The sequence below is a fragment of the Ceratotherium simum genome, chromosome 17 (assembly GCF_057802395.1).
Source record: "Ceratotherium simum simum isolate JZ-2026a chromosome 17, ASM5780239v1, whole genome shotgun sequence".
Lineage (NCBI taxonomy): Eukaryota > Metazoa > Chordata > Mammalia > Perissodactyla > Rhinocerotidae > Ceratotherium > Ceratotherium simum.
Genome location: NC_141916.1, coordinates 13,176,015 through 13,248,103, shown reverse-complemented (window position 1 = coordinate 13,248,103; position 72,089 = coordinate 13,176,015). Strand labels below are relative to the sequence as shown.

Genomic DNA, 72,089 nt, shown 5'->3' with positions numbered 1-72,089 from the left:
TATGATGATGGTCAGATTTCCTAGGACACTTAGCATGTAGGTGAGGAACAGAAAGATGAAGATCACAACTTGGACTTCAGGTTGGTTTGTGAGGCCCAACAGAATGAACTCAGTAAACGTGGTCCTGTTTTTCATTGTTGACCTTTAGAAGATATAAAGGGAAAAGGTGAGAATGATGAAAACCAAAGTTTGTCAGGGTGGGAGACATAAAGCTGATTGTAATCAACAGGATCAGGTCATATATTACTCTCCATCCCTTTGGCCCAAACCAATGTCCCATTGGACTGGACTTGTTTCCATGGAAGCCCTATATCTTCTATGTAAGTGACCTTATTCTTAAAGCCTTTGTAATTCCTCAAATCAATCTATTCCTGGACACTTAACAGAATCTATTAGAGAATAATTACTCAAAATTTTTTCAGAGGAATATGTTTTTGAACCTATCCTTTCCTCCCAACATGTTTATGAAATCTCCACTTTTAAGTCACTTTCCCGACTCTCTTAAACTCTTCTGCTTCTGTGCTATTGGTAGAAATATCTCTAGCTGATTCTGTTTTCTGTGCTTTAGGACTTTAAGATGTTTCGTTCAGTCCCCTCTCACAGTAGAGTGTGAGTTTTTTTGTTAAATGAACAAGGCTCGGGCATCAATAAATCATATTAATTAGCATTTTCTTATATGTTTCTCTGCCTCGTTCACAGTCTCCTAGGCACTGATTTGGTATATATCTTTAAGAATAGAGATCTTGAGAGACCCACATGCAGCATCTCAGAGTGGATTTTGCTCCAAGTCTTGAAGATTCCTCAGTGGCAAATTTAGGATGATAGTTTATCATGCCTCAATATTTCCCGTCCTCTGTTCTTTCCATACAGAAACCAGGATGGGTGACATCCATGTCTCTAACAATAAAAGTCTTTTATAGATAAACTGATATTCCCCAGGAAAAGAAACTTGGGTGGTGGTATCCTGTGTGCATCTTTAAATTTTCTGATAAAGAGGCAAAAAACAATATAAAGGGCTCCTCTAATTCATATGCATATGGTTAGAAAAATCATATCTTCACAATCATTCTTGTCAATCTCCCCATTATTTCATACAGTTTTTGAATGCATCAGGTGATGGTAAACATTAACCTGGAACTGCTACAGCCCTCCCTTCCCTGTATGTACCACCCTGTGGTCTTTGGCAAGTACTGATTTCCTCCAGATTTTCACAATTGATTGATTTCACAATCCGCATTTGTAGAATAATAACATCAGTGACTTTAAAAACATACAGTGTTCACACAGTCGACAATCTGAATGACTGCAGGAATTGTACATATATTTTCTTATTAAATATTTATAAATTTTCTACATTTGAATAATTTTTATAGGACTTCACTTAACTCTTTTACTTCTATGTCTCGGCAGAAATGCTTCTGTCTGTTCCTCTTTCTCTTCTTTCTGTGTTCCCTATTCATTTACTAGTCTCTGATGCTTCACCACAGATCTGTAACCGACCCTCATTTCCTTCGCAGTCTAGCCCCTGGAGTCCTCTATAAGCAACCTGTGGAAATTCTCCCAATACAGGCAATGTTATAGACCCCAAATCCAAAGTTAATTTTTTGCTACATCTTCACATTTTTCAGGATGAATGTCTATTTGGGCTTTAGGATTCTGAGACTGTTGTTTTAGGACCCTGTCGTTTTATACTTTAAGTCTTTTCCCATACATGGTCAGGGCTCAGCCATCACTAAATCATATTAATAAGCATTAAGCCTTATGCTTCTCTACCATATTCAGAGTCTTCTGGGCACTGATTTGGCATACCACTAGGAAGAGAGAGATTGTGGCAGCCACAGGACACATCTCTCAGAGTGGATTTTGCTCAAAGTATTGAAGACTCCTGAATGGTATCTAGGGGTAGAGGTTAGTTATAACCTCAAACTTGTGTGTTGCCACTATGCTTAGAACATAGAGACCAGGAAATAGACACCAGTATTATTGATTACAGTTGTCCTGTGTAGATAAATTGTGGTCCACCAGGAAGGAAATTTTGATAGTAATATGTTTCTGTCATCTTTAGCTTTATCAGATTATGAAGATTCCTGTGGTAAAGGACATTTTAAGGGATCCTCTAACCCACATGCACAGTTAGAACAATCACATACTTTCAGGTGTCGTTGATAATTTTCCCGTAACAGCCATACATGAATTTGGAGGGACTAGGTGAGGTTAAACCTTGATCTGGTTTTCTCAGGGTCTGTCACTTCCCTGGTTGCTCTCACCTGTGATTTTTAACAGTACCTTTGCATCTTCTTCCAGAACTTCACAATGGTATAATTTCATGGTCCATGTCCACAGAATGATAGCATCACTGATTTTGGAAGCTGGAGACATAAAGTGCTCATACTCTTCACAGTCTGAATGACTGCAGAGGTCTGTTTACTTTGTTGATTCTAAAAGATGAATCAAAGGTGAGAGGTCACATGCAAGTCTACAAATAGTCAAAAAATTAGCATGTTTTCTATACACTATCTGACCACACCTGCCATGCTCTTTCATGGAAGTACCCAACCTTATAAGGCTTAACTAAATAAGAAATGAATTATTTCTCTATTAATCCAAATAATTCAAACTAGAATTAAACCTCAGTTCTTGAGAGATAGAGTTCCACTTAAGAGGAGGAAAAAGACAAACCAAAGAATTTAAAAAGTAGCGGGGGTAGAATTACAAGAGAGGATTTATCAGTTTGAATATTCCCTAAGTTTTCTCATCTATGATAAATTATGTTGCCGTCCTTAGAAGCCAGGACATGGACTTCTTTGCAGATTCTGTGTTAGCAAGAGTGACCCGTGACCCAGACCTTGTCTGCTCCTTTTAGAGCAGGCGCCTGGGGATCAATTTCCTGGAGAAGCTAAAGGTGCCCTGTGGACTCAACTTTGGAAGGTGCTAATGAACATGAACTGTTGACAACTTTGTGAGCAAGTTGTGAATACATGTCTGAGAGACAAAGGTCCAGGGAGACCATGTTAAAAGTGCAAGGAGAGAATCAGCTACAGCCTAAGATTCTGAGAAAAGCTGAGAGCAATGGGGTGACACCTCTGAGGATGATTAGAAAAATTATCACTTGGTCATCACTAATGAGGGTCATCAAAGAGCCCTACATTCTGAAAAGATTTCATAGATTATTTTTCAAAAGTCAGCACAATTAGGAGTCCTTTCATTTGTAGGAGAGTGGGCAACATGATATAGTAATTGCAAATTCATCAGAAATCAAACCATCTCTCAAATTCTGATTAAATCATTAATCCACCACCCACCACAAAATATATACATATATTATCTAATTTTCTGTCCATTCCTTTCTTCTTTTTCATCACCTGCTGTTACAAGAACAAAGTACAAGGATCATACTCAAAAAGAGAGAAAACTTGTGGTTAAAAACTTTGTTTTGGATACAGGTTTGTGTTCTCAGAAGATAAAAGAAAAAAAAAAAGCAACAGCAATACTAACACCAAGAACATTAACAGCAAGACTGAGGAGAATAATATGAATAACTAATGATTACTTAGTGCTTTCTATTTTTTTGTTAGTCAGGGGCTGTCTGTTAAATGCATCAACTTATTTAATCGTCACAGAAATCTTTTGAGCCTGGTCTTATTTTTATCAGCATTTACATAGGAGAAAATTTCAACAGATTAAATAGCTTACATTTACAATTTTCACTTAAGTATGGATCCATAAACAATATAGTTTAATGTTGCCTGTTTTTGAACTTTATAAAAATGAAATTACATTGTATGTATTCTTTCCTATCTTGCCTCTTTTGTTCAAGTTTATGTTTAATATTTCTCTGTGTTGTTACTTGTAGCTATGACACATTCATTTTCATTATGGTATTCAATCGTACGAATTTACCACAATTTATTCATTCGTTCATTTGATAGGATTTGTTTTTCATTTGGGGGAAATTATGAAATGTACAGCTATACTGACACATCTGAAATTTTCTCTATGAAATATACCCGGGAGTGGAATTGCTGGGTTACTGGTATGTATAACTTCAACATCACTAATAACGCCAAATTGATTTCAGAGTGGTTATTGTTTGCAGCATCACCATCTCTGATGTATCCAATTGCTCTCTGCTCCATATCCTCCTCTCTAGGTAATTCAGATTGTCAAGATTTACCTATCTGATTGATGGAAAGTGGAACTCGTGTGATCTTAATTGCTTCTCTGTGATTATAGTATAGGGGAAGAATTTTCTTTACCTATATGGGCCATTTATATTTCTCTTTTTGGAAGTCCCTGTTCCAGTCCGTTGCCCACTTCTTTTCCATTGGGTTGTCTGTCTTTTTCCTATTGGATATATCAGAGTTCTTTATATATTCTGAATGTAATTACTTTTGGGGTTATATGAATTGCAAACACCTGCTTCTTTTCACTCTGTTGATGGTGTTTTTTTGACAAACAGATTCTTAATTTTAATGCAGTCAAATTTATCAATTGTTTGTTGTATCTAACTTAAGATATTTTTCCCTAACGTAAAGCCATGAAAATATTCTCCTATATTATCTTCTTAAATATTAATTTTTTTGCCTTTTAGGCAAAATTAATATCTAATTTCACTTTTCCCCCATGTAAACACCAAATATTCCCAGCACCATTTGTTGATAGGACTGTCCTTTCCCCATTGAAGTTATAACTTGATCATACATCAGGGGCCCACATATACATGAATCAGTTTCTAGGTTCAATTATCTTCCATTGGTCTATTTGTGTATTCCTGCACCAATACTATACTTTCTTAACATAGTTTTAGAATAATTATTGACCTCTGGTAGAGTAGTTCCTCTCATTTTGTTAGACTATGTCATTATTTTTGGTCCTTTGTAACTCACCAGAAATTTTCCTTACCACCTTTTACAAAAAAATCTGCTGGAATTTTTATTGAGATTGCATTGAATCTACAGCAAACTTGTGAAAATTGGTATCTTACGACATTCAGTTTTCCAGCCCATAAAATGTGGTACACCTCTCCACGTATTTATTTTTTTCTTAATTTTTTGTTTATTTTAGTAACATTGGTTCATAACACTGTATAAATTTCAGGTGTACATCACCACACTTCTATCTCCGCACAGACTACACCACGCCCACCACCCAAACACCAACCACAACCCATCACCACACACATGAGCGGAACCATCCCTTTCACCCTACTCCCTCCCCCCTTCCCCTCTGGTAACCACCAATACAATCTCTGTCTCTATGTGTTTGTTTATTGTTGTTATTATCTACTACTTAATGAAGGAAATCATACAGTATTTGACCTTCTCCCTCTGACTTGTTTCACTTTGCATTATACCCTCAATGTCCATCCATGTTGTCACAAATGGCTGGATTTCATCGTTTCTTATGGCTGAGTAGTATTCCACTGTGTATATATACCACATCTTCTTTATCCATTCGTCCCTTGATGGGCACTTAGGTTGCTTCCAAGTCTTGGCTATTGTGAATAACACTGCAATGAAGACAGGGGTGCATGTATGTTTGCACATTGGTGATTTCAAGTTCTTTGGATAAATACCCAGCAGTGGAATAGCTGGATCATATGGTAGTTCTATCCTTCATTTTTTGAGGAATCTCCATACTGTATTCCATAGTGGCTGCACCAGTTTGCACTCCCACAAGCAGTGTATGAGAGTTCCTTTCTCTCCACATCCTCTCCAACACATGTTGTTTCCTGTCTTGTTAATTATAGCCATTCTCACAGGCGTGAGGTGATATCTCATTGTAGTTTTGATTTGCATTTCCCTGATAGTTAATGATTTTGAACATCTTTTCATGTGTCTGTTGGCCATCTGTATATCTTCTTTGGAGAAATGTCTGTTCAGGTCTTTTGCCCATTTTTTAATTGGGTTGTTAGTTTTTTTGTTGTTGAGATGCATGAGTTCTTTATATATTTTGGAGATTAACCCCTTATCAGATGAATGGTTGGCAAATATCTTCTCCCAATTGTTAGGTTGTCTTTTCGTTTTGTTGATTTTTAGTTTGATGTAGTCCCATTTGTTTATTTTTTCTGTTGTTTCTCTTGCCTGGTCAGACATGGTGCTTGAAAAGATGTTGCTAAGACTGATGTTGAAGAGCGTACTGCCTATGTTTTCTTCTAGAAGTTTCATAGTTTCAGGTCTTACATTCAAGTCTTTAATCCATTTGGAGTTAATTTTTGTGGATGGTGTAAGGTAAGGATCTACTTTCATTTTTTTGCATGTGGCTATCCAGTTTTCCCAACACCATTTGTTGAAGAGACTTTCTTTTCCCCATTGTATGTTCTTGGCTCCTTTGTCGAAGATTAGCTGTCCATAGATGTGTGGGTTTATAACTGGGCTTTCAATTCTATTCCATTGATCTGTGTGTCTGTTTTTGTGCCAGTACAATGCTGTTTTGGTTACTACAGCTTTGTAGTATATTTTGAAATCAGGGAGTGTGATACCTCCAGCTTTGTTCTTTTTTCTCAGGATTCCTTTAGCTATTCGGGGTCTTTTGCTGTTCCATATAAATTTTAGGATTCTTTGTTCTATTTCTGTGAAACATGTTGTTGGAACTTTGATAGGGATTGCATTGAATCTATAGATGGCTTTAGGAAGTATGGACATCTTAACTATGTTAATTCTTCCAATCCAAGACCATGGAATATCTTTCCATTTCTTTGTGTCTTCTTCAATTTCTTTCAGAAATGTTTTATAGTTTTCAGTGTACAGATCTTTCACCTCTTTGGTTAAGTTTATTCCTAGGTATTTTATTCTTTTTGTTGCAATTGTAAATGGGATGGTATTCTTAATTTCTCTTTCTGCTACTTCGTTGTTAGTGTATAGAAATGCAACTGATTTTTGTATGTTGATTTTGTATCCTGCAACTTTACCGTATTCATTTACTAATTCTAAAAGTTTTCTGGTGGATTCCTTAGGGTTTTCTATATATAAAATCATGTCATCTGCAAATAATGACAGCTTCACTTCTTCCTTTCCCATTTGGATCCCTTTTATTTCTTTCTCTTGCCTGATTGCTCTGGCTAGGACCTCCAATACTATGTTAAATAGGAGTGGTGACAGTGGGCATCCTTGTCTGGTTCCTGTTCTTAGAGGGATAGCTTTCAGTTTTTCACCATTGAGGATGATATTAGCTGTGGGTTTCTCATACATGGCCTTTATTATGTTGAGGTACTTTCCTTCTATACCCATTTTATTCAGAGTTTTTATCATAAATGGGTGCCGTATCTTGTCAAATACTTTCTCTGCATCTATTGAGATGATCATGTGATTTTTATTCTTCATTTTATTAATGTGGTGTATTAACATTGATTGATTTGCAAATGTTGAACCATGCCTGCATACCAGGAATAAGTCCCACTTGATCATGGTGTATAATCTTTTTAACATATTGTTGTATGCGATTTGCTAGTATTTTGTTGAGGATTTTTGCATCGATGTTCATCAGTGATATTGGCCTGTAATTTTCTTTTTTTGTGTTGTCCTTGTCTGGTTTTTGTATCAGGGTAGTGTCGGCTTCATAGAATGAGTTAGGGAGGTTCCCCCCCTACTCAATTTTTTGGAAGATTTTGAGAAGGATAGGTATTAAGTCTTCCTTGAATATTTGGTAGAATTCACCAGGGAAGCCATCTGGTCCTGGACTTTTATTTTTGGGGAGGTTTGTGATTACTGTTTCGATCTCCTTACCGGTCATTGGTCTATTCAAATTCTCTACATCTTCTTGATCCAGTTTTGGAAGGTTGTATGATTCTAAGAATTTATCCATTTCTTCCAGATTGTCGAATTGGTTGGCATATAGCTTTTCGTAGTATTCTCTTTTAATCTTTTGTATATCTGAGGTGTCTGTTGTAATTTCTCCTCTTTCATTTCTGATTTTACTTATTTGTGCCTTCTCTCTTTTTGTCTTGGTGAGTCTAGCTAAATGTTTGTCAATTTTGTTTATCTTTTCAAAGAAACAGCTCTTGGTTTAATTTTTTCTATTGTTTTTTAGTCTCTATTTCATTTATTTCTGCTCTGATTTTTATTATTTCCCTTCTTCTACTGATTTGGGGCTTTGTTTGATCTCCTTTTTCCAGTTCCTTTAGGTGCATTGTTAGATTGTTTATTTGAGATTTTTCTTGTTTGTTGAAATAGGCCTGTATTGCTATAAACTTCCCTCTTAGAACCATTTTTGCTGTATCTATCCCATAAATTCTGGCATGTCGTATTTTCATTTTCATTTGTCTCCAGGTATTTTTTGCTTTCTCCTTTGATTTCTTCGTTGACCCAGTCGTTGTTCAGTAGCATTTTGTTTAATCTCCATGTATTTGTGGCTTTTCTTATTATCTTCCTATAGTTGATTTGCAGTTTCATACCATTGTGGTCAGAAAAGATGCTTGGTATTATTTCAATCTTCTTAAATTTATGGAGACTTGTTTTGTGGCCTAATATGTGATCAATCCCAGAGAATGTTCCATGTGCATTCGAAAAGAACATGTATTCTTTGTTTTTGGATGGAATGCTCCGTATATATCTACTAGGTCCATCGGTTCAACTGTGTCATTTAAGGCCAATGTTTCCGTATTGATTTTCTGTTTGGATGATCTATCCATTGGGGTAAGTGGAGTGTTAAAGTCCCCTACTCTTATTGTGTTACTGTCTATTTCTCTTTTTATGTCTGTTAATAATTGCTTTATATATTTAGGTGCACCTACATTGGGTGGGTAGATATTTACAAGTGTTATATCCTCTTGTTGGATTGTTCCTTTGATCATTATGTAATGCCCTTCTTTGTCTCTTTTTACAGTTTTTGTTTTAAAGTCTGTTTTGTCTGATATGAGTACGGCTATCCCAGCTTTGTTTTCATTGCCATTTGCGTGGAGTATCTTTTTCCATCCCTTCACTTTCAGTTTGTGAGTGTCTTTAGGTCTGAAGTGTGTCTCTTGTATGCAGCGTATATATGGGTCTTGTTTTATCCAATCAGCCACCTTGTGCCTTTTAATTGGAGCATTTAGTCCATTGACGTTTAAAGTAGCTATTGATAACTATGTACTTACTGCCATTTTATAACTTTTTTTCTCAGTGTTTTAGTAGTCCTTCTCTGTTCCTTTCTCCTTCTATACAGAATTGATGGTCTCTTTAGTTTGACCTCTGTCTGAAAGCTGTACTCTTTAACTACCCTCCTCCCTCCTTTTATGTTTTTGATATCATATCTAACCTCTTTTTTGTCCATTTGTATCCATTACCCTCTTATCATGGAAATAGATAATTTTTCCTATTTGTGGTTTTCTCTTTTCCCCTTAAATCAGTCCCTTTAACATTTCTTGTAGCACTGGTTTCTTGGTGACAAACTCCTTTAATTTTTGCTTGTCTGGGAAATTTTTGATCTCTCCTTCCATTTTGAATGATAACCTTGCCAGGTAGAGTATTCTTGGCTGCAACTTTTTTCCTTTTAGCACTTTAAATATATCGTGCCACTCGCTTCTAGCCTGTAAGGTTTCTGCTGAGAAGTCAGCTTATGGGGTTTCCTTTGTATGTAACTTGTCTTTCTCTTGCGGCTTTTAGGATTCTCTCTTTATCTTTAATTCTGGACATTTTGATTATGATGTGTCTTGGTGTGGGCCTCTTTGGGTTTATCTTGTTTGGGGCTCTCTGTGCTTCCCGTACCTGGATGTCTGTTTCCTTCCTTAGGTTAGGGAAGTTTTCATCTATTATTTCTTGAAATAGATTCTCTGACCCCTTGTCTCGCTCTTCTCCTTCCGGGACACCTATAACACGGATGTTAGTGCATTTGATGTTGTCCCAGAGGTCCCTTAGACTGTCCTCATTCTTTTTAATTCTTTTCTCTTTTACCTGTTCAGCTTGGGTAATTTCTTCTAGTCTTTCATCCAGCTCGCAGATCCATTCTTCTGTGTCCTCTACTCTGCTTTTGAGTCCCTCTAATGAATTTTTCATTTCCAGTATGGTATTCTTCATTTCTGATTGGTTCTTTTTTATATCTTACATTTCTTTGTTGACATTCTCACTGAGTTCATCTATTCTTCTCCCCAGATCAGTGAGCATCCTTAACACTCTTAGTTTGAACTCTCTTTCAGGTAGGTTGCTCATTTCTGTTTCACTTAGTTCCTTTTCTGGGGTTTTGTCCTGTTCCCTTGCTTGGAATGTATTCCTTTGCCTCCTCATTTTGCCTCTTCCCCTGTGCTTGTGTCTACATATTAGGTAGGTCAGCTACGTCTCCTGCCCTTGGATAGGTGACCTTATACAAGTGATGCCTTAGGGGGCCTGCAATGTGCTTCCCTCAGTTCTCAATGTTCCAGGTGACCCCATGTGCGCTATGTGTGTCCTTCTGTTGTGGCCTGTTTGCTCTCCCTGTAGGTGCCAAGGAGGCCAAGTTATGCTCCTGGTCAGCTGTTGTAATGCTCAGCTGTTTGTAATTGTTGTGGGCCCTTCAGTCTCTTTATCAGGTGTGGGGAGCCCCGGCACAGTTGGCTGCAAGATCTAATACCACATTTGTGTTGCAGTATTTCTTTTAAGTGAGTAGACCCCCAGCATCTCCACGTATTTAGATCTTTAAAATGTCTCCAAATAAAATTTTATATTTTTCTCCAAGAACTCTTGCATATATTTACTCATAACTACTTGCTTTTTAGACGGTATCTGTTTTTCAGTTTCATATTCAACTGGCTTGCTTTTGGCATATAGACATGCAATTGACTTTTATATGTTGATGTTGTATAGAGTAACTTTACTTAAAATTGAAACTATGATATTAAAACTCTAATATTCTATTGTTGAGTTTTTAAAATTTATCTCTATTAATTTTATCCTGAATGTGCAATGAGACGTTCTAGACAAGAGACAGATTTCTTATCAATTACCTCTCAGTAAATAATTAGTATGTTGGACCCCCTTACCCTGTCTTATTGCTGGAGCTACATGATGACAGCCAGGTCAGGCGTCTTATTTGAATAACTGTATGCCCACAGGCAAGGGGCAAGGAAAAATGATTCTACTCTGCTTATAAAGGGAAAGGAGGCCGCTGTTCCCTCCTCCAGAAAAGGTCTTCTCCTTACTAGAGCCATTTGGTATGTAAATAAAATGTCTCCAGGAACCAAATAGCCCCTTGTGTGTCTTAGCTTTTTTAGAGATGTCTCTAAGTTCCTGAGCCTCAGTCCTCCTTGAAGCATAAATACCGAAAATAGTGCTACTCTTCCTGGCACTTTGGGGTTTAATCTAGAAACCTAGTCCATGGCTGTACCCATTTGACTCTGTAGGGAAGACAAGATCTTTTTGGATCAGAGCAATTAACTAGACAAAGGGCTATAGTTCTACTTCTCAAGGCAGGTAAAGAGTCTTAGGAATCTACTGCTTTTTACAGGAACAATAAGAAATCCAGGGAAATTTTATATCCCCACATTTATGTGTATATGCTTTTAGATTCATATATATGTATATTCATATATGCTTTTCACTCTCTAGTGTTTCTTCATGAATGGAACTTCCTAATTGTAAAGCAGTCCAATTTACCAGGCTTTTATTTTATGATTAACGCTTTTTTGTTTTCAGTTTATGAAATAGTCTTTATCCCAAGATTATGGAGATAGTCTTCTAATTTTCATCTAGAAGCTTTATTATTTTTCTTTTCACATTTTTTAGGTTCAAGTTTGATTACTTATTAAGGAGAATGCATTGAAGTATTATAATTAGTTAATTACCACACTATGTTTTCCAGAGATACTGTCATCAAAGTGGCAGGCGAATATGTACCTGACAGGAAGCATATCCTAGAAGGAGATAAATCTGTTCATACGACTTCAGAAATGATTTCCCTTTTTAAAAGTGGCTTTATTGAGGTATAATTGATATACAAAAACCTGTACATATTTAATGTATACAATTTGATGAGTTTGGACATATGTGTACATCCGTGAAACCATCACCACAATCAAGGTAATAAATATATCCATCACCTCCAAAAGTTTTCTCACGCCCTTGTGCTTTTTTTTAAATGTGATAAGTGCTCACTTAACATGAGACCTACCCTCCTAACAATTTTTTTTTAAGTGCACAATATTGTTAACTATAGGCATTATGTTGTACAACAGATCTCTAGAGGTTATTCACCTTGCATAATTGAAATGTCATACCTATTGAACAACAACTCCCATTTCCCCATCCCCTGGACACTGGTAAGCTCTATTCTACTCTCTACTTCTATGAGTTTGATTATTTGAGATACTTCATATAAGTGAGACTATGCAGTATTTTTTCCTTCTGTGGCTGGCTTATTTCACTTAGGGTAATATCCTTCAGATTCATCCATGTTGTCCCACATGCCAGTATTTCCTTCTTTTTAAAGGCTGAATAATATTTCATTGTATATATATTTATATCACATTTTCTTTATCCGTTCATTGTCAATGAACATATAGTTTGTTTCCATATCCTGGCTATGGTGAATAACGCTGCAATGAACATGAAAGTGCAGATATGTCTTTGAGATCTCGATTTCAAATCTTTGGATAAATACTCAAAAGTGAGAGTGCTGGATGATATGGTAGTTCTACTTTTAATTTTTTGAGGAACCTCAAAAAATACTGTTTTCCATAGTGGCTGTGCCATTTTACATTTCCCACCAACAGTGTACATTGTTCCAATTTCCCCACATCCTTGCTGATACTTATCTTTTGGGTTTTTTGTGGGGTTGTTTTTTGTGTGTGTGAGGAAGGTTGGCCCTGAGATAACATCTGTTGCCCAAAAAGAGGACTTTTTGCTTGAGGAAGCTTGTTGCTGAGCCAACATCTATGCCCATCTTCCTCCACTTTGTATGTGGGATGCCGACATAGCATGGCTTGACGATTGGAGTGTAGGTCCAAGTCTGGGATCTGAAACCATGAACCTGGGGCTGCTGTCAAAGTGTGGACAGAGTCCCCCCTCCTATGCTTCTGCCTGCTGGCCCTGCTTGGCTCCAGGGCTGAGGCCGACTGGAGCCGCCTTGAGAACGTGCTGACACTCAGCAGTGGGAGCAGGAGGACCTCCCCGCCTCCTGGGTGGGACGGAGCAAGCCCACCCTGGTGCCCTGCTCAAGGGAAAGGAGCCTCCACGAGCTCTGACAACTGGCTCTCCATTCCTGAAAATTATGCGGGCGCGAGGGAAGAAGGAAGCAAATAGAAATCTAGGGGGAAAACAGAAGAGCGAGCCCCGGATGGGGCAGAGACGGAGGCGGCGTGGCCAGGGGCCGGGACGGAGAAGGCAGCAGGGGAGGAGCAAAGCCCTGGTACGAGGAGAGAGGGAAGGGGGAGGTTTGGGTAAGAGCGGCCGGGAAAGTGCAAGGGCGTGGAGAGAGAAGGAAAGAAGAGAGGACCCCCAGGGAGCAGGGACAGTGTAAAGGGATTTAGGGGGACTTTAGCACCGTTCCCCATCTAAATAAGTCCCTCCTGCGCCCCAAATGAACGTACAACCTAAGTAAAGCAGCGCGCTTGCACAAGTTCCCCGCTCCAGCCAGAAAACAGATGACTCCCTTAAGCTCCCCATACTGTAACCCTGGGGCCGCCAGCGTCCAGGGAGTAAGAGAGGCTCCCACAGAGACCCCCAGTGCCGGAGGAGTAGGAGGGAGAGAAGCAACAGGGCTCCGGAGAGGAGGACACTCTCCAGGGAGCATCTGCCGCCACGCCCCGCCCCGTTCGGCCGGACTACCAATCGCTAGGCCGCATCCGGGTCTCGTGACCTGTTGCCAGGCAGATTTTTATCCACCCAAAGGCTGCTGCGAGGCACATCCCCTGCGGCGGCCGGGTGGGGGTGGGGGCCGGGCGCCGAGCTCAGCTCCGCGCAAAGCCGGGAAGGAAGACCCTGGGGGGCCGTGGGGAGGTTGCTGGAGGCCAGGTTCACACCTCCTACTGCGTGGCCGCGGGAGTTAGCCCCCATACTCTGGGAGGTACCTAAGCGCCAAACGGTGGAGGGAGGCATGCTTTTCCCTTAGTCCAGACTTGCCTCAATCGACAGCTTTGTACTCTGAGGAACTGCTGTGCTGGAGAGTGCCAGCGCCTTATACGTTGATACTTTGGGATATTTACATTTAAAAAGAGAGCTTTTGGGCCCTGAAGGATGGGTCTCTCATGGTGGTTATTTCAGGCCCGTGGGCAGGCAGCTCGGGTATTTTGGGACAGGAGAGCCTTTTAGCAAAGCCTCGCAAACAGCGGGGGTGGGTGCCCGCCTGGCTTTCCCCTCTGGGGGCCTGACACAGCCCCGGATGCTGAGCTGCAGAACCCTGGTCTGTAGCAGGGGCACCGACCCCTGCCTGCCTTAAGGTCCCCACTCCCGCGCAGGTGAGGGGAAAGGCTTTTGACAACCTCTGGCCTTTCCAGCCAGTGCCCATCCGGCCTCCATCCCCTGTGTCCAATGGCCAGGCAGTGGGGAGGGCTGGAATGTGAGCAGGCAGGAGAGAAGAATGACAGGGCAGTTTCTACTTGTAAGAGTCCAAGTCCGGCTCACAGCTTGAATTTCAAGTGGGCCCTTCAGGCAGATTAGGGAGGTCAAGTGAAAGAGTGGAGGCAGCCGGTGTGGATTGTCTAAATTCCTAGAAAATAAATTCTAGGAATTTAGCTGTGGGAGAGAGGAGCCAGGTGGGCACACTCAGCACCATGCGTAGCTGGGATTAGAGCTGGTGGTCCAGGGTGCCTGGTGGGGAGGGGTGGATTTTTGCTCTCCTCTCTCTGTTTGAACACCTTGTTTTTCCAAAAATTAATCGTCTCTTGAATGATATCTGAGAAACAAATTAATGCTTTTAGCCAAGGGCTTTTTAACAAAATTATAATTTTTTTTAACTGAGCTACACTCCTCATATGGAGGAAAACCACTCCCTGTAAATACTGTTTTTGGTGACTGCCCTTTGTTTGAAGTAATTACTGTCCCTCAGAATGGGAAATTACACATTATTGTTTATCAAAAGGAAATAAATACCTTGGATTAATAAGATTCTTGCTGCTGGAAGGTGATTCCAGAGCTTGCCAGCAACCCACGGTTAAAAAGCCCGCACAGCAAGTTGTGCAAACACTCACCTTTGGTGTTTAAGGATTTCTAAAGGGAAATGGTTGGATCCTGTGTGTCGGTTGAAGCTTGCTGGCCACGTTCTTGTTACATAATCATGGAGAACCTTTGATAGTGCTTTTCTGATGTCGGAAATAAGGACAGGAAAAAACATGGGGAGTGGAACGAGCCTCCTGCCGACTCTGCTCCGACTCTGGGTTGCTCTGTATTCGTGGGCGTTTGGTTAACTCTCACTAAACAAGAGGGTGGAAAGTTGGATAGGAATGCTTTACTGAGACAGCTTGAACCGCATCTAGGCTCACGCAGGGCAGAAAAGGTCTTGGAGGTGGCTCTGAGCACTGTATGTCTCAGCCTTTCCGTGTTCCAGCCAACGCCCCAGGAGTGCTCGCCCCTCCAGTCTCCTGAGCACTCCCCTGCTTTTGACTCCGGCCATTGTCAACTCCTGCAGCCTCAGACTGGCCTCTCCAGCCACACTCAGCTCTTTCTAGCACTCTTAACATACCCCGCTCTTGCCAGCGCTCGGGCTTTCCAGTTGCTCTGTACTTTCCTGTTCTCAGCACTGTTCATATTAAATTATCTGTGATCAGTTGCCTGGCTGTCTGCCTCCTGGATCAGACTGTCAGCTCTGTGAGGGGGGATGCAGTCTGCTTGTTCAGCATCATATCGGCAGCACAGTGCCAGGCACAGGGCACACGGCACACGACACAAACTCAATACGCCCTCCTATCACTGTCTTATCACTTGACACACTTCCCCTCAGCAACACGTGCTCCAGTTTTCCTTCTGTCCATTACTGTGTATTTTCCTGATTGCCAAGAGGCGTTAGCCTCTACGTGGGGTAAAAACATATGGACAATTCCAAACCAAACCAACCAACCAGACACCAGAACTGGTTCCGGAATAAGTCATGGCTAAAGTTTTGCATATCAGCTGCTCTCCTTCAGTTGTTGATGAGTCTGATTTAATTTCAGCAAGGGATGGAAAGTGTGCAGCCTGTCAGTCAGCAAACTCTTCAAAATCCACATGTTTCTGGCAGGCAGGACTGCCTTGTTGGGGTGAAAAGGAGGTAAAGCAAAAGGTTGGTGACTCAGAAGGTGAGGAGCTGAAGTCCAAGAAAGGTGGTGGCCACAGAGTGCGTGCTGAGTGGGGAAGAGACCTGCAGGGGTTTGGTGGGAGAAGAAGGTGGGACAGGAGTGGGTTCGAGATGCCCCCCGCCAGAATTGCAGCAGAGATATGATGGCCAAGAATTGAAGAGGAGGAAGGAAGAGAGGAAGAAAGCTGGGGCATGGAGGAGGAGTGGGGTCCCCAGATCTGATCAGTTGGGTCCAAAACCAGTGGCTGGCATCTGAAATGTCACTCATTGCTTAAATCTGGGAAGTGTGACTTTTGATGATTCTGTTCCCAATAGATTATTTTTGTTTTTATTAATTTAAAAAAATGCATTTGGGGCCGGCCAAGTGGCACAAGCGGTTAAGTGGGTGCATTCCGCTGTGGGGGCCCGTGGTTTGCTTGTTCGGATCCCGGGCACGCACTGATGCACCGCTTGTGCAGCCATGCTGTGGTGGCATCCCACATAAAGTGGAGGAAGACGGGCTCGGATATTAGCTCAGGGCCAATCTTCCTCAGCAAAAAGAGGAGGATTGGCATTGGATGTTACTTAGGGCTGATCTTCCTCACAAAAATAAATAAATAAATAAATAAATAAATAAATAAATAAATAAATAAATAAATAAATAAATAAAAATACATCTTTCTGATGAAATTCTGAGTGCCCTGGCAGGCTTTGTTTTATTAAGAAGGTGGTACAAAGAAAGCATCTTCATTTATTCTCCCTCCTTCTTCTCCCTCCCTCCCTTCCTAGTGAAATTTTTGGCTAGAAACCCCAGCCAGGACATGGAGAGTTGTGTTTTCCACCTGAAGCAAGGTGGGGCTGGCCTTCTCTTTGTTGCAGCTAACTGCCCCCACCCCGGTCCCCCGCTGTTCTCCTTTTTGAGCTGGACAGACACAGCAACAGGGGCCCTGTTGCCAGCGCAGACGGTTGCAGAATGAGACAAAGCCCTTGTGTATTTTGCTGGGCAGCACTTGGCTGTGAAATCCTGACATGTGAGCGTAGGAGAGCATTTGTGGTGTCCGAGCATACAGCACTCGATTCTATGCTTTTCAGAGCGTTTCTAAGCCTCCTTCAAGGACATCAAGGCTGGGGTTTGGTAGATGTGTTTATCTTTCCCAAGTTTGGGCAAAGTCCTCCTAGAAAGTAGATTTTTCTTTGTGTGTGTGTGTGAGGAAGATCAGCCTTGAGCTAACATCCATGCCAATCCTCCTCTTTTTGCTGAGGAAGACTGGCCCTGGGTTAACATCTGTGCCCATCTTCCTCCACTTTATATGGGATGCCACCACAGCATGGCTTGATGAGCGGGGTGTTGGTGCGCACCCCGGGATCCGAATCTGGGCCGCCAGCAGCGGAGTGCACGCACTTAACCGCTATGCCACGGGGCTGGCCCCTAGAAAGTAGATTTTGAGGCACTGAGATCAGAAATCTCCTGGGGAAGTGGGTATGGAATTGTGTGTTTTAATGTGATGCAGTGTGTTTGAGCAATACCCACATCCCATCGTCAAGAAAGAAACACCATTCCCAGCCCAACGCGGACTTGTTCAAATGACCGCTGACCCAGGTGGCTTGTGCTGGTTCCTTGTCCACAGAGAGCAAGCTCCTGAGGTCGGCGAGATGAAAGGATTATTTACTACGTGAAGTGGGGGGTCAGTTGATTCTCTCAGTTCATCAAACTCCCAGTTGATTCTCTTAGTTCAAAGTGGAAAAGAAATGAAGTGGGTGGTTCTTTAGCTTGATATCCCGTATGGTCAACCGGGCTTGGTAGTTGAAAGCCCACTGGATTTTATTAATCATTGGAGCAATGCAAAGCTGCTGACCACGCCCTGTGTGTCTCATCAGGGACTCTCTGAGAGACAGCACGTAGGTGTGGGAGGAACAGGTTCCAAGCTGAGCCTGATTGTTAACAAAGCCAGGCTTCCTTAGCAGACGTGAATCTCCAGGCCAATCAGATTACCTCAGCCTTCTAGCACCCGTGTGAACGGGCATAGCAGGGAAGCTGGCTGGGCCTGGCTCAGGTAGGGCAGCCCGTTGCCTATAAGGTGTGATTTGAGGGCCTCAGGAAAGGCTGCCCTAGCCTGAAATCTTTCCTCTACTGGCTTGTCAAGGATGTCTGCAGTTTCACTATTAGTGAGTCATTCCTTTGCTTCCATGGGCCCTCTCTGTGCCGTCCTTCTGTAAATGCAGATTGGTCTGTGATACAGGATTCCCTTAACCTTCTCACCTTAAATGGTGTGTTTCATCTCTTGGGTGAGCCCCAAACTCAGTTTCTCTTTTTCTTTTTCCGGTTTTATTGAAATATAATTGGCATAGAATATTGTATTCGTTGTTGGTGTACCACATAATGAGTTGACATATGTATATACTGGGAAATGATCACCGCGGTAAGTTTAGTCTCAGTTCCACTTTTTCGTGTTAGGTCCCCTTCAGTCTCTTCACCTGCCCTGTTCCCTCTTCTGTTCAGCTTAGACAAGAAGCACAGCTGGAAGCCAGGTGGCCCAGTGTGGGGGACAGAGGAGCCGAGGAAGGGGAAGGGAGGACGTGGAGGACCAGCGGGCTCTCGCATGGTCCAGCACAGTAAGGGCTGCCGGCCTTGCTCTGGTGCCAGATGGTACATGAAGGGAACTGTTCTCCCCTTTTTGGCCAGAGTGGATCACTGTCAGCTCCTACACAGGCTCCTTTCCCCTCTCCTCCCACTTCCTTCCATTCACTCACTTTCCTCTTCTTACTGTCTGTCCTTCTGTCCTTCCTGTTTGCTCTCAGCCATCATCGTTCTAAGTGGCCCCATGCAGGAAAGGAACTCTCAATTGGTAGCCCCAAGGAGCCAGGAGCTCCTAAGGCAGACCAGAGTTTGGCTGCACCCTTTCCCCCTTCCGCTTGGTTCTCAATCCCTCCGTGAGGCCTGGGGTGTGGCACAGGAGCTGCCCTGCTGCAGGCATCCAAACTTGCGCAGCTGGTTGGAGCAGACACAGAGAGTGTTTAGTGAGGGGCCAGCTAGATGCTGTGGGCTACACTAAAGCCTTAAACTATTTCTGCCTTTTCTTCTTTCCCTGGCTTAGAAGGCATGACCAGAGCCCATCTCTGTCATGCGCCTGCCTTGGGGTATATTTTATCTCCTCATACCTCTCTCCTGGAGCCTTCCATCCCAAAGGAGGTGATGCCGTAAACTCCACTGGAATATAAACTCTAAGAAGGCAGGGATTTTTAATCTATCCTCAGAGTCTAGAACAGTGCCTGGCCCCTAGTAGGTGCTAAATAAATATTTAGCTAAATAACTATTGAATGCACCTCCTCTGGTTGAAGTAATCACAGCTAGTAAAATACTTTCAACCCTGCTGAACACTCTTTTGGGCAGGTAGATGTTTTTAAAACTCACATTTCCAAAGATTTAATTTTAATTATACCACACAGCAATTCATGTTTATAAAATATTCAAACAATAAGGGAAGGTCTCCTTGTCCCAAACCCAGTTGCACGCTCCTCCTTAGCGCTAACCACAGCTACCATCTTGGCATACGTCCTGCAGACTTTGCTCTATGCATTTGGACATATCTGTATGTGAACACAGACTGTAGCTTGGCAGGTTAAAAGAAACCATAAGTAAGATCACACCGTATTGTTTTGCAATTTGCTTTTTTCCACTTAATAATATGTTTTGGAGATGGTCTGTGTAGGTAACTACAGATCCACTTCATTCTTTTTCACTGTTGTGAAATATCGCATAGCATAGATGAAGTGTTGTTTGTCTAATGATTCCTCTACCGACAGACCTTTGAGTCATTTCCAGTGTCTGCGAACATCCTTGCACAACCACTTTGAGCACATGTACAGGTATTTCACTGGGATACCTACAGATGGGCTTGCTGGGTGTAGGAGCACATGCACTTAACATTTTAATAGCTACTCCAAATCGCCCTCCCAAGAGGCTGTATCCATATATATTCCCACATTTGGGCTTGAAAGCCTCTGCTTTCTCCATACCCTTATTGGTTTTTGTTGATCTCCTTTATTTTTCACCAGTCTGTTGGTCAAAAAACATCATCTCATTGTTAGAATACAAATTTCAGTTCTATCTTCTTGGCCAGGAAATTGTGATTCATATTAGTAACATAATCACATGTATAGTAATAATGCTATTTAACTGTTATGTGTTCTGTTATTTAGTAACTATTTTACATGGAATGAATAAGTAATCAGGTCTCTACCCTTTTGGATAGTAGTAGTTATGTATCAATTTTCTCCACATATTTTACTGTGACCTTTAGATGTAAAACGCTAGAGTCTGGGGTCTTGGAGGACGGCAAGAGAATGACCTCTCTTTTCCCCTGCTTGTCCTCGCTTCTCTGGAGTGGCTCCAACTTCTTTGGTGCCACAGCCTGCCCTTCCTCCACGTCCTTTCCTGCCACACAGTGGCCGTGTCCTGGAATGACGATGTCAAGTTGTCCAATCCGATGCAGCAGTGCATTCTCTGCTCTCCGGCCTCTGGGTTTCTTCTTTGATCAGCTCAGAACACGTCAGCAGAAGTTGTTGGTTCCGTCCTTTGCTTGGCTTTGATGATATCAGGCCCATCTTCTGGTACATCAGAAGCCATACCCTGGGCTGTGTCCTTCCTTAATCTTTTCTAAGCTCACATATCACCTAGTACAATGTTTTCCAGAGAGAAGTACATTTTAAAAGGAAAAGCTTGAAGAGCATTTAAAATTTTACACTGTTTAATTTTACGGCTAGTTCCCTTCCCCCACCCACGTCGAGGTCATGTGTTCTCCCATTTTTCTCAACCTCTGTATTCAGGCTAACATCAAAATGGTGGTTGTGAAAGGATTTTTCTTCCTGAAAGTTGTCTCTAGGCGTGGTTCTCTATAACAAGATATAGCTTAGAATCATTTAGTGCCTTAATATATATATATTTTTTTTGGTGAGGAAGATTGGCCCTGAGCTAACATCTGTTGCCAGTCTTCCTCTTTTTGCTTGAGGAAGATTGTTGCTGAGCTAACATCTGTGCCAATCTTACTCTATTTTGTATACGGGACGCTGCCACAGCATGGCTTGATAAGCAGTGTGTGGGTCCGTGCCCAGGATCTGAACCTGCAAACCTGGGCCGCCAAAGTGGGCATGTGAACTTAACCACTACGCCACTGGGCCAGCGCCTTAGTGCCTTAATATTAATCTCTGGTGATTGAATTGGAATCACCACCCAGTATGGCTGGATTTAATAATGGCCTCCTCCTAAGGATTACTTTTTTAGAGGGAGCATAGGATTTTAAGGCAGTGTGACTTGTTTTGGTGGTTTCAGATTAATTTTGTATTTGTAGCAGATTAATTTCATATTTGTATCAGAAAACCATTTGCTTGTTGATTTGATTGTTTCATTTTCTAAAGTGAATTGAAAACCAAATTCATGTCCTACCCCTTTATTCAGTCTAGCTACTACAGAATCTTTGCTTTGCTGGTTTTGGTAATATTACTCTGGGATTTCTAAGGCACTCTAGTTTTGGCCACAAGTTATACCAACAAGATACTGCAAGGCAATCTATATATTTAGCTAAGAATCATACTTTCTTTTGGATAACTTCTTATTTTGGATATTCCGGTGACTTTGCTTTGGACTTTTTTTTTTTCTCTCACATTTTCTGATATATGCTGCAAAACATGAGTGGATGGTTTAACAGTTTTGAGTGTGGATTCATAAACTGGAAGGCCTGGGTTCAAATCCCAGCTCTTCCACTTCTTAGCTGTGTGATCTTGGGCAAGTTACTTAAGCTCTCTGTGCCTCAGTTTTCTCTTGTGTAAAACGAAGTAATAGTAGCAACCATCTCCGGAGTTGCTATAAGGAGTTAACACACAAGTTTAAACAGCGTTTGGCACATGGTAAGTGCTAACGTGTTTGCCATTATTATTCAGTCCTTTCTGAAAGAAAAAAACATTCCTTTCTTCTGTGGTTTTTTGGATTTATGCTGAATTTCATTTTATCATTGAAAATTGAACAAATTAAAATAGAAGAAAGAGTCATTGAATGCTTAATTACTCAACCAAAGCCTTTCTGGAAGAGCAAGATTGTTTCTGTAAAATAATTCACACCTGATTAATCTATTAGGATTTTTGAAAATTTGTGGACTGAGAAGAATCAGTGGGATGGGGTTAATCTATGTGCAGTTTTTAAGAGCCTTGAAAGTTTTCACGGCATTGGTTGTTAAAGAAATGAAGATCATTCAGTTGAAAAAAATATTTCTTCCTTCCATCCTCCCTCCCTCCTTCCCTCCCTCCCTCCCTCCTTCCCTCCCTCCCTCCCTTCCTTCCTTTCCTCGTCAGTCATCTATTCAAGCTACAAACATTTCCAGAATCCCTGGGACACTGTGCTAGGGTACAAAGACAAATAATCCATGGTTCCAGCCCTAGGGAAAATCTAATGAGGGATTTGATTATTACTTATGGTGAGGAAAAATTAAGTGGCCCCACCATCCCTCTGAAAGCTCGGGACAGGAAAGATAGATCATCTGTAAGAAGGAAGCCTGAATAAGAAAATTCACCAGTTTGAAATTGAAGATCTAGACTCATTCCATTCATCAACTTCCAAGTTACTTTCTCCTGAGGAAAATTTCTTGGGATGATGGTCAACTTGAACAAGCACATGAAAAGAACAGCCCATTGTAGGTATTGATAACAACCATGGTTTCCATGTTGCTGGCAGACAGAATCCTGGCATAGGCCAGGGAATCTCGTGCACAGGTGGGCTTTCCTTGTTCCGAGATGCTGGTGACCCCTGGATTGGCGATCTACCACATAAGGGTTCAGGGACTCCTAGTGGAGTTCAATCTACCCATTGGAACTCCTGCTCCATGACATCCAGCTTAGTGCTGAGCAGAGAGAAGATGCTCCGTGGACAGTGACTCACAACCCTCCTTTCTACACCTTCTTAACTTGACAGCACCTTGTTCCTCAGTGTTAAATTGCGCCTTATCTCCTTTCTTCTGCTACTGCAAAATCCTTGAGGATAGGGACTGGATCTGCTGAACTGATGAACCTGAGATGGCATTGTCCCCTTTGTATGAGGTTCCCTGGACTTTCACAGAAGGATTCTTTCAGCGTATACCAGCTCCTTTCTTAAGATTCTGTTATCTCTTCCACGGGCAGAACTTCCAAGCGAGGGTGGAGTGGGCTGGGTGGGATGTGGTGGGGGGTAAAGGTGGGGCCTCTGGTTTTTCTATATACCCACAGTAGACATTTGAGAAATGTTAATTGATTGGATGGTTTGATGAGTGACCCAGCAGTAATCCTTGTCCTTGTTGTTAGACCACACCACAGCCATCAGCACTGGAATGCAAACACCAGAATAAACCTGTGGAAGCCACCACCAAGCCCGGGCAGTTTCAGGCTGCACCTCATACGCAGGTGAGAGAAGGTGGTGGGGACTGAAAGAATGATAACCTTAATTGTAGTAATGATACCCTCCATCGAGAGATAAGGCTCCCGGGAGCATCCGCAGGTGACCGTGCCTTCCTGGGCCATGGAAGTCACACTCTAGAAAGAGCTGGCTCAGGACACCAGGGGCCCCGCCTCTCCCTCTCCAGGGCCTAGAAACTCAAGTTCTCCTTCTCTCCTTTCAGCTCTTTGAAAAGCTTGTAGAAAATGCACTTACTACAGAAGAATTATTGACTCCTTCAGAAGGCTTCTCAAGGGTTTCTTTGTCTGGAGGGCGTTTTGTGGAACATTTACATGCTTATAGGACAGTGTCTATTAAATTCAGAGTTCAGGGTGGGGCAGAGAGCAGACAGAATTCAAGCGTTAGTATTTACGTCTAATTGAAGATCTACCAGAGTTTGGGAAAAAGTATTTTCGATCCTCTAAAGGAAATGCTTTCTCAGGCCTCGCAGAGGGGAGACGCCCACGTGAAGGGTGAGAAGAGAGGAAGAAGCAGCTGTGGGTGTGGAGATCCTGGAGCCTGGGGAGCTCGCTGGGGAGGTCGTTGGCTCAGTCTGGGCCAGAGCCATGTTTCGGGCCTGCACAACAATTAAAACTTTTTTTTGAGGTAGTTGCAAACATTTAAAAATCAAGAGATTTCACAGAAAATAGGGAATATATGGCTTTTTGGAAATGTTGACGTCTTCGGCTGGAGCGGAGTGACTGCCCTGTCACTGGGGAGTTGGAGCTATCAGCTTCCTCTCCCTCTGCCCTGTGGACCCCCAACTCTCCACCTCCTCCATCCCAGCACCACGTGGTGTCTTGACTCCTGGGGCTAATCCCTCCAGGGGTTCTGGGCATCCCTTTCCCTCACCTCTATCAGTCACCCCGCCTCTCCCCAGCAACCCATCTCTATCTTGGTATCTCCTTTGGGCAAATAAATATGCACATGCCCCTTTAAAGAAACCCTCCCTCAACCCCTCCCCCTTCTGGCTGTGGTGTTGTCCCTATAAAACCAACCTGCTTGAAAGGGTGGCCTCTTCCTCATTTTCCACTCACTCCAGCGCCCTGCTTTCTGCCACCAGGCTTCCCCCATCTCCACCCAAAATTGTTCTTGTTTATCTTTTATTCTGCCCAGTGCAGTCTCTGGACACTCGGTGCTGTACCCTCTCCCTTCTGGAAGCCGTCTCCTCCCTCAGCTTAGTGACATCTCTTTTGTCTTGACGTCTGGATGGTGTGGATGACTTTGCCCTCCCTTCCCAGACCTTTTCTGGGCTCCTCTCTTCCCACAAGCTCACAAATGGCAGAATTTCCCAAAGACCTGTGCTGGGGTCTTTATTTTTCTCATTCTCGATGCTCTCTGGGCAACCTCTTGGGGCCCGCTGATTCTCCAGCCTGCTCTCCAGCCAGCCCTCTCTTCTGAGCTCCAGGCCTGCGTGTCTGGGATCCCCAGCACTGGGCTCACCTCCACCTCCCCTCTCCCTGCCAACTCAACCTGCCTCTTGTTTTCTCTGCCTCTGATCAGCTCTGCTAACCATCTGTTCACCACACCAGTCACCCACCTCCTCAACATCTCTGACATCTTAGGTTTCATTATTTACTGCAATCGCCTCTAACTGGTCTGCCTGTCTTAGATCTTTCCTCCGCTGATGGAGTGAGCTTTAAGTAGAGGCCAGTCTAAAATAAAAATCAGATCATGGTACTGTCCTGCTTAAAATTCTTCAGTGGCTCCTCTTAGCTTTCGGGGTGAAGTTCACATCCTTGGCTTAGCACACAGGCCTCCGTGACCCGGCTTCCGTCTCAGCACCCACAGCTTCCCATGTGGACATTTCATTCCAGCCATATGAAAGTGCTGGCAGGTGCCCAAATTCATGATGCTGGTCCCTGCTTCTGTCTTCATAATGCCCTTCCACACGCCTTCTGTCCCCTGTTTTTCTGGGCCTTTGAGTCACCACCCCAGGCCTACTTGAGCCTCCAAGTCTGGGCTCAGTGCCCCTTCTCTGTGCTCTCCCATGGTGCCTGGTCATCCCTGTTTCAGATCCCACAGTACTGGGCTTCTACAAGACTTCACGTTGAGTGGAGACCCAGGAAGGTCCCCAGCACAGTATTCCTGGCATGTAAAATAGAGAGATGATGGTGAGAGCTTCTGGCTGCCTTCCCAGCACTCACATGGCTGGATCTTTCTCTCTTGCCCTTTTGGGAGCAGATTCTAGCTTCCACAGTGTTTGCCTTCCCAATGCAGCACTTTTTTCTTGTGTGATGGATTTCATCGACATTTATTAAGATTAAAGGCGACTGGGATTTGACTCCTGTTCTCAGAGGACTTGTTATACACTGTATGTATAATATCTATTCATTCAATGAGCACTGATTGAGAGACAGCAGTGAAGGAGGCAGAATTAAAGCTGCCAGGAACAGGGATTCAGGCAAAGTGTGCAGAGCTTAGAGGCACTTGCTGTGGCTTTTCACCTTCACGTGCCTTGGTTTAAACTATAGGTGAAAGAGTACGGTTATCTTTGTTGGGGTCTCATCAACAGACCATGTCACGGGCTTTTTCCTGGTCATGGATGTTCCTTTAGACACTAGCTTGCATGTCCCTCACTTTTATGGACTCTAAAGAAGAGTGTCGTGTAAACATTACTTCATGAGAGTGCCAGAAATGAACTTTCCTGCCTCTGCCATTAGCTTCCAGCTTTCTCTAAGTCAACTTCTCAAGAGAATTCTGCCATTTCCCTTAATTGTTAAAAACAAGTTTGAACAGAAACAGAACTTGTGTTGGCTTTCTCATGGCCTCACTGCTGTCAGCTGTTGTCATAAAGAGTCATTTTGGTCAATAAGTGGAAGATCGATAGGTCTGATCAGCGAGCCACTGCTGGACTTTGAGATAAGGCTGTGAAGTTCAGACCAGCGGGGCTTTTGAATAAAAACATCTCCCTGGTCACACGATGTCCTGAAGGCTCAAGCGGGTTTTGGAGGGTGAAATGCTGTAAAATGAATCTATGGATGTCAACCCATAAAGTCACAGTGTCCGATGTCACGCTGTGTGGCATGGTGAGCTGTGTAGCCTAGTGGTTAAGAGCCCTGCTCTGGAGCTGGACTGCCTGGGTTTAAATGCTATTTCTGCTCCTCTGACCTCAGGCAAGTTCTAGTTTCCTCATTTGTGAAATTAGGATGATTAGAGGACTTCTCTCATGTGGTGGTTGTGAGGATTGAGCCAGGCGGTCCGCGTACAGTGCTCAGACACACAGAAAATGCTCCATAAATGTGAGCTGTTGTAATTATGCCCCTTCATCAGCTTTACACGGAACGGTTAACCACGATGACTTTCTCTTGGTCACCAAAGCTGTCATCAGATCTCCCACCATTTGTGGTCCACAATGTCCCTGTTGTTTCAATCCGCTTTGCTCACTTTGCTTCTCTGACCATCTTATTCCAGTCCTATCTTCTTTCATATTGTTCTTTCTGCCTTGAATAGGCTTCTATGTCACCCCTGCCCACCCTCATGACCTCCCTTTCCCTATTCTGAAGCGCTGTTGGTGGAATGGATGCAGATACTCCTGCACCCACAGCTAACCATGGGAAAACTTTAGAGTAATTTTTCATTGGAGTTTGTATGTATAAGTCTCTAAAGCCTTATAGAGCCCTTGCCACAGGACTAACCTGTGGGATCACTATTTATTTTTAAAAAATTTTTAAATGTGCATAACATAAAGTTTACCATTTTAGCCATTTTTAGGTGAACAGTTCAGTGGCATTAAGTACATTCACATTGTTGCGCAACCATCACCCACTATCTATCTCCAGAACATTTTCATCTTCCCAAACAGAAACTCTGTACCCATCAAACAATAACTTCTCCTTCCCCCCTCCCTCCATTCCCTGGCAACCACAATTATATTTTCTGTATCTATGAATTTAACTACTTTTGGTCCCTCATATCAGTGGAATTATACAATATTTGTCCTTCGGTGTCTGGCTTACTTCACTTAGCATAATGTCTTCAAGGTTCATCCATATTGTAGCATGTGAGAATTTCCTTCCTTTTTCAGGCTGAATAATATTCCATTGTATGTGTATACCACATTTTGTTTATCCATTCATCCATTGATGGACATTTGGGTTGGGTTGGTTCTACCTTTTGGCTATTGTGAATAATGCTGCTATGAACATGAGTGTACAAATATTTGTATGAGTCCCTACTTTCAATTTTTGGGGGGATATATTTAATAGTGGAATTGCTGGATCATATGCTCCATCTGTTATACAAGGTCGACTTTATAAATCAAGAACAGAGCTTGAACACCTGACGGGAAAATTCTCCCTTTACCTCCCTTCTCCCCACCCCCACCTTAGTACCTCCCACAGACTTTATCTCCATAAATGTCAACTCTGCCTGCAGGTTTTTTAGGCTCAAACTTTGGTGCCATCCTGGACTCCTCTAATTGTTTTACATCTGCTGGTTAGACCCTTAGCAGTTCCCCTCAGCTCCATCTTCCGTGTCCAGAATCTAGTCACTTCTCCCCATCTCTACTGTTACTGCCCTGATCTCGGCCACCACATCTCTCGTCTGGATGATGGCAGTTGTTTCCTAACTGGTCTCCCTGCTTCTGCCTCCATCACCCTCTCGTCTCTTCTTAGCACAGCAACAGGGTCGACTCTTTTAAAACATGAGTCAATTAATGTCGTTCCTCACTCATGACCTTCCGTTGCTTCCTAGCTCACTCGAGGCAAAGCTCAAGTGCTTGCAAAGGTCTGTTGGCTCTCACTGCTCTTCTTCTTTTTTATTGAAGTATAATTGACATACAATATCCTGTTAGTTTCAGGTGTACATCATAGAGATTCAGTATCTATATACATTACGAAATGATCACCATGATAAGTCCAGTTACCATCTGTCACCATGCAAAGATATGACAGTATTATGGGCGATATTCCCTATGCGGTACAATTCCAGAACTGGGTAGTTTGTTAGCTGCCCTCCGGTTCCACCAATCCCTTTGTTTTAAAGCCGAAGAAACAGAGACCCAAAAAAGTTGAGTGTCACAGACTTCCGTATTGTCTTGAACTGCAAACTAACTCATGAGCCTTCAGCGGTCTGGGTGGTAAACCAGACGGCCCATGGGGGGAGTGCCGGGAGCCTGCGCAGCATCAGGGACCCACCCCACCCAGGTACTATCGCCATCTAGTGGCCCCTTGGGCCCTGGACCTTTGGGGTCTCCTGTAACTTGGGTGCTGTTCAGTTTCAGGAGGAGCAGCTGATGGCCGAGGTCCCTGCCTCTGATCAGGCCACCCTCCAGGAAGCTCTTCTTGATGTGAAAACCATGTCTTTCAAAATGTCATCTTTTTGGTTTTCAAATGCACCAGGAGGATGAGTCTCAGCACCATTTTGTGAGCATTTTCTTCTTCTTCTTTTTTTTTTTTTGGCGAGCAAGATTGGCCCTGAGCTAACATCTATTGCCAATCTTCCTCTTTTTGCTTGAGGAAAATTGTCCCTGAGCTAACATCTGTGCCAATCTCCCTCCATTTTGCACACGGGACGCTGCCACAGCATGGCTTGATGAGCAGTGTGTAGGTCCATGCCTGGCACCCAAACCCATGATTCCTGGGCCACCGAAGCAGAGCATGTGAACTTAACCACTATGCCACCAGGTTGGCCCCTTGTGGGCATTTTCATGTCTTCATGTTCCTGACAGTTTGTCCGCATCTTTTTCCTGCGAGGTCTCTTAGGGGTTAAATGCTGCCAGCAAGAAGCAGGGCGAGTTCTCCTGCTTATTCTGCACATTAAGAATGAGGCATATTTTATGTTCATGAGTAAGCTATTGTTTATTGATGTTCCGATTACAGATAAAATGTTCTTGCTCCTCTTTATTGCACATGAAATCACAGCAAACAGTACAGGATGGACTATGATTAAGTGCTTGAGTGATGTGGTCTCTACTATACCAGGTGTAGAAATTGGGGGTAAAAGAATATTGGAGAGGGTTGGAATGGTCAGGTAATAATAAAAATAAAAATAAAATAAGAACTAACCCCTATCAAGCACTTGCTATGTATCAGGAGTGATACAAATGCTTTATGTGATTTAACTCCCTAAGTCCTCAGAATAACCCTATGAGGTAGGTGCAGTTATAGGAATCTGAGGCACAGAAAGATAATGTGATTTGCCTAAAGTCATAGAGAGCTGATAAGGGCAAAGCCAGGATTTGAATCCAGACTGGCTGGCTCCAGAGTCTTCTTTCTTAAATACTACATCCGATGGCCTTGATGAAGGCTTTCAGAAGATGAGACTTGAGCTGGGACTTGAAGAAGGAAAGGTCCCACAGCATGGGGACAAATCTGAGTGATGGCCCAGGGATGGAATGGGCCTGGCAGACCCCAACAGGGAAGACGAGACTGACCACACTGGGAAAAGGGCACATATTGGGGACCAGTGGGGAAGAAGGTGGGGCAGTAGGGTGGGGACAGATTATAAAAGGTCTTAACATCTAGGCAGAGGGTTTAGACTTGATCTGGAAGGACATAGTCTTTGATGAGTGTTGAAGGCTGACTTGCTAGAGCAGAGGTTTGGGTAGGTTTTGGGGGGCGATAGCAGGTCTGAGGGTAGGAGGTGTGGAGGCAGGAATGAAGCACTGAAGGTCTAGCCCAGGGTGGTGTAAGAGGAATGGAAGGAAAGGAGAGTGGTGTGAGAGATTCACAGAGGGATCAGCAGTGGAGAGACGGAGCTCAGCATCCAGTTGGCTTTGAGATTCAGAGTCTGGTGAGAGGGACAATGTTGACTCCATGGGCTGAGATCTCACTGCTGGCTGGCTTAAGTTGGTATCACAAGGGAGTGAGTCCACAAAGAATTAAACATTTATGACACATTCAGGTTATTTGTCTTAAACTCTCACTGTTTGGGTAGCTTACTAAAATAGATTTTTTTCTATTGATTGTCGTATCAATTGTGGTTCTATCAGAGAAGCAGAACCTCCGTGAGCCACAGAGAATAAGGGGTTTATCAGAGGGGTCAGAGCTCCCGTGCTGGGGGACCTGATTCTGCAGTCTGTGTAAGGTGTTGTCCCCATGTCTCAGCTGGGCCAGCTGGGGAGGGAAGATGAACATGGAGTCGGGAAGACGAGAGACAAACTGGAACCACGTCTGCTGTCACCACCTGCGATCTCCACGATGCGGGTGACCCGTGGGACAAGCTGGAGTCCCTCACCCCAGAGCCATACCCACCTGGCCGAGGAGCTGGAGGAGCTGCAGGCCCAGTGGCTGCCCCATCGGAGTGCATGAACTCAACCACTATGCCACCGGGCCTTTTGTTTTATTGATAACAACCATCCTAACAGATGTGAGGTAATACCTCATTGTGGTTTTGATTTGCATTTCCCTGATGACTGGTGATGTTGGGCATCTTTTCTTATACCTGTTGGCCATTTGCATATCTTCTTTGGAGAAATGTCTATTCAGTTCCTTTGCCCATTTTTAAAAAGGATTATTTGTTTTTTTGCCATTGAGTTGTCTTCTTGTAGCTCATTGAGTTTCCTCAAAACAGCTTTTCTGAATTCTTTATCGGGTAAATCGTAGATCTCCATGTCATTGGGTTCGGTTACTGGAGGGTTATTGTGATCTTTTGGTGCTGTCATGTTTCTTGATTCTTGGTGTTCCTTGGAGTTTTGTATCACTATTTTCACATGTGAAGTAGCAGTCATCTCCTCCAATCTTGACTAGCTGCCTGCAGGTGAGAGAGACTTTTATCCGGCTCTGCATTATGATGCTTCTCTGGCCTTCTATGGATACACCAGCTTCACGCTTCTTGCTCCCTCTTGTCTCAGAAGTCTTAAGCTTGTTTGTCTCCTCTAACTGCAAAATGCACCAGGCTGGCTGCTGGAAACCTCTCTTTTGTTTTCCCAATGGTGGCACCACAGCTTAGGATTGTGATTTCTCCCTCGCATGCTGACCCTGGCCTGTTTTCTGCACGTGCTCCTTGTCCACCTGAGCTTGCTCTCGCCACCCTCAGGACTGCACAAGAAAGTGGCCACAGAGTGAGGGGAGGTGTGTGTTTGGCACTCAGGGCATTAGGGGTGCCCACAGGCCAGTTGGGGGATCCTCTGGTGACGTGTTCCCAGTCGCTCATAGATGGGCTTCCTGCTGGGGAGTCCAGAAGGCAGTCAGCAGGAACCGTGTCCCTGTAATGCCCTCCGATTTTCTTACAGGCCTCTTTCCTGATCTCCTCTCTCCTCCCCGTCCTGGAGCTCTAGCTTTAATACTTTGGGTGCTGTGAGAGAGAGATGGATTACTTTAGCAGCATCCTGCACAGCTGGGGAAGCTGGGCGCTCATTCAGCACTCTCCCTTTTCCTGTGGGAGGGATCCCTGGCCTCCTCTTTCTCTAAGCTGTGCTGCCCCTGAGGGAGGGGTGATGCTGGCAAAGCTCCTCTTACCCACTCAAATGCATCCAAACTTGTAATTCTTTTTTCTGCTTCAACAGAGCGCTGGAACTTCCCCTCTAAAGACCTGGAGTGCTACCAAGGCTCTCTGGTCCTTGGGTATCTGCCAAGTCAGCGTTTCCAAGTGCTTCCAGGCCTGACCTAGCCTGAGAGGCACTGGAGCCGGTTGACAGGCTCCAGCTGGCTCCAGAGACCTTACTGGGGTCTGTCTGTCTATAACCTGATGCACAGAAGGGCGAGACTGCTCCCGGGTCCCTTGGCATTTGATGCCGGATCCCACAGCTCCCACAGAGGCACTTTTGTTTGCGGATAGAGGCCTAATTGTAGATGTTAAGCGGGGGGGGGACAAAGACTGTCTTATGCCGCCATGATGCTGACATCATCAGCCCGGCATCTACTTGTCGATTCCCAGACCCACGCATTCTGGCCATGGGGGAGACAACACCAAATAATGTTCTCTGATTCAATGGCTATACTGCATCCTGTAAGACAAAACCCCATCTTTTTGGGTAGAGCCTCCCAACTGGTTTTGGGATTTTATCTTCAGAAAGTCATTCCACCTTTCAATTAGGCCAACGACTTCTGGATGATGAGGTATGTGGTGAGATTAACTAGTTCACTCCATGGGTATGGGCTCATTGCTGCAATTCTTTTGCTATGAAATCAGTGCTTTGATCGGATGCAGTGCAGTGCAGTGCAGAACGGCACCATGGTGTGTAAGACAATCTGTGAGTTCATGAATGATGGTGCCAGCAGCAGCATTACAGACAGGCGAGACAAATTCAAAATTTGGATATCCAAAATATATCTCTATTCCACAAGCATGAATCTCTGCCCTCAGTGGGATCGTATATATGTTGATGGGATCATCTTTGGAATATATAGTCTCCTACATAGTCTAAATGTTAAAACTCTCCATACTGCTGAATTGGTATGGTACACACAGTGGACAGTGATGAACTAGCTGCTGAGATGTGTCAGGTGTTTGAGAATATGGTGGAAATAATACCTGTAAGGACAATGGGATGGAATGGTGTGATAGTCAATTTTATATGCCAACTTGGTTGTGCCATGGTGTCCGAATATTTGGTCAAATAATATTTTGGATGTTTCTGTGAATGTGTTTTTTTGGATAAAATTAACATTTAAATTGGTAGGCTTTGAGAAAAACAGATTACCCTCTATAATGTGGGCCTCATCTAATCAGTTAAAGACCTTAATAGAACAAAGACTGATCTACCCTGAGCAAGAAGGAATTCTGCTAGCAGACTTTTGGACTTGAACTGCAATTCTTCTCTGAGTATCCAGCTTGCTGGCTTACCCTTCAGATTTTAGACTTACCAAGCCTCCGCAATTGTGTGAGCCAATCCCTTAAAATTTATATATTTATATATTTATATATATATATATTTATATATTATATATATATATCTCTTTATATCTTTTTATCTTTGTATCCATATAATCTCTCTATATATATATATCTATACATATCTATACATATCCTATGTCATACATATCCTGTAGGGTTCTATTTCTCTGGAGAATCCTAATACAGATGGTGTAGAAAGCAGACCCTAGGATGACACCCGATAATTCCCACTTCCTGGTGTCTATGCCTTTGTGTAAGCCCTTGCCTTCAAGGGCAGGTGGAACCTTTCACTTGATTCTAACCTGTAGACTATGGCAAAGGTAATGGGATGTCACTCCCATGGTTAGGTTACATTGTATGAGACTCCATCTTAGCAGGTTGGAGCAAAACATTCTCCTGCTGATATTTCAGAAATAAGCTGTTATGACATGAATTGCTTATGGACAGGGCCCCATGGCAGGGAACTGCAGGGAGCATCCAGGAGCTGAGGGTCTCAGTCTATAGCAGCAAGGAACTGAATTCTGATAACAACCATGTGTGCTTGGAAGAGGACTCCAACCTCCAGAAAAAATGCAGCCTGGCTGACACCTTCATTGTAGCCTTATGAGACTCTGAGCACAGTACCCAGCTAGGCTGTGTCTGGACTTATGACCCATGGAAACCGTGAGATAATAAATGTGTGCTGTTCTAAGCTACAAAATTTGTGGTAATTTGTTATGCAGCAATAGAAAACTAATACAGATGGTTATTGCTAAATGATATTGACACTCTAGAAAAAGGTAATAAAAAACCGAGCATGATTAATAGGCTATTGATAGGCCAGAAGGCCTAGCTGGTAGCTCACATAGAGGCTCCCATCTCCATAATGAGAGTACAAGAAATTTTAAAGATCAAGCCTTAAGTAGTGGGAAAACATGCCATGTGGAGCTTATGTTATGTCCCAGTGGGAGAATCATAATATAGGTTTGTGGGGTTCTGAGAACAAGGCCATGTCACCTTCACTGGAGAATTATAGACCTTTTGAAAAACAAAAGTGTGTGCTTATGGGCCTGGGATATGTGCTAATATATGACTATGGGAAAACAAGTGATCATGTTTCTGGAATTACCTATCTAGAGCTGGATTCTGACAGACCAACCATGTCATAATGTTGAGCAGGCCTTACAGCAATGCATCGTAAGATGCAAGTGGTGCATCTGGGATTCAGCAAGAGCTTCTCTGATACAATGGGGGACAAGGAGGAATATGTGTGGCACCAGGTGATACACTTAACTGTCATTAATCAGAAGGGGCTGTCTGATCACAAAGCAGGAATTTCAAAGGAAGGAATGGACAAATATTTTTTCTCCCTTTTTTTCCTGTATCCTATTTTATTTCACATACGGTTTCACCATTTGAAGTACCTAATAAGTGTTATGAACTTTAAATACGTACTTTCTTACCTTCATAACAATCTTCAATTATGCATTCTTTTCCTCATCTTACTATTGAGATGTATAAAATCTAGTCTAATTATGTCTTAGCAGAGAGAATCACTAATACCCTACAGTTAAGGAGTGTTAGCAAGATAAAAGGAAAGCCACCACCACTAAGACTGATGTGTCTGTACTAGGTGGAGGAGAGTCCTGGATAAGCCATGGAAAGATGAATCTTGTATGGCAAGATAACTTTTGAGATAGTGAATTAAGGGCTATCTAACTTTTATTTTCAAAGCCTAAACTTATTGAAAATACAGTTCAAAGATTAAAAAGAGATTTTGTGGATGCTCCACAAAAAAGGCAGCCTGTGCCTTCCTCCCTGGTGATTACAGCTTAGTGGGATTCACTACAAGGTGCTAGATCCTAGGTTTAAGATTTCCAGGCCATCTTTCCCAAAGATTTCCATTCACAAGAATGGCATGGAAACAGTAGATCTAGTAGACATGAAAGGCCATGCAGGTGGGGCCAATGGATATTTTCATGGACTAATGCCTGGAGGAGCTTCTCTGTGGCCTTGGTAAGACCATGGGACCTTTGTATTATCAGGGTGGGATTAGGGTAAGAACGGCAGAGGCTTTCTTCAGCCCAGTGGAAGAAGCGCATGGCGTAGAATTTAACTCTATTGGAAATTCAGATGGTAAGTAAAAGTAGACACAGTCCTTGACTTTAAGGAGCTTAGTGTCTAGTGAAGGAGAGATAAATTAATAAAATAATCCTAGGAACAAGTATGTCGTATGATAGGGGATTGTTCATTCTCAAAGTTATGTGAGAAAGAAAAGGAAAAGGATAAGAAAAATCACTATCTACAGCATCACCTTTACTCTTATCTACCCTCAGCAAACTGAATATGTCCTTTAATTGCTCTTTCGGCTTGATGACCTGACTTGTTAACCAAGCTTCGTTTAGTCCACGGTTCAGAATTCCCACAAATCTTCCTTTCCCATTTTGTTTTTAGAGGCATATTCTGCATCAAGTGATTTCCAGTGGACAGACTGTGAATGAATGAGGGGAATGAAGACTCATTTCCCGTAACATAATTTTCACTGTAAGAAAAGACCCATTCATTCTTTGCCTCTAGCGGCAGGATACTGGGACTGCTCATCCATTATGGTCGTTTTTAGTGGTATAAACCAGCTTGGAATAGCTCCCCAAGTATCACTGGAATTTCTTGCCTCTTTCTAGGGCTTCTTGACTCCTCCACCTCGCTCCTCAGTCTAACACCTCCTAAAATCTGGAAGGGATGAGGCAGTTGAAAGACTTGCCTGAGTTGTTGGTAGTAAATGCCAGAGAGCAACTGGTAGTGTTTCTGACTCCTGGTACGGCATATATCTTCCTCGAGCATCGGATAAGCACAGAAAATTGTGATGAAAGAAAGAAGCAGTGGAGAAGAGGGGCTAAGTTGAAAAGACAAAAACTGCAAACTTAAAAATTATTCTTTATTCATTGGTTAATTTTGTAAGCCTTTGTGATTGAGATTGGATCATTTTTTTGTACCTAGAACAATCATTATAATGAAAAACTTGGATAGCAGAACAGAATGCAAGTCTAAGCTGTCACTCACATTTCATCCATCCATTAGCCCCTTTAGGCCTGTTAAGCTGACATTCCAAAAAAGGAAACAAACACACCCAGACAAACACAGATACACATACTGATGACAAGCATATGAAATTCTATTTGGAAAGAGCTTGGCCTTTATAAAAAGAAGTTGTGAAACTTTTAAGCAAATGGAATTAGAGGAAAATTTTGGTCTACATTTATATGTCCCTGAAAAGTGGGAGAAATAGAATAATGGGTTTTATCAAACAGGGAGATAAGGGTCATTCCTGCAGACATACATCATCATCACTGATGTTCCTGGAAAACTGGGGACTCAGATCAGGACATAGCAGCAGCGCAACAGGGGTAGCTGACCACCAATGTGATAGTAAATTGATGCTGTCGACATTCCTTGATTCTGTAAGTAATAACAGGTGTATGGTTATAAATGTTTACTGCAGATTCATTCCCATGTATTTCTGGGAACAGATAGAGCTAAAAAGGTTATTTAATATATGTATGAATAGTGGGCACAAAGGGTAACAGAATAGTGTTGTGATACATAAAATCATGACTAATAGACCATTAGGGGAAAATAAAATGGAGATAGGGAATTCTCCTATAACTTGTCATTTTGTAGTCAACAGTCCTTTAGTTCTTCAAGGTAGATGCAGCCCTTTTGATCATGTCTTTGAAAGCTTGTATCACTTGCTTGTTCCTCAGAATATAAATGAAGGGGTTCATTACAGGGGCAACTGAGGTGAAGCACTGACACCACCTTATTCATAGCGAGCCCTTCTTTTGCAGATGGTTTAATATAGACAAAGATGCAGCTTCCATAAGTCATAGAAACCACAATTATATGGGAAGAACATGTAGACAAAGCCTTTTTCCTCTGCTGCACAGAGGGGAATCTGAGAATGGTCCTGATGATGTATGTGTAGGACATAATTACACACACCAAGGTGAACAGGAGCGTCAACACAGCCGTGCCCAAGACAAATTGCTCTGTTAACTTTGTGTCTGAGCAGGTGATCTTCAGGATGGGAGCAGTATCACAGCCAAAGGGATCTATGATGTTAGAGACACAAAACTCGAGCTCAAAGCCCATGATATAGGGTGGGAGGACGATGATCAGAGCAATCATGTAACAGCCAATAAGGAACTTGATGCAGACTCTGTTGCTCGTGATGGTTGTGTAATGCAGGGGTTTGCAGATGGCCACGTAACGGTCATAGGACATGGCTGGCAGGAGAAAAACTCAGTCACACCCAGGATGATACCAAGAAATAGTTGAGTGGCACACGCATTGTAGGTAACAGTATTGTCCCCAGATGCCATTGTGTAGAGAAATCTGGGAATGCAGACAGTTGTAAATGACACTTCCAAGATGGAGAAATTCCAGAGGAAAAAATACATGGGTGTTTTAAGGCAGGTATCCACCAAGGTGAGAGTGATGATGGTCGACAACACTCAACAAGTAGGTTAGAAACAAAAAGATAAAAAGCAGAACCTCTAGATTTGAACCATCTGTTAGCCCCACCAGGATGAATGTTGTTATTGCTGTATAATTTCACATCACTGATTCCTGACTCTGGTCTGGTATGTGTGTAAAAATAAGAGAGAAATTAGATCAGAGAAAGAGACTGTCGGCATGATTTCTCAGTGAGGTGAGGTGAAAATGTTAGCTAAGCCAAGATTTTATTTTGTTTGTTACCTGTTAATCAAGAATGCCGTTGGAGTGGTAGTTAATTGATAGTTAATCAATAATGCTACTGGACTCCCCCTGTTGAGCATTACCCTGGATACCAGCCAGAAGGCTCTTACTAAAGATTCTAATTACTATATTGAGGTAGTATTAATTCAATAGTAAAGGGATTCTTTGATCAACAATCCCATGGAAATGAAGCTATTTTACATTATCTATGTTACTAAACAGAAAAACTCTATCATAAAAATATGCATGGTTTGTAATTGTCATTTCATGACAATAATACCTCAAGGTGTGCTCGTCTTCTTGGTTCCATGTGAGGTAAACAGGTCTGGCTGTAGTTAAGGTTGAGAAGTTAAAATTTTTCTCCTCTCTGCCTCTGCTTCATCGCTCCCTCTGATAATCCACATTCTTCTTTAAAGTACCTCATGCCTTTCTGCTCTCTTCCCTTTCTGAACTGCACAGAAACACTCTCATGAGTCCACCCTAAAGACAGAACCAGAGTGATCTTTTAAAACCATGCATGAGATCCATTTCTCTGTTTAAAGCCACTCAATGGAGTTCCATTTCCCTTAGAATAAAATTCAAACTCCTTACCTTGCTTTACGAGGTCCTTCACACTCTCCTCACTGTGTAATGCCCCTAATTCGTCTCTTGCCTATCCACCTGTACTGGTCGTCTTCAGTTCCTTGAAGATGCCGTGTTTTTTCCACCCCAGAGATTTTGCAATGTTTCCTCTCTTCTTGCAATGCTCGGCTTGCATTCTTGCATGGCTGGATCTTAATTTTTCAGGTGCCAACTTAAATATAATCCCCTCAAAGATGCCTTTCTGGAGAATCCTATCTATGTTCTCTCTTACCTCCAATTTTATAAGCACACTACTCTGTTTATTTCTTTTACTGTAATTTGTAATTATAGATTCATCCCCCACTCGACAGCAAATTCCTTGAGAACACAAACCATATCTATTTTGTAAACCCCTGTAAATCCAGGACTAGCTCTTTGCCTGGCACATAGCAGATCATCAATAAATTTTTACTGAATGAATGTGATCAGTCATAATCCCCCATAATTACACTAGGCTATTTCATCTGTACCTAAGAGTAAATAAGAATTAATCTTTTTAAAGCTATTTCAGGTTAAGAGTGGTGTGGTGGAGGAAGGATCATAGATGGGAGGGGCCTAGAAATGTAGTTCTCATTTTTGTTCATCTCTTTACCCTATTTTCTTTGAAGGAGCTTGGCCAAAGCTACTTGAGACTCTGTCCTTAGGTCTCCTCTGAGAGAGCCCATCTGGGTTAATTATAAGAGGTAGGGGTTAAGACTGTGGGCCCTGGAACATGATAGATCAGGGATTGAGACCTGGGTCAACCATTTAATGGCCATGAAACTTTGGAAAGTTCAGTAATAGGCTCCATTTCTTGGTCTGTGAAATGCAAATAATAACTGTATGTTCTGTGAAATGGAAATAATATGTATGTTCTTCATGGGTTATTATAAATATTAGACAAATTAATTGTTTTAGGCTCAGAGTCATGCCTGGTACATTTAATACATTTTATTTACTCTTTCTATTTCTTCTTCTGTGACCTGCTGCCCCTCCCTGTGTGAACAGTGTTCACACACTCTCCCACACTTTCTTTTCCCTTATCCCTAGATTTGCCCCCCCTCACTATATTCCATATAAGTATTTTAAGTTTTCTGCTACTTTTGAAATTAAATACAAAATTATAAGGTCGTCTTAAATTCTAAAACACTAATATGTGTCTTTAGGCCTGTTCATCATGAATATAATTCAACTAGATATGATACAACAAGTGACTTATTCTCTCAGAATCTTTTTTACATTTATAACCTACACTGTTGCACTTTCTAATATGATTCCCTACCCAAATCTCTTAATTCAAACACTGTTCCTTGGGACATTCATTTCCTATCCCCTCAGTAACCACAGCTTTCATACTCTCTTCTGAGTTTGTCTTACAACCCTCTTCTTTCATCACATGGTAATTACTTGAGAACTTCCCTGTAATTCTCCCCACTAATTTATAAGAAATCTCTTTTATGCCCTGTACATGTTGTCCTCTCTCTTTCTCTTTAAACTATTATAAAGGAACAAGAAATAAAAAAAAAAATTACAGCCAAATGAGTGCCAGGTTACTATAAATAAAATGATCAAGGACTTGAGAGAGCTATACAAATTGAGACATAAAGATTATTAAAGATTATTTTAACCAATCTCCTAATTGTGAAGATGGAAATCAGAGGGGAGCAGTCACTGGACTTGTTAAGAGCAAAGTCTAAGGAAGAATGCAAGTTTCCTAAATCTGATTTCTATGCCTTTTGTCCACTATGTCAAGTTAGGAGAGAGTTTCAGAAATTATTTTCTTCGTTTTCCTGGTTTCCACTCACCCATTAGGAAGTTTGCCACTCGTAATGTGTTTCTTTGTCTTCCAAGGATACCCAGTCCATTCCAGCTCTTTCTCCAGTCTCTACATTACTTCTGGGAAAATGTACCATCAATGCTGTAGGAGATCTGGAAAATACATTCCCCTAGTATCTTAGAAGCTGATAATCATATACATGTTACTCTTCCTGGCATATTTATGTTTTCAATAGAAGAATACATTCTAATGAGGAATTTACTGGAATAAGAACAGGTTTTTATGGGAGATACCAGGGAAAAGCCTCACCTTTTGACTGTATTCAATTTAATTCACAAACTTTCCAAGGATGGTAATGATAATAGACAAGATTTATAAGGCAGTTACTAAAGTTAGATATTATGTTAAACACTTAGATTACCTCATTTAATTCTCAGAGCAACTCTCTGAGATTGGTTGTAATTTAATCCTCATTTTGCAATCGAAGAAACTGAGATCCAGAAGTATTTAGACTTGCGCCCGAGGTCATTGACTTAGGATGTGGTAAAGTAAGAATATGAATACAAGCAGTCTGACTACCGAAACCCAACTGCTAACCACTGCAAAACACTGCCTTCTCAACTATTTATTTGACTGATCTATTTCTCTTCTTTATCTTTTGAGAAAATGACCAGCATCCTCTTGGTGATGCTGTCTGTCGAGTAACCTTCAGGGAACTAGATGAATCAGTGTCCAGGGCCTCTTTATTTCTGAGTTAGAGGCCATAATACAGAGACAGGTGGTATTCAACAATAGTAATTAATTCCATTTGTAGCAACTGAAATGTTTCCCATTTGCAGTCACTGTCTCTAGGGTTTCCAGTTTCTCTCATTAGTGGGATGGAACAAGATCTTCCCAGGAGACCTCAATTAGTTGGAACATGAATGGTTTTCTCTTGGCTGTCTCAACATATTTCCCACAATGATCTTGAGATGAGTTTCCCCAGAGATTGGGGAAATATGGTTCTTTCCTTCCCACCGAGGTTGCAGTGTCTGTTCCCAACATGTGCTCAGATCACACATCAGTGCCTTCTGACTCTGGATTTATGGACAGGAGTCTGACTTGGGTGTGTCATAAATGGCTGGCCTACTAGCTACTTGCCTCCCAGGTGCTGTATCACTCAGGGAATGATCACACTAGACCAAATGTTGAAGTTGAGAAGAATTCTTATTATCTTTCCTTGTCTTCTGATCTAGATTCCAAGCACCCACATATGATGCCCACCAGGCTCTCCTCAACCTGGCCTAAGCCCTGTGTACCCATAATATTCTAACTTCTGCCCTTGCAAAAATCAGTATCCGTTAGTGTCTTAGTCTCATCTGGAACAAACTGGGTAAACTTATGCAGAATAACATAAGAAAATACACTGAATTGTTGTGTTGTCATATGAACAACAGAATGTTTTACCCTCTCAAGTATGCTTTGTGGTGCTGCTCATGAAATTTAGGGAATTACATCTAGAGGTAGACATTCAAGTTGTGTAGTAAAAAATAAACATTAGGGAGGCGTTTTAGCTGGATTGAGAGAATAGAAACACTTTCCCAGGATCTCATACATAAGAGACTATATTCCTCCCTAAAATGTTGCTGTCCTATCTTTCAAACTTCTCCCAAAACACCTTTCTACTGTCTTATTAAAATTAATATGTCACTTGTTAGAGAATAGAGTAACATTGGATATAACCATTGATTACTATTGTGAAACAGTTCATAATTATTTAGGACCTAGGTTTTGAAACACACAGGTCAAAGTCTCTGCCTGTAACTTTGAACTGCTTGGTTTCTGGAGGATGGAGGACTAGCATGACTAAGTAAATCATACTGACCTTTCAGGTTGCCGTTCTTGGCTTCTGTGGGTAATTGAACCACAAAGATCCTTAGTGTAAGTCAGAACAGAGCAAGAGCTTGTTAGAGACAGTGTGTCCTACAGCATTGTTCATGTACTCAACACTCAGGGGCAGGGTGAGTGGACAGAGGTCTCTTAGGTTCCCATTACTCACAGTTTCCTGGGGATCTTTCCCAAATATCCTTTACCTTCTACCGCCTTCTAGGGATCCCAAATGAAGGATATTTTCTGACTTTAATTCCGGGAAAAATGCTCATATGTTCTGTATAGTTGAAAGAATTAAAGACCGTTGTGATGGTGAGAAACTCTCTTTAGTTCAGACAAAGTCCGTAACTTGACCTCTATACAGGAAGACAGGTTTCCCCATAAATTCTATATTAACAAGAATGGTATAAGTTGTATCTGTTTGGTCCTCAACAGGTGTACAGGGATCATCTGATTAAACTAACAAAAGGACTCCTTGGGATTCTAGGTTCAAAAGTCACTAATTAACCTGTAGTGTAATGAACTTTAATGAACTTTGTGAGCAAAAAAATGACTATCAATTGGGACTGTGTCCTTGGAGAAAGGAAGATGCAATAATAGAATCAGAAACAGGTCAGGTATAAAACAATAACTGTCAGATGACAAATCACAAGTGTGGTTTCTTTTCACTTTTCTTCTCATTGCTCAAGGTTTTCTTCAGTGGAGTTCAGGAAAGAAGCCCCTCAGGGGTGCCCTGAGAGATGCTGGACTTGGGTGAAGCCACAGTGTCTCCCATCGCAGGAGAGAGAGCGCCTCCTGTTGGTTTTGGGCATCCTTTCGCCTCACGTGTGTTTTGCCCAATCATGTGACTCATTATTACAAGTACTTAGGAGATTGCACACTCACTATTCCACTGTTTGTGATAAACGTTTGTGTCAGATTGTTTTATTTTTTAACTTATAACTGGGGTAAGAAAGATAACTGAGGAAAGATAATTATTTCAGGTCCACTTGGACACTCCAAAATTCACTTCCGTTCATAGCTTGCTAGGAGTTATCATGAATGAGTATTGAATTTTATCAAAAAGATTTTATATCTAGTAAATTAGTGTAAATAAAATAAAATAAATTTAGTATATCTAGTAACATAAACTTAGCGTATCTAGTAATATAAATACACAACTTTTCTCCTTTTGTTATTGGGGCAATGAAATGATATTAACAGATTTACTAATATTAAACCACCTTTGTATCACTGACATAAACCCAAACTTGGTCGTTATTTTTTTAATTAAAAAAAGATTCAACTTGCTAAGATCTTAAGATTTTGTACATGTGTTCCTGAGTTAGATTGTCCTTCAGTTTTCCTTTCTTGCCCTTTTCTTACATGGTTTTAGGGTGGAGGTTATGCTGGCTTTATAAAATAAATTGGGGAGTAGTTACATTTTTCCTGGTGCCTAAAATGTTTTATTTCTTTGGAATTATCTGTTCCTTGAGAGTAGTAGGACTCAAGCATAATGTATCTGGGCCTGATATTCTCTTTGTTGGAAGATTTTAAACTATGATTAATTTCTTAAGTTTTATAGCATTTAGGCTTTTTATATTTGTTTTTTTGAGGTCATTTTTTAATGAGTCCATTCTACTAAAATTTACATTTACTAATGTAATATTTTTATAGTTTTTTAAATCTTTGTTATCTAAGATGTATCTATTAAGTCTTCTTTTCTATATTTAATATTATTTGTAACCTCTTTATTGTTTCTTGATCAATTTTACCAGAAGATGAAAACTTTATTAGCCTTTTTTGAGAGGGGCTTTATTAATTTTCCTCATATTGTACTTTTGTTTTCCATTTCATTAATTTCTGCTTATATCTTTACACCTTATCTTTAGATCTTCTTTCTTTAGAGTGTATTTTGTTTTATTCCTCTAAGGTAGAAAGTTGAATTTTAGTCTTCTTTTTCAAATATATGCATTTAAGATTATAAATTTCCCTCAAATTATCACTTCTAGTGCATGACACATATTGTAATATGTAGTATTGGTATTCATTTTTATGAGGGATACATTGTATAAATTCATTTCTTACTGCGAATTGTATGAATTATGTATGAATTTGCATGAATCGTGAATATGAATTAAATACAAATGTGAATGATGTATGATATAAAATTTAAATATGAATGAACTAGAAATACATTTTATATAATATGTAAGTTCATTTGTTGATGAATATATTGCATGAGTTGTATTTGTATGTAGTACTTGTATGTATTTATATGATGAACACCTATTCATTTATATGATTTTTTTAAAGCTTTCAAACAGCAGAAAGTATAAGAAGATATACAGTGGAAGCTCATTTTTATCACCTAATCCTCATACATTCAATCACCTGTCTATACACTTCCACTATTTTTCCAGTGTGTTTTTGCTTTTCTAGACATATGTAAAATTAGATGATCAATTTTTATCTTTTTTTTTTTAATTTCTTTTTGTGTGTGTGAGGAGATCAGCCCTGTGCTAACATCTGTCAATCCTCCTCTTTTTTTTTTGCTGAGGAAGACTGGCCCTGGGCTACCATCCGTGCCCATCCTCCTCCACTTTATATGGGACGCCACCACAGCATGGCTTGTCAAGCAGTGCATCGGTGTGTGCCCGGATCCGAACCAGCGAACCCCAGGCCACCGCAGTGGGGCGCGTGCACTTAACTGCTTGCGCCACTGGGCTAGCCCCAATTTTTATCTTTTTCTAAACAGCAGAAATATATTATATGCACTGGTTTACATTTTTCTTACTTAAATATATGGTATAATGGAAATCTTTTCATGTCAATACACAAAGAGCTCAAAAAAATTTTTTTATAGGTGTAAGGTATTCCACAGACTGGAACATCTTCTATTGAATAGAATAGAATAATCTTCTATTGAAGGACATTTCAATTGATTAACTTCTTTTGTTACTATAAGAAATGCTGAATGAATGACTTTAAAGGGATGTTAATTCACACATTTATTCACCTACCTTTTGAATAAATCCCCTAAAATAGAACTCCTTGAATGAAGGGTTTTGAATGCATTTGAATTAGACTTTTTTTTTTTTTTGGGTGAGGAAGATTGGCCCTGAGCTAACAACTGTTGCCAATCCTCCTCTTTTTGGTTGAGGAAGATTGTCGCTGAGCTAACATCTGTGCCCATCTTCCTCTACCTTGTATATGGGATGCCGCTGCAGCTTGGCTTGATGAGTGGTGTGTACGTCCGCGCCCTGGATCTGAACCTGTGAACCCTGAGCAGCGGAAGCAGAGGGCCCGAACTCAACCACTATGCCACGGGGCCAGCCCCTGAATTAGACTTTTGATATTTGAATTTTGATAGCTATTGTCAAATTGTGCTCTGTAGGCTTAGGTCAATTTATATTCCTACAAATATCGTCAGGGTCAGTTTCCTTAGTACCCTTGCAGTGAGGTGTATTATCAAACTATTGGATGTGTTTTCAATCTGATAGGTAAAAATTGGTAACTCAGTGATGTTTTAACGTCTGTCTTATTATCAACAAGTTTGACTATATTTCCATTTGTTTAGGAATTATTTCTTTTTTATTTTATTTGAATAATATTTTTGTATTGTCTTTGCATTATTTTCTGTTAGGATAGTGATTATTTCTTGTTGATTTCTCAGCATTTTATGAATTAGAGAGCTTAGCTTTTTAGTCACTAATATCAGTTGCAGATATTTTCCCAGTTTGACATTTTTGTTGTTTTTTATTTATTTATTTATTGCCACACAGAAGCTTTTTTAAAAGGTTTTTAAAAAATGTATTCAAACCTATCATTCTTTTCCTTTAGTGTTTCTGGATTTCCAGGAAGGGTAGAAAGGTCTTTCCAGGTTCCTTTCAGTTAGGCTTGACTTGTGCTTGGCCGTGTAAAGTGGGATATGGTTAGGAGAAGTTTTAGTGACATTGCCTCTTTCCTTCATTGTCCCTTATACCCTCCAGGACACTGTACAAGTCACTGGCACCGTGGAGCTCTGGGCTTAAGAATATGTCTTTGACTACAGCTACAGTGTGCAAATACCTAAATCTTACAAACCAAGTACGGTTGGACTTGATGTATTGGGTAGACATATACATTACACCAGAAAGTAAAACAGCGATAGGCTTCTCAGAGTAAACTGGGAAAGGACTTCAGTGAGATGTCACTCATTGGTAAAGAAGAATCAAAATAAACGCACAAGAACATTCTATAATTGATGCTAGAGAGAGAACAATAGAACTTAAATCTACTAATGTTTAATTTTCAAATGTAGTTTCAGTGGATAAGAAACTTACATACAAACTACATCCTGAAGATCCAAGAAAAGCTATTTTGACTCAAAGAGCTATAATCATTGTGAAAGGGGTCAGCCTCAGAGTTATCTAGAAGGGCTAGCTAAGTAGTTATTCACTCTTTAGACGTTTGGAGGAACTCACCTCTGAAACCATCGCAGCAGGCCTGATGCATTTTGAAGGACACCTCTTCCTCAACCTTCCCTGTTTCTTCTGTGGAAGTCAGTTTAGATTGTCTCTGCTTCCCTGGGTCAACTTGAATAAATTATATTTTCTTAGAAAATTATCTATTTCATCAGGTATTCAAATTAATTTGCTTATAGTTGAACAAATATTCTCTTTTGATTATTTATCAAAATTTTTATGGCTACTTTCTATACCAATTATTCTTTTAACTATTTGTTCATAAATAAGGCATGCGTAAAACATTTGTGCACTTCTGGAATAACAACTCTAAAGCAAGCACCCAATGTAACTACCATTCAGTTATGAAATGGATCATTTCCATAACCTTAGAAAAGTCCCTCTCACCTCTCTGCATCATAATTACCTTTCTCCCCATCCCCAATGACATAAGTATACTCCTATTTCCATGATCTTTTCCTTATTTTTTGTTGTAGTTTTACCATCAGTGAGTGCAATATTAATTATATTGTCTAGTTTTGTCTTTTTTAAAAAAAAAATCTTTTGTATGAATGGAATTATGCTATATACATTCTTCTGTGTCTTACTTTCCCCCTTACCATTATTTTTATGAGATACATTCATATTGATGGGTGGTGGTAAAGTTTATTCAATGACTCTGCAGTATTCCATTGTATGAATATGACCACACTTTATTAATCTGTTCTTTGACTGATGAACATATGTTGTGTTTCCAGTTTTTCACTACTATGAATAGTAATGTCATAAATATTTTTATGCAGGTAACCTGATGCATATGAGTAGGGGTTTCCCTAAGTTATATTCCTAGAAATGAAAACTTTTCCTGGCTCTGAGATAATAACCAAGGTTTTGTAATGACATGGAACGATGTACTTATAAAGGAATTTTCCTCAATTCCTCCTAAGAATAGATTGAGCTGAAAGGAGAGAGTGCTTAATATATCCAACAGTGTGGGCTCTGGGTACAAAAGAAATGTGGGATGGTGAGGTGAAAGAATTAAAATCTAAGGTGATGAAAGGCTATTCCTAAAATTTATATGTAAATGCAAAGGACTTAGCATAGCCAAAATTCTTTTGGTAAAGAACACACTTGTAGGTATTACATTACCTAATTTCAAAACTTACTATAAAGTCAGGAAAATCAAGACAGTGCAGTATTGGTGCAAGTATCATTGAAACAGAATCGAGATATAAAAATAACCCCTTGCATTTATGGTCAATTGATTTTCAATAAAGTTACCAAGATAATTCAATAGGGGAAAGGCCTAGTCTTTTTAACAAATAGGGCTAGAATAATTGGATATCCATGGGCAAAAATAAATTTAGACTCTTATCTCACACCATACACAAAATTAACTCAAAATGGATCAAAGACCTAAATGTAAGAGGTAAGGAACATAAAAGAAACATCTATCAAGATGTTTAGATAAGACACTAAAAGCACATTTGTTAAAGATAAAAAGTGGAACAATGGACTTTAGCAAAATTAAAAATGTAGCACTTCAAAAGGTACCATTGAGGAAATGAAAAACAAGAACAACAGTGTCACTGACTGGCAGAAAATATTTAAAAATTATATATCTCATAACAGCCTTGCAGCACAATATATAAAGAGTCTTTACAGATCAATAAGACAAGCAACCCAATTAAAAAACGGGCAACAGCTTTGAATAGAAATTTCACCAAATAAGATATACAAACAGGGGCCTGCCCTATGGTGTAGCGGTTAAGTGCACGCACTCTGCTGCTGGCAGCCCAGGTTCGGATCCCGGGCGTGCACTGATGCACAGCTTGTCAAGCCATGCTGTGGCGGCATCCCATATAAAGTAGAGGCAGATGGGCACGGATGTTAGCCCAGAGCCAGTCTTCCTCAGCAAAAAGAGGAGGATTGGCAGATGTTAGCTGAGGGCTGATCTTCCTCACAAAAAAAAAAAAGATATACAAACAGATAATATGCACAGGAAAATATGCTCAATATCATTAGTCACTAGGGAAACACAAATTAAACCCACAGTCAGGTGCCACTACACACCCATGAGAATGACTATAATAAAAAAAGAGTCAAAATAAAGAGTCGGTGAGTATGTGAGGAAACTGGACCCTTCACACATGGTTGGTGAGAATATAAAATGGTACAGATTTGGTAAACAGCTTGGTAGATACCATACAACTCAACAGTTTGCCTTGTAGCTACAAAGAAATGAAAACGTTATGTCTATGATCCAGCTATTCCACTGCTGGGTATTTATCCAAAGAACTTGAAAACACCAATGCATAAAGATACATACACTCCTGTGTTCATTGCAGCATTATTCACAATAGCCAAGACTTGGAAGCAACCTAAGTGCCCATCAAGGGACGAATGGATAAAGAAGATGTGGTATATATATACAATGGAATACTACTCAGCCATAAGAAACGATGAAATCCAGCCAGTTGTGACAACATGGATGGACATTGAGGGTATTATGCAAAGTGAAATAAGTCAAAGGGAGAAGGTCAAATACTGTATGATTTCCTTCGTTAAGTAGTAGATAATAACAACAATAAACAAACACATAGAGACAGAGATTGGATTGGTGGTTACCAGAGGAGAGGGGGGGAGGGAGGAGGGCGAAAGGGATAATTCGGCACATGTGTGTGGTGATGGGTTGTAATTAGTATTTGGGGGGTGAGCATGATGTAATCTATGCAGAAATAAAAGTATAATGATGTACACCTGAAATTTATACAATGTTATAAACCAACGTTACTGCAGTAAACAAAAAGTTTAAAAAAAAAAAAAGAAAACGTTATGTCTCACAATGACATGGAGACAATCCGAAGTTCCATCAACTAGTGAATGGATAAACAAAATGTAGTATATCCACATGATGGAATACTATTTGCTAGAAAAAGGAATAACTACTGAGAAATGCTACAACATGGATGAACCTCAAAAACATGCTAAATGAAGGAAGCTAGATACAAAATACTGCATATTATATGTTTCCATTTATATAAAATGTCCAGAAAGGGCAAATTTGAAAACAGATCCGTGGTTGCTGGGGACTAGGGGATGGAAGTGGTGATTGGCTGCTAATGGTCATCAAGAAGATGTTTGGGGTGATGGAATTGTTTTAAAACTGGATTGTGGTGATGGTTGCATAACTCTATTAAATTACTAGAATTTATTGAATAGAACCTTAGAGCTGGTGACTTTTATAGTAGTTAAATTATATCTCAATAAAACTGTTAAAAATAGGTATAAGGAGTTCTTTTACATTTTGACCTTTTAAATTCACTAGTCCTTTAGTTCTTTGAGATAGATGCAGCCCTTTTGATCATGTCTTTGAAAGCTTGTATCACTTGCTTGTTCCTCAGAGTATAAATGAAGGGATTCATTACTGGGGCCACTGAAGTCGTGAGTATTGACACGATCTTATTCATAGCGACCCCTTCTTTTGCATGTGGTCTGATATAGATGAAGATGCAGCTTCCGTAAGTGATAGAAACCACAATTATATGAGAAGAACATGTAGAAAAAGCCTTTTTCCTCTGCTGCACAGAGGGGAATCTGAGAATGGTCCTGATGATGTATGTGTAGGACATAATTATACACACCAAGGTGAACAGGAGTGTCAACACAGCCAGAACCAAGACAAATCGCTCTATGAACTCTGTATCTGAGCAGGTAATCTTCAAGATGGGAGCAGCATCACAGCCAAAGTGATCTATGACATTAGAGTCACAAAACTCGAGCTCAAAGCCCATGATATAGGGTGGAATGATGATGATCAGAGCAATCATGTAACAGCTAATAAGGAACTTGATGCAGACTCTGCTGTTCATGATGGTCATGTAATGCAGGGGTTTGCAGATGGCCACGTAACGGTCATAGGACATGGCCGTCAAGAGAAAAAACTCAGTCACAGCCAGGACGATAACAAAAAATAGTTGAGTGGCACAGGGATTGTAGATAACTGTATTGTCCCCAGTGGCAAGGGTATACAGGTATCTGGGAATACAGACAGTGGTAAAAGAGACTTCTAAAAAGGAGAAATTCCGGAGAAAGAGGTACATAGGAGTTTTAAGGTGGGAATCTACAAAGGTGAGGGTGATGATGGTCAGGTTCCCAATCACACTCAGCAGATAGGTGATGAACAAAAAGACAAAAAGCAGAATTTGGAGATTTGGGTCATCTGTCAGTCCCACCAGGATGAATGTTGTTAATACTGTGTAATTTTTCATCACCGACCTCTGACTTCTGCATGTTCTGTTGGTAAAAACAAGGTAGAAATTGGACATGAGTAGGGTTCAAATGGATTGAAAGTGGGAGTAGAGTGAGAATGGCAGGCAAGCCAATATCATTTTATTTGATAATGTGATTACATTGGTGACTTGTGCTTCTCTAAGACTCATACAATAGCATGGCAGAAGGCTGATATTAAACATTCTTGTCATTATAGTAATGATAAATCTATGGTACAAGGACTCCTAGAACAAATAAACAATCAAAACCCTGGGAATGAACCCACTTTCCAATGATATCAGCCGTGTAGAAAAACAAGACAAACACTATCATATAACAACAGCAGACGGACAGCATAACACATGGGTTTGGGGCATGGAATCTGGAGCTTGATTGTCTGGGCTCAAATTATGATTCATTCAGCATATGATTTTAGGCAAATAATCTCTGTGCCTCAATTTCTTCATATATAAACTGTGGAGAACAACTGAACTTATTTCATAGGGTTGTTAAAAGGAATAAATGAGTAATACACTTAAGCCACTTGGAAAATCGTCTGGCATATAACAAGCATTTGCTAATATTATTATTCTTAGTGTATACAAAGTTTTAGAGTTAATGCTGGTAATCCTTCTAGTCATAAATACTACGAAACTTTTTTCAGTGGCGTGTAAATAGAGTTGATTGTAATGAAAGACGTGAAGTTCCTAAGGCTTCACCTGATAGTCACCGCCTTTTATGAGCTCCACAGCCAAATATGCTCATTTACAATAACTATTGCCTTTCTGCTCTCTTTACTTTCAAAACTGGGGAAAACAAACAAAATATCATCTACACAACAACCAGATGCTCTTTTAAACAAATACATTGAATGCTGTCTTTTCCCTGCTTCAGTCCCTTCAGTGCCTTCCTTCTGAACTTGGAATGAAACTGCAATTCTCTACTTAAGCCTGCAAATTCCCACACGATCTGGCCCCTGCATCTCTCTCCAACCTCAGCTTTCTCTACTCTGTCTCTCATTCAGCATGTCCCATTTACAGTGGCCTTTTCCAGCTCCTCCAACACCACACCTGTCTATTCTTTATAATTTTTTAGGTCTCACTGTCACCATGACCTCCTTAGAGAGGAGGTCCAGTGCTCTCCAAAACAAACCTTCTGTGACCTTGGGCTTTCAGCACTGCACTCTGCTTTTCTTCCAGCATTCCTTTACTCTCTGTAATTATCTATTTCCTTCTTTCTTTCGCTTTTTTTTTTTTTGAGGAAGATTGGCCCTGCACTAACATGTGTTGCCGATCTTTCTCTTTTTCTTTTTTCTCCCCAAAGCCCCAGCACATAGTTGTATATCATGGTTGTAGAGTTGTAGCTCTTCTATATGGGACGCCACCTCAGCATGGCTTGATGAGCAGTGAGTAGGTCCACACCCAGGACCTGAAGCGGCGAACCCCGGGCCACGGAAGCTGAACTTAACCGTTGCCACCACGCTGGACCCACGTATTTCCTTTTTAACTTGTTAAGCTCTGTCCCCTTACTAGACTACAAGACCCATGAGGACGTGGGTCATGTTTGTTCTGTTCACAACTCTAAATGCACTGCCTAGCAACATGTCTGACACTCAGTAGGAGTTAAATAAATATCTATTAGGTAAATAAGTAGGACCAAGCACTTTATACGTAAAAATAAATCAGCTGATTACACTTTAACTGAAACATCATTCACCCATTTCCATTTAGTCACTTATCTCCAATAAGGTTTCTAAACTTATTGAAACTATTTTTGGCATCAGTAAGGTAAAGAGATCATTTTTGCCAGTGAGTCCCCTGAACTGATACCAGGCCTGTTAGCCTGGGGCAAAGAGTAAGTGAGACAATAAATTTTACATTATTCTGGGTTCATGTGCAGAGCTCGTATGTGGAAATGAGATGCTAGAAGATTGACTTCCATGGAGTCTACTCCAGCCCTTGACCCGTGTACCCCTAATTCTCCTCTAGGAGGTTGATTGAGGCTGCTGGAAAGTTAATTCCTGGGTAAACAAAGTACCATTGTCTGGGTCATTCTGTAAATGATGGTGCTTAAGGTCTTGGATTTTGGAATCAGTCAGAAAAAAATTCTAGGAGTCTATTTTTCTGATCTTCAGACTTTCTAACTCTAATGTGTTCTCTAGCTCACTTAAGTGGCTAACCTTTTATATAGTAAATTGCTCACTTACTAAGTTTTCCAGAAGAATTGTAGAGACCGGGGGTCAGAAATAGGTGAATTAATGAGCAATTTACTATATGAAAGGTTAACTACTTGAACGAATGTGTCTTATTATTCAGAAAGCTGCTCTCAGATAGCTTTCTTGTTACTCTGGACATAGAAAATAGATCAATACTAAGTTTAAATCATCTGTTTCTGTTCTTAACCCTTCTTCCTGGCATGAATATTATTCAAAGGTCATGTTCAAAGTCATGTCACACGTCATAAAAGAAGGTGATATCTCAGAATTATCTGTTGATTCCTCTTCTGGAATATTGTCAACATTATTTAGTACCCAAATTTGATTCTGTGAGTTTCCAGGTGGTGAATATGTGTCAAAAATCAACTTAATTATATTCACCTCTCTGTTGGTCCTTCATGGCTTCTGAGTGCACTTTAACCACAAAGGTTCTTAGTGTGACTCAAAGGTGGGCAGGAATGGATGACCAGAAACTTGTAAGTGTAGATCTCACCACATTTTTAGTGTGTGCCCCCACACTAGTACGTACAAAAATTCTGTAATTGAGAAAGTTCTCTTCAGTAACTGAGGCCCATTAATTCCCAGTCATCTTTCCTCCTAAGAAATTTTTTAAAAGCAAATTCCAAATATATTGTTCCCCTCTATCAGTAGGGAAAATTTTCATGTATTCTGGTTAACTGAGAAGATGGAAAGATTGTAGAAACTGACGGGAACTCTCTCCAGTTTGGAAAATCAATATTCTGGCTTCTGAACAGGGAGACAGGTCTCTGGCTAAATTTTACATTTACAAGAAAAGCGACAGTTATATCCATTAAGTCTGAAACGGGTGTGGAGGGATCAACTGACTGAACAAACAAAAGGTTCCTTTGGGACCCCAGGTTCAAAAGTTGCTAATTAATCTGCAGTGTGATGAACTTGAATGAACTCTTTCAAATAAAAGCTTTAAACATATATCAGCAGGGAGAGTATCTTTGGAGACAAGGAGATGCAACAATAGGTCATGTGCAAAACAATGAGTCTGAGGACAGTTAGAAGACTTGATTCTCTCCACATGCTTGGGGTTTTTCAGTTGAAATCAGGAGAGAAGCTGCTCAGACTTCCCCAAGTGAAGGCAAATTAGGATGAAGTCCTATCACCCTGTGTCACAGTGGAAAAAGCTCCCTCACTCTATTCTAATCAGCTTTCTCCTCTGGTGACCATTCTTCATATAAGACATCACAAATAATTAGGGGAATTTGTGTGCAGTTTTCTCACGTTTGACTTAACCTTCAAGATTAGATGCTGTCCATGTTGGTCAAAGGGTACAAAGTTGCAGTTATGTAGGATGAATAAGTCTAGAGATCTAATGTACAGCACGATGAGCTGTAGTTAATGATACTGTATTGAATACTAGAAATTTGTTAAGAGAGTAAATTTCAGATGCTCTCATCACACACAAAAAAAAGGTCACTGTGAGAAGAAGATATGTTAATTCGTTCAACTGTAGTAATAGTTTCACTATGTGTATGTATATCAAGTCATCATGTTATACGCCTTAAACATATACAATTTTCATTTTGAAAACAGTCGGTTGCTGTCTAACCCAAAAGAAAAATTGATGCAAATGGTGCAGGATTGTAATTTTATACATATGATTTTTGTTTTTTCATTTAACCAAAATTTTACAGAATATTTTCTCCATTCAATACATTATTATATATGTGATTAGGGTAGGACAAATGGGAGTATCTGATGTTACATGAAACATAGATAATGTTTTAGCTAGGTAAATAATATTGAGTGAGCTCTTCTTTGACCTAGTCCTGTGCTAAGTACTTTATATGTGCTGTCTCTTTTAATCTTTATGACAACCCTTATGGGTGAATTATATGACTGTCTCCGTTTTACCAATGAAAAATTGAGTAGTTGAAAATTGAGAAGCTAAATAGTGTTCTCAAGGCCATATATTTGCAAAGAGATAGAGTTTAGATCTGAACCCATGTTTGCCTGATGACAAAGTTCCTGCTTTCTAAATGTGCTATATCATCTCCCTATGCTTCAAAGAACAAGGGTTTAAGGACAAAGATCACATGGGCTGATTAACTGTGGGCAAGGAGGGGGTCATAGTCATTGACACTGTTACCCCAGAACCCTAGAAGAAATCTAGGCCAAAATAAATATAAACTTTTTGATGACTGAAATGTATTCCAGTGCTGCCCAATAAAGACATAATTGCCTTTATGCTGACTGACAGTAACTTTATCTTTCCATGGGTCTTGAATGAGTTTAAACATACACATGTTTTAACATATAGCAAGCATATAGACTTGTAATGTTCAAGGAGGATATAGTAATTTATGCAGTCAAATAAGATTGCTTTAGAATCCACTTCTGTTTCTGTTCACTGCAAGACATATTAAATTATTTTAAGGAAGAATAGCCAGAACTCCCAGAAATAAACTTTCCAATTATTTATTCCATTGTTTTCTAATTGTTTTAAAAATAGTCTTTAAGGTTTTTTTTTGTCTCTGATAGCAATACAGAATGCAATATGTGAAAGTTGATCAATTAGATGTTATTCATGGCAACAGAAAGTATGAAATGATCAGGAAATTCCTGATCTGTTCATCATGGTTCTCAATAAAGAAGATATGACTCTGGAAAAGGTGTTTATTCAAAGTCTCCCCTCTTGCTGTACTTTTTGGGAGAAGTAGTTTCACTGATGTATATAAAATTCAGTCAAAAGTTATTCCTTTTAGATGAACTTGATATATCAATTTTCTATATCCCATGGTGTCCTTGACTTCATGAAATCAACAAAAGCTTTCAAGTTACTAACAAACAGATAGATATTTGTCTTTTCTAGGTTACCCAGGGACCCAAATATGAGTATGTCTATTGGTTAGAATTCCAAGTTGTATCATTGTGGACTAGCAGGGAGAGTCTATTAAATTTCTCCATTCTGAGGGGATATCTTTAGTGATTTACTTCTTGGTCTGTCTAGTGAGTGAGAACACCATAAAAAATCACATCAACATTACTTGTTGACTCTAAGTGAAATGACCGTATTGTCTCCAATATATTGAGTCTTCAAGATCAGTGTGACTTCAAAGCTATAAGTAAAATATTTATTTTTTTGTAGTTGCTTTTTCTCTTCTGAGAGGCTAACATTGTCTAAATCACTGTTTTCACTTGATGGATAGGGAGTCTAATCCCAGGGAGAGCAGTGAGTTTTAAAGTCACAGACTTTGGCAGAGAGTAAAATAGAACACATGTCTCCTGTCTTCAAGCTCAGGGTTTCCCTCCTAACACTTATAAACAGAAGATAATAAATTGCTCTTTCTCACTTTGTCAATGGGGGCCATTTTCATAAAGCCACATCACATTTATCCTCTTTATTTACTCTCTCTGTATGTTCCCTTCTATGTTTGCTGTCATTCACTGCACATACAGGATGTGCTCTACATCAGATTAGACTGTATTTTTTCCTCAATAGACTCATAAGCTATGGAATTAACAAGTTTGAATCAAGGTGTCAGGATGTGTAGGTGACAACACAACAACAACAAAAATAAACAACAAACAATTGGAACTCTTGACATCTCTCAAAAACGCATGTCTCTGTCCAAGCAAAGAATTGGCATATCTGGAATTACCAGTGGTACAGAGCAGCATGTACCATGCAGAAAATTTTTTAGGCCTCTGACTGGGATTTCTTTCTTTTTCCCCCAGAGGTCTTTCTGTTATTGATTTTTAATTTAATTCCATTGTGGTCAGAGATCATAGTTTGGATGACTTGAATCCTTTAAATTTATTGAGATTTGTTTTATGGCCCAGAATATGATCTATCTTGGTAAAGGTTCCATGTGCATTTGAAAACAGTGTGTATTCTGCTGCTTTTTAGTGGATTGTTCTGTAAATGTCAATTAGGTCAAATTGGTTGCTGGTGTTGTTCAAATCTTGTATATCCTAACTGATATTCTGTCTACGTGTTCCATATGCGTGTACAAGTGTCCAAGGGTTCCAGTTTCTCCACATCCTCACCAACACTCATTACATTTTGTTTTCTTGTTAATAGCTGTCCTAGCATGTATGAGGTGACATCTCATTGTGGTTTTGATTTTCATTTCCCTGATTATTAGTGATATTGAGCATCTTTTCATATACCCGTTGTCCATTTGTGTGTCTTCTTTGGAGAAATGTCTGTTCAGATCCATTGCCCCTATTTTCGCGGTGGGGGAAGATTAGCCCTGAGCTAACATCTGTTGCCAATCCTCCTCTTTTTGCTGAGGAAGATTGGCCCTGGGCTAACATCCATGCCTATCTTCCTCTACTTTATATGGGATGCCGCCACAGCATGGCTTGATAAGCAGTGTGTTATTCCGCGCCCAGGATCCGAACCTGCGAACCCCAGGCCACCGAAGTGGAGCACGCGAACTTAACCACTATGCCACCAGGCCAGCACCCCATTGCCCATTTTTTAATCAGGTTATTTTTTGTTGTTTTTTTGCTATTGAGTTGTATGAGGTCCTTACGTATTTTCAATATTAATCCCTTATCAGATACAAGATTTGCAAATATTTTCTCCCATTCCATAGGTTGCTTTTTCATTTTGCTAATTGTTTCCTTTGCTTCCAAAAGGATTAAGCTGTAACTTAGAACTTAACTGCATCTGAGAACAAATCTTAAGGATATTTATAGAAATGCAAAAATATAGAGGACCCAATAAGGTAAAACTTACAATGTTCAGAATCCAATAAAAGTTATCAGACATGCAAAGAAGCAAATATATATATAGATATAGATATATAGCCCATAATGAAGAAATAAATTAGTCAATTGAAAGTGACCTAGAAGAGACACAAAGGTTAGAATTAGCAAAGACAGTAAAACAGCTATTATAATTGCATTCTGCATATTCAAAAAATTAAATAACATTTAAAAAATCAAACTTATAGAGATGAAAACTATAATGTGCAAAATAAAAAATACACTGGATAAGCTTAAGTGCAGATTACACTCTACAAAAGAAAATATCAGTAAACTTGAAGGCACACCAATGCAAACTATCCAAAATTAAACAGAGAGAAAAGAGAATTTTTAAAAAACAGAGCATCAGTGAGCTATGTGACAACTTCAAGTAGACTAAAACACGTGTAATTGCAGTCCATGGGGAATTGGGTTAAGGGAAGAAAAGATATTTAAAGAAATAATGGCTTGGCGCTGGCACCCTGGCCTAGTGGTTAAGTTTGGCGCACTCTGCTTTGGCGGCCCGGGTTCGATTCCTGGGTGCAGGACTACACCACTTGTCAGTGACCACGCTACGGTGGCGACCCGCATGCAAAATAGAGGAAGATTGGCACAGATGTTAGCTCTGGGTGAATCTTTCTCAACCAAAAAAAGGAAAATTAGCAACCGACGTTAGTTCAGGGCGAAATTTCCTCAGCAAAAAAAAAAAGAAATATGAAGAATGGGTTAAAATATTCCAAATTTTATGAAAACAAGAAAACCACAGCCAAGAAGGTCAATAAACACTAAGCAGAAGAAACATGAAGAAAACTCTACCAAGGCCCATCATAACCAAATTTGAATCCACAGACACATAATGAAGCAACTGAGTATTGGTAAGTGTGTGCATAAATGTATATGATGTTGTTTGCTCATTTAAAGAGCTCATTAAAGATAATTGCCCATTTAAAATGCAAATGTACTTGAGGGTTTATATAAAATACAGAATAAAATGTGTTACAACAGGAGGGGCAAAATGAAAGTATACTGTTATAAGATTCTTATACTGTATTTGAAATGGTGTAACATTATTTGAAAGTAAACTGTTGTAAGTTAAAAGATGCATTAACCCTAAAGATGTGTTAACCCTAGAGCAACCAATTAAAAATTAAAACAGAAACCTTAAATGTATATCAGTAAGTGAAAGAAGCCAATATGAAAATACTACATACTATATGATTCAACTAAATGATATTCTGGAAAAGAGAAAACTATGGAGACAATAAAAAGATCAGCGGTTGCCAGGGATGGGAGGAGGGAGAATGAATAGGCAGAGCACAGAGGATTTTTAGAGCACTGAAAATACTTTGTATGATATTATAATGATAGATATATGTCATTATATGTTTTCCAAACTTACAGAATGTACAACACCAACAGTGAGCACTAAGGTAAATTATGGACTTTGGGTGATTATGATGTGTCAATGTGGATTCATCCTTGGTAAAAAATGTACCATTCTTGTGGGTGATGTTGATAACAGGGGAGGCTATGCATGTGTAGGAGCAGAGAGTATATGGCTAATCTCTGTACTTCCTTCTCAATTTTGTTGTAAACATAAAACTACTCTAAAAAATAATGTCTTAAAAAATGGAAAAAGTAAGGGGGCTGGCCCGGTGGCCTAGTGGTTGTTTGCATGCTCTGCTTCAGCGGCCTAGGGTTCATGGGTTTGGATCCTGGGTGCAGACCTACACACCGCTCATCAAGCCATGCTGTGGCAGGCATCCCACATATAAAGTAAAGGAAGATGGGCACGAATGTTAGCCCAGGGCCAATATTCCTCAGCAAAAAGAGGAGGACTGGCAACAGATGTTAGCTCAGGACTAATCTTCCTCACCAAAAAAAAAAAAGAAGAAGAAAGAAAAATTAAAACAAAGCAGAAGAGGTAATAAGCCATTAGTGGAGATATGATGGAATCATAAAAACATATTCAATTAGTTAAAAAGGCAATAAAAGAAGAAAAAAAGAACATTTGAAACAAGTAGAAAACAAATGGCAAGACAGTAGACTAAACCCAACTATATAGATAATTAGATAATTACATTAAATAGATAAATTATAATATCTATAAATAGATATTTAATAAATAGATAATTACATTAAATGTAAATTGTTTAAATGTTCGAATTAAGAGATAATGATTGCCAGATTGGATAACAATGCATGCTCAACTATACCCAGTTAAGAATAGAAACTATAAATATATGGTAAAGTAAAAATATATTAATGATACCATGCAAACACTAAACAAAACCAAGTTGGGGTGACTATATAAATATCTGACAAAGTAGATTTAAGAAAGAAAATCCATAATATAGTTGGAGTCTTCAGCACCCCTCTCTCAGAAATTGATAGAACCAGTAGACATAAAATCAGTTAAGGTATAAAAGAATTTGAATCATATTGACAAGATTGATATTTATAGAAAAATCCACTATACAACAGCTTGAATGTAGATTTTTTCAAGTATATATCAGTTATTCACCAAGATAAATCATATTCTGGGCCACAAAACAAGTCTCAGTCAACTCAAAAGATTGAAATTATAGAAAGTATGCTGTCTGAAAACAGTGGAGTTAAACTAGAAACAATAACAAAAAGACGTATTGAAAATCCTTAAATATTTGGAAAGTAAGGAGCACATTTCCAAATAACACATAGATCCTGGAAATATATCACAGAAAAATAAGAACGTATTTTGAACAGAATGAAAGTAAACTTTGTAGGATACAGCTACACTATTACTTAGTGAGAAATTAAACCGTTAAATTAATATATTGAAAATGAAGACAGATCTAAAATCAATGATAAAAGTTTTCACTTTATAAAGTTGCAAAGAAAATCAAGTTAACCCCAAGTAACCAGAAGGAGACAAGTAATAATGATAATACCACGAATCAGTGAAATAGAGAATGGAAAAATTATAGAGAAAAATCAGTGAAAACAAAAGCTGGATATTTGTAAACAATAAACTTGAAAAACTTCTAATGAGACTAAGCGAGAAAAAAGGGGGGGCGGTTGGAGAATTGCTAGTATCGAAAGAGAGTACATCACCACAGCTCCTATATACATTATGAGAGATTTATGATGATAATTTCAACAATTTAGATGAAATGGAAAAATCCCTTTAAAGACATATATTACCAAATCTTAACCAAGAATAAATAGATAACTTCAAGAGCCCTGTGATCATTAAAGAAATGGAATTCATAGTTAAAAACCATCCCAGACAGAAAATTTCCATTTCAGGCAGCTTCGCTAGTGAATGCTACTGAACATTTAAGAGAGAAATAACACTGACTCTATACAACTCTTCCAGGAAATAGAATATGAGGGAATACATTCTAACTCATTTTGTAAGGCCAGAATTACTGTTAAATCAAATAGACATTAAAGGAAAAGGATATTACAGACCAATATCCTTTGTAAATACAAATAAAAATTTTTGTAAAATTAAAACAAACCAAGTCTAGTAATATACGTAAATAAAATATATTACATCTAAGTGGAGTGTATCCCAATTATGCCAAGTTGATTGAGCACATAAAAATCAATCAATGAATGTCACCATATTAACAGACTAAGAAAGAAAAGATTTTCTTAATATATATAGAAATAGCATCTGACAAAATGCAACACACATTCATTTTCGAACTCTCAGCAAACTAGGAATAGATTTTTTTTTCATATTTGGGTTTTACTTTTATTTTACAAGAATATTACAAGAATATAACATGCTGACACAGAAAAAGAGGGATTGAGTATGATATTCATATCTAGGAAACCAGCTCCAGTAGTCAACAATAAATAAATATGTAAACAGGAGTTCCTGATATACACTAAGAGTTTCCAGCACATTCAGAGGTAAAGTCTGGTGGAGAGAGAGAGACAGTCAGGCAGTCAGCTCCTGTTGAGATTCTTCAGCAGAGGCAAACTGAAATTACAATAATAAATAGCAATAGCAACAACTTGATAAAGGTATCTAAAAAACACCCATATCATCACAATCAGTGATGAAAGATTGAACGCCTTTCCCCTAATTATTTAGGAACAAGACATGATTGTCTGCCTCACCATTTCTAGTCAACATTGTATTAATGGAGCTAATCAGTGCAATAAAGCAGGAAAATATAAAAGCTATACTGATTGGAAATAAAGGATTAAAACAGTTTTTATTTTCAGATGACATGATCATCATATAGAAAATCAAAGAGAAATATAAACTAGATATTAAAACTAATAGGTGAGCTTAGGACAGTAACAAGATACAAGGTCAGTATATAAACATCAATTGCATTTCTGTATACTAACAATGAATAATTAGATTTCGAAAATAAAAAAGTACAGTTTACATAAAAATATGAATTACTTAAGGATAAATCTAGCAAAAGTAGTGCAATTTTTGAATACTTAAAACTACCAATCATTGATGGAGGGATTACAGGAGACCTAAATAAATGGAGAGATATGCCATGTTCATGGTTCGGAAGACTTAACAGCCTTAAGATTACAATTCTCCCCAAATTGATCTATAGAGTCATTACAATCATAATAAAAATCTTAACAGGCTTTTAAGGAGAATTTGACAAGCTGGATTTTAAATTGTATACATAAAAGCAAAGAACCTAGATAAACAAAACAATTTTGAATAAGAATGAAATTGGAGGGCTTATACTTCCTGATTCAAGACTTACTCTAAAGCTACAGTAATCAATATGGTGTGGTTTTGGCATAAGTATAGATATATAGAAAATGAAACATAATAGAGAGTTGAGAAATAACCCATACATATATGATCAATTGATTTTTTGACAAGGGTGCTAAGGTAAAGTAATGAGAAAAAAGGTGCTACCACAATTAGATATCCATATAAAAAAAAGAAACTGGATTCTTAGCTCACATATATGCAAAGATTAAGTCATAGTGGATCATAAGTGTAAATGTAGGAGCTACAAATATAAAACTTCTAGAAGAAAAACGGGAGAAATATTTGTGACTGAAGGTTAAGCAAAAATTTTTTAGAACACAAATGATAACACAATGATGAATTATACTTCATCAAAATTAAACATTTTTTCTCTTCAAAAAACATCTTTATGTTAATGAAAATGCATGGCATAGATGTAGAACATTTCAAAACCTATCTGGCAAGTGTTTTGTATTCAGAATATATAAAGATCTCTAATAACGCAATAATAACAACCCTATCAAAATGGGCAAAAGATTTGAACACTTTACCAAAGACAATATGTGAATAGCAAATAAGCATATGTAAGATGCTCAAAGCCATTATCTACTAAGGAAATGCTAAATAAAATTACAATGAGATAATACTACAATTCTATGAGAATGGCTAAAACTAACAAACGAAACAATCTTAGGTGTTGGTGATGATGTGAAGCAGTGGGAATTTTTCTACATTATTCTTGGGAAGGCAAAATATAGCAGCTACTTTGGAAAATAGATGGGCAGTGTCTTATAGTTAAACATAAATTTACCATATGACCTAGCAGTCCCACCCCTAAGTATTGATCCCAGATAGATGAACCATATGTCTACAAAAGACTTGTATACAAATGTTCATAACAGTTTTAACCATTATAGCCAAACATTGAAAACAATCCTAATGTCCATCAACTGGTGAATGGATAAAAAACTAACAAGAGAACGTGGTATTCTGAAAGCCTAGGCAAGAAAGCATTCCTAGGAGGAAGGAGCGATTTTTTGAATCGAATGCTGCTGATAGATCAAATATGATGACTGTTAGAGAGATAAAATCACCTTTTCTCTCTCCTCTGCAGCAGACAAGGGGTGGATTATGAGAGCATTGTCTTTGGGGGAGATGTGGAGTCTATTGCGCCGTGGATGGGAAACATTTTGCCCAGGTAGAAAGATTTACCTAAAGAGTTTTGAAGCACAGTCTTGATCCAGTTTTCTTGTAAGATATGCTCTCCGCTTACTTTTTTATCTTTCTAAAACTTTTCTGGGTCTAAGGAGAGTTCTGTCTCTTCATAGGGCCTGCCAGAATAGGAAGCAATATTGTGTTCTGGTAGTGTGTGTGGACTGTGGATCCAGATTACCTGGGTTCAAATCTCAGCTTTTCTATCTATTAGTTATGTGTCTTAGGCTGTATGTCTCAGTTCCTTTATTTGCAAAACAAGAACGATAATGATAGCATGTTATTATTAAAAATAATATCTTGATGATAATAATAATATACAACATATAGTTTTCTTAATTGAGTCTATTATTACCATACGTATTACTTAGAACAATGCCTGGCACATAGTAAATAATATAAATCCTATTATTATTTCACTTGACCATCGGGATCTCCCTTCTGTGTTGAGAGCACGCATGATCTAGGCCACTTATATGGCACTTCAATATATGTTGCCTTGTGCTGTTTATTGTCTTGTTAACTTTTTATGGTTGTATATTTTATATATTGTATTGTTGCCCTGGGGCAGATTAACTCTGATGGATTTTCTAAACTGCATATCAAAATGCTGAACATACATTCAGCTATTTGTTCAAGTATGAACAAAACGTGTTGAAGGCCAGAGAATGTCTAGGGCTCTTTTTATTCCTAGGAGAAATGCTTACCTTAGCAACAGACATATTAGCTTTTTGGAGGTTTTTAAATATCCAAAGTAACAAAATTTTTGTCTCTCCTCAGAGCAGCCACTTAGGGATCAATCGTGCTGACGAACAATGCGTTCGCTGGAGGTCCTGGTTCTGAGGGACTAATAAAGACCCTTTGTTGCCATCTTCAAGAACAAAAGTTAAAACGATGTTTAAGAGAAGTCACCCCGGAGAGAGTGGTGAGGAAGTTGCAATGGGAGCATCAGACACAGGTTAAGGGGAAGAATGAGACATGGAACAATGGGGTTGAGTGGCACCCTTGCATTGAGTAGCCTGCAAAAGAAAGCTTTAAATTTTCTTTCAAATCCATCATTTAACTAGCCATAGATTTTCCTTAGCATAGAGAAAATAGCTGTTAACTTGAGGATTGCATTTTTTTATTGATGTTTTAATAGTTTATAACATTGTGAAATTTTTGGTTGTACATTTTTGTTTGTCCATCACCATATATATGTCTCCCTTCACCCCTTGTGCCCACCCCCCACCCCCACTGCCCCTGGTAACCACAGTACAGTTTTCTCTGTCCGTGTGTTGGTTTATATTCCACATATGAGAGAGATCATACAGTGTTTGTCTTTCTCTTTCTGGCTTATTTCACTTAACATAATGCCCTCCAGCCCCATTCATATTGTTGCAAATGGGACGATTTTGTCTTTTTTTATGGCTGAGTAGTATTCCATTGTATATATTTATACCACATCTTCTTGATTCAATCATCAGTCGAGGGACACTTAGGTTGCTTCCACTTCTTGGCTATAGTGAATAATGCTGCAATGAACATAGGGGAGCATAAGCCTCTCTGGATTGTTGATTTCAGGTTCCTTGGATAGATTCCCAGTAGTGGGATAGCTGGATCATAGGGTACTTCTATTTTTAATTCTTTGAGGAATCTCCATACCGTTTTCCATAGGGCTGCACCAGTTTGCATTCCCACCAGCTGTGTGAGGGTTCCTGTTTCTCCAGAGGATTGTATTTATTTTTTAACAGACCTTATTTTTTTTTTAGAACTGTTTTAGATTTACAGAAAAATTGAGAAGATAGTATAGATGGTTCCCAAATACTGTGTGCCCAGTTTCCCCTATAATACCTTGCATTAGTATGACGCATTTGTTACAATTAATGAGCCAATACTGATACATTATTATTAAATAAAGTCCATAATTTATTCAGATTTCCTTAGTTTCCAGATAAAATCATTTTTCTATTCCACAATCCCATCTAGGATACCACATTACATTTAATTGTCAAGTATCCTTAGGCTTCTCTTGACTATGACAGTTTCTCAGACTTTCCTTGTACTTGACGACTTTGACAGTTTTAAGGAGTACTGCTCGGGTATTTTACAGGATGCCCCTACTATTCGAAGTTGTCTGATGCTATTGGGAAGAAGAAGTAACGTGGCCTTTTCATCACACCAGGTCAAAGATACATACTATCAACATGACTTACAACTGTTGATGTCGACCTGGACCACCTGACAGGGGTAGTGTTTGTCAGTTTCTCCACTGTAAAGTTTCTCCTTCCTTTAGGATAGAGAATCTACATAAATTATTTGGAGTACTTCTACACAGGAGATTTGTCTCTTCTCCCTCATCTATTACTTTATTCAATCATTTATTTATATCATTATGGGCTCTTGGTGTTTTAGAAATTTTAAATGAAAACAGAAGAAAATCCATGGAGAATAGAGTTCTCATTTCCCTGAATATGTTTGAAGCATAAAAGAAGCTTATACTCATACTATGGCCATGACCTTGTGTGAACAATGGAAAATATGATCAAAACAAAAAGTACATTTGAGCAACTAGATGACGTTTAATAAACATAGGTAATAGTTGCATATGTACTCTGAAAGCATAAAATTTTACTTTCACAACTATAGAACATGAAAACAATAAAAAGACTGTTTTCACCATTTAATAGAAAGACTTCCAATTATTTGGTCCAACATCCCTGCGCGACTCTTACCTGTGTTTCCACCCCTCTCCTTCTTCTCTAAGTCTATCATTTTTTTCACATTATACCTGGATTTTATCTTCAGTGGTCAGTCTATACTAAGCCACCAAATGCTCCTAGAGTGTCCTTCCCAAATTATGAACTTTTTTTTTTTTTTGCTGAGGAAGATTTACCCTGAGCTAACACCTGTTACCAGTCTTCCTCTTTTTGTATGTGAGCTGCCACCACAGCATGGCCGCTGACAGACAAGTGGTGTAGGTCTGCGCCCAGGAACTGAATACAGTCTGCCGAAGCAGAGTGCACCGAGCTCAACCACTATGCCACTGGGGCTGGCCCTGAACATTTTTGATATGTTAATCAATCCTCCTAATATCTAACATTTTTCTTAAATCAAGAGATAATGTGTCTGGATATTGGAGAACTTATCTAACCAAGATTTAGTTATCCTGCCCCTAAATTCAGGGCTCATTCTCCTTCAGTCTATGTCTGAACTCCATCAATGGCAAAATCGATAGGAGGTATCCAGCACTTGGAAGGCTTGTTCTTTCATATTGCAGGATCAAGTACACACAAGTAATTTCTGAAAAGGCCAGTAGAAACATTTTTGTGGGTAAACTGGTTTAAAAGAAAGAGTATAGTTGTCTTTACTAATTTTAGATTTGCCCCATTAACGCTTTCTACTCATTCCTGAAAAATGGGCATTTTAAAATGAGAACAAGAGTTGTGGAGTGCACACTTCTCTAAACCACTTTTGTTTTGCGTGAGGAAGATCAGCCCTGAGCTAACATCCATGCCAATCCTCCTCTTTTTGCTGAGGAAGACCAACCTTGAGCTAATATCTATTGCCAATCCTCCTCCTTTTTTTCCCTTTTTCTCCCCAAAGCCCCAGTAGATAGCTGTATGTCATAGTTGCACATTCTTCCAGTTGCTATATGTGGAATGCCGCCTCAGCATGGCCAGGCGAGCAGTGCGTTGGTGCGTGCCCAGGATCCAAACCTGGGCCGCCAGTACGGGGCCAGCCCGTAAATCATTTTTTAAGCTTTGGTGAAGAATCTTTCATTACTCTTGTACAGTTGGAGGCTGGATATTGAAGCATTCCCAACAAGTGAGAAATGGTCTCTGGGAATTTATATTCCACATCATGACAAGGCCATACGGCCAGAAACACAACTTTATTTGCATTCCCTTTTTATGACACTGAGCATTTTGGGAATCTAGTCTGGAACCTGCAGTAATTGAAGAAACCATTCTGAATAAAATAAACATAAAAGAAGGAGAAATAAATAACTTGATTTGGCTTTTGGATTGTAAAAGAAAAGTGTTCCTGGAGGAAAATTAGCTTGATAAATTTACAGAATAGGAAGGAACCCACTAATTTGGCAAATTCATGAATGTCACTTGTGGGTTATTCAGATTTAAATTTAATTTAATTTAGCCTCAAAAAACATCAAGAGTCTCTTACTTCTTTGTGAGAAATACAATTCGTTTTGCTGTGTCTTTAAAGGCATCTTTCACTTGCTTGTTTCGAAGGGTATAAATGAATGGATTAAGCAAAGGGGCGATTGAAGTAGTGAGCACAGACACCACCTTATTGATGGCCACTCCTTCCGTTGCAGAAGGTTTGATGTAGATGAAGATGCAGCTGCCATAGGTGATGGAAACCACAATCATGTGGGAAGAGCAGGTGGAAAAAGCCTTCCTCCTTTGTTGGGCAGAAGGCAATCCTAGAATGATCTTGATGATGTATGTGTAGGAGAGGACTACACACACTAAGGTAATAATGAGTGTCAGCACAGCGAAACTCAGAACAATTCTCTCTATTAACACTGTGTCTGAGCAGGTTATCTGTAAAATAGGAGATGCATCACAGCCAAAATGATCAATCACATTTGAGTCACAGAATTCCAGCTGGAGGCCCAGGCCAAGAGGTGGGAGGATCATCAACAGGCCAGCAAACCAACAGCAGAGAACTAGTGTAGTGCAGACTCTGTTGTTCATGATGGTTGTGTAATGCAGGGGTTTACAAATGGCCACACAGCGGTCGTAGGACATGGCAGCAAGGAGAAAAAATTCTGTTGCTGCAAAGAGGACAATAAAAAATAATTGGGTGGCACAAGCATTATAGGTCACAGTATTATCCCCAGTTGTCATAGTATACAGGAATCTGGGAATACAGACGGTGGTGAATGAGACTTCTAAGAAAGAGAAATTTCGGAGGAAAAAATACATGGGAGTTTTAAGATGAGAATCCAAAAGTGTAAGGGTGATAATGATGAGGTTCCCAGCCACACTCAACATGTAGGTGAGAAATAAAAATACAAAAAGCAGAACTTGTAGTTTTGGATTATCTGTCAATCCCAGCAGGACGAATGTTGTTATTGCTGTGTGATTTCTCATCACTGCCTCACGCCAAGTCAAGAGCGATTCTACCTGAAGAGAGAAGTGTCATAAGAGTTAGTATTGAAGACTTGGAAGCTACCTACCTGCCCCTTAAGGGAAGAACGGATAAAGAAAATGTGGTACATATACACAATGGAACAATACTCAGCCATAAGAAACTATGAAATCTGGCCATTTGTGACAACATGGATGGACCTTGAGGGTATTGTGCTAAGCAAAATAAGTCAGAGGGACAAAGTCAAGTACCATATGATCTCCCTCATAAGTAGAAGATAAAAACAACAAAAACAATCACATAGAGACAGAGATTGGATCGGTGGTTACCAGAGGGGAATGAGGGAGGGAGGGAGGTGAAAGGGATGATTAGGCACATGTGTGTGGTGATGGATTGTAATTAGTCTTTGGGTGGTGAACACGATGTAATCTATACAGAAATCAAAATATAATGATGTACACCTGAAATTTATATAATGTTGTAAACCAGTGTTACTGCAATAAAACAAAAAAGAAGTTAGTATTAGAACCTGAATGAAAACATCCCAGCAAGCTAGCTCAAATGCACTTTCTTCTTCTGCTTAATAATCAATTTGTTAACAAAGCAGTGTCTTTGACATCTTACTAGGAGACATTTATAGAAAATATCTAATATGGATCTTATGCCTCTAATTCTGTGATTAGAAAGTATATTTACAAAGATATCAAGTAACAGCAAAACAAAACATAAATTATATGTCTGATTTGCAGTTTCTCAACAACATTGCCTTGTGGTACAAATTTTATTTGTCCTTATCCTGGAGGAAATTATATCGTTTTTGAAGTTTTTTTCTTTCATCCTCATCTTTCTTTGCTTTTCCACACCATCTTGAAATGCTCCATTTTGAAAACCAAGAAGGATCTGGTAATTAGTATTTTTTTTTTTGTTTTTACATTAAAACTTTTTTAGAGCAATTTCACAGCAAAATTGAGAGGAAGGTACAGAGATTTCCCATAATACTTCCCGCCCCCACACATGCATAGCCTACCCCTTTATCAACATTCCCCACCAGAATGGTACATTTGTTACAGCTGATGAACCTACACTGACACATCAGAATCACCCAAAGTCCATAGTTTACGTTATGGTTCACTCTTGGTGTTGTACCTTGGACAAATGTTTAATTAGTATTTTATGTTGATTGTCTTATGTTGTTATGCTGAATTTTAACAGCAGCACATTCATTTAAAAGTGTTAGTTCTGATCTTTGCAGTTCAAATTATATCTAAATAGGGAGATAAAATATATATCTTTGCATTTTCACCTTATATTTAGGCAAATGAAAGTATTTCTAATTTCTAATGAAAGTATTTCAATTTGGGGGTTGCTTAGGCAGAGGGTTTCCTGAAGTGGTATAAAGAAAATTTTTCTGGAACCTTAATATAAATCAGATTTAATCCTGCTGTGGTGCTTTGGGTCATGGACAGAGCCCAGAGAGAATGATCTATGGTATCTGCTTTCTTTGTCAGTCTGATCAACTCTGTCCTCTTTGCAGCACACAGCCGTCTGTCTCAGGATATATCTTCGTGATCTCTTCTTTGAACAATTTCTGCTGCTCCCCTCCTCAAATCACTTCTCCCCGCTAATGTACTAACCAGTTCCCTAACCCTATTGCTTATGTTCTCTGAGTTTTGATGTATGTAACTTGCCCAATCAACATTCAGAAACAAATGGACACATACAAGCCAATCTTTGTAAACAAATTATAAATTACCCTACCTTTCTCACTGACATTTACTGCTGTCCATTTCAGCACTTCCCAGGAGTTTCAAGCCTCCTTGTACTCTACATTTTCTCAGGAATTCCATTAGATAGGGGCTCAGGAATTCCCCTCTCCTTCATGTCAAAACTTCCCCTCATTGAGATTCAGATTTCAAGCAGCTACTCTCAGGTATCCATCCTGTAAAAGAGGATCTGGCAAATGTATTCTTACTGGGGACATCATAGTTAATAATAAATTAATATATTAACCAATAATGTGTCTTTGTGCTTTATTAGGGAAGATTGTTAAATGAGCAAATTTAGCCATAACTCAAGGTTTGGTAGGGAAACACTACACCCTTCTACATGAGAGGAAACACTCATTTTTTATGTGTTTAAACAATTGTCCCAATTGTACCCAATGTGTGTGTTCTGAATAGAGAATCAAAAATCCATTAGGTTACAGTTTTTTCCTATTGCTCAAGTAAATAACCTACATTTATTCATTCAAATAAATATTTAATAAGCATCTATTATTTAAAGAGCATAACATAGAGGTTGGAGATCCAACTATTAACAAGTTGCTCCCTCAAGAAACTTTCAGGCTACCAGTGAGAGATAATGCCTCATTTTAGTGCATACTCAGTGACATGGTAACACAAGATAACTGAAAATGCAACTTTAGACTTGAGCTAATAACGTCTCCATGCTTGTTCCTTGGCAATCACTCTTAGTTATATTGGTAGCTATTCCTATTTTCCTATGTTCATTCAGTTTCTCTATGTTCTTTTCTTTGTACTCAAGTTGTCAGCATCATCTGTCACCATAAGCTGAGTTATCAAAGTGCATGCTCGGAGTTCACAGGCACGATTTTGGAGCAGAGAACCACCCCCCCTTAGCTCGTGGGAGAAATAGCTTACTGGAGAGGTAGTATCTTGCCATGTACTTGCCAGGGGAAGACTCTGATAGGCCAAACTAAATGATAAGTCAGGCTCATTTCTGCCCTGCTAATTTTGCTCCCTTCCACCCTCCCTTCCGTTGTAGAAGAGTTTAAATCCTTGTACTGGCTATTGACATTGCAACTCCAGCTCTCTCTCTCCTACAAAGTTCCTAGGATCAAAAATTATTCCCTGCTTCTCCTATCAAAACTTTTATTCTTCTATATTGATAGGAAAGACTGATGAACCCAATCACATTAGCATTTGAATGATCATTAATTTAATGTTTTAAAATGCCTAACATGATATGTGTTAACTTGCAGCGACATTGTGTGTTAATTTATGAAGCACGTTAAACAAACACTGCTTCTAATAATGCAGTGAGCC

The 72,089-nt window shown here is 39.8% G+C and overlaps 3 protein-coding genes, 1 long non-coding RNA gene and 1 pseudogene across 4 annotated transcripts in view; 1 reads left to right on the top strand and 4 right to left on the bottom strand.

The window, feature by feature from the left end:
- The window catches only part of LOC101404455 (olfactory receptor 6C4-like), a 2,689-nt gene extending 2,554 nt beyond the window's left edge, over positions 1-135 (bottom strand). Inside the window, exon 1 of the mRNA XM_004429485.2 lies at positions 1-135. This exon is cut by the window's left edge and continues 783 nt beyond it. Coding sequence (XP_004429542.2) covers positions 1-135 — 135 coding nt within the window.
- Positions 136-13,103: 12,968 nt separating this feature from the next.
- Positions 13,104-43,958, top strand: LOC147914704 (uncharacterized). Its single transcript, XR_015554881.1, has 3 exons — positions 13,104-13,293; positions 23,461-23,559; positions 43,040-43,958. It is a non-coding gene; the product is annotated as an uncharacterized LOC147914704 (long non-coding RNA).
- Positions 37,039-37,966, bottom strand: LOC101404716 (olfactory receptor 6C2-like; annotated as a pseudogene).
- A 6,148-nt stretch (positions 43,959-50,106) lies between the features above and the next one.
- On the bottom strand, positions 50,107-51,084 carry LOC101390826 (olfactory receptor 6C2-like). The gene has a single exon (XM_004429199.2). The coding sequence runs from the start codon at positions 51,043-51,045 to the stop codon at positions 50,107-50,109; it is 939 nt and encodes a 312-aa protein (XP_004429256.1). The 5' UTR covers positions 51,046-51,084.
- Positions 51,085-68,087: 17,003 nt separating this feature from the next.
- On the bottom strand, positions 68,088-69,026 carry LOC101391072 (olfactory receptor 6C2-like). The gene has a single exon (XM_004429200.1). It carries the CDS (start codon positions 69,024-69,026, stop codon positions 68,088-68,090), a length of 939 nt encoding a protein of 312 aa, XP_004429257.1.
- Between the last annotated feature and the right edge of the window lie 3,063 nt (positions 69,027-72,089).

What these genes read in the sequence shown, in the direction of transcription:
- LOC101391072 (XM_004429200.1), bottom strand. Translation starts at nt 69,026, where the DNA reads ATGAGAAATCACACAGCAATAACAACATTCGTCCTGCTGGGATTGACA.
- LOC101390826 (XM_004429199.2), bottom strand. Translation starts at nt 51,045, where the DNA reads ATGAAAAATTACACAGTATTAACAACATTCATCCTGGTGGGACTGACA.